Genomic DNA, 64179 nt, shown 5'->3' with positions numbered 1-64179 from the left:
AAGGACGCCGTTATCGGAATCCCTACAAACAACACGAGAATTCATCTTTCACACGGTAATATAACCCAGTGCCTCTTTGCTTGACATCATGGGAAAATCTAAAGAAATCAGCAACAACCTCAGAAAAAAATCTGTAGACCTCCACAAGTCTGATTCATCCTTGGGAGCAATTTCCAAACGCCTGAAGGTACCACGTTCATCTGTACAAACAACAGTACGCAAGTATAAACAACATTGGACCACGCAGCCATCATACTGCACAGGAAGGAGACGCGTTCTGTCTCCTAGAGATGAACGTACTTTGGTGCGAAAAGTGCAAATCAATCCCAGAACAACAGCAAAGGACCTTGTGAAGATGGTGGAGGAAACAGGTACAAAAGTATCTATATCCACAGTACAACGAGTCCTATATCGACATAACCTGAAAGGCCGCTCAGCAAGGAAGAAGCCACTGCTCCAAAACTACCATAAAAAAGCCAGACTACGGTTTGCAACTGCACATGGGGACAAAGATCGTACTTTTTGGAGAAATGTTCTCTGGTCTGATGAAACAAAAATAAAACTGTTTGGCCATAATGACCATTGTTATGTTTGGAGGAAAAAGGGGATGGCTTGCAAGCCGAAGAACACCATCCCAACCGTGAAGCACGGGGGTGGCAGCATCATGCTGTGGGGGTGCTTTGCTGCAGGAGGGACTGGTGCACTTCACAAAATAGATGGCATCATGAGGAAGGAAAATTATGTGGATATATTGAAGCAACATCTCAAGACATCAGTCAGGAAGTTAAAGCTTGGTCGCAAATGGGTCTTCCAAAAGGACAATGACCCCAAGCATACTTCCAAAGTTGTGGCAAAATGGCTTAAGGACAACAAAGTCAAGGTATTGGAGTGTCCATCACAAAGCCCTGACCTTAATCCTATAGAACATTTGTGGGCAGAACTGAAAAAGCGAGCAAGGAGGCCTAAAAACCTGACTCAGTTACACCAGCTCTGTCAGGAGGAATGGGCCAAAATTCACCCAACTTATTGTGGGAAGCTTGTGGAAGGCTACCCAAAACGTTTGACCCAAGCTTACATTGTTTAAGGCAATGCTACCAGATAAGAATTGAGTGTATGTAAACTTCTGACCCACTGGGAATGTGATGAAAGAAATAAAAGCTGAAAGAAATCATTCTCTCTACTATTATTCTGACATTTCACATTCTAAAAAATAAAGTGGCGATCCAAACTGACCTAAGACAGGGAATTTTTACTAGGATTAAATGTCAGGAATGGTGAAAAATTGAGTTTAAATGTATTTGGCTAAGGTGTATGTAAACTTCCGACTTCAACTGTAACTGGATATAATTTGGGGATGCTCTCATGTCACCCCGCTCCTCCGCACACTCCACTCGCTTCCAGTTGAGGCTCGCATCTACTACAAGACCATGGTGCTTGCCTACGGAGCTGTGAGGGGAACGGCACCTCCTTACCTTCAGGCTCTGATCAGACCCTACACCCAAACGAGGGCACTACGTTCATCCACCTCTGGCCTGCTAGCCCCCCTACCTCTACGGAAGCACAGTTCCCGCTCAGCCCAGTCAAAGCTATTCGCTGCTCTGGCACCCCAATGGTGGAACAAGCTCCCCCACGACGCCAGGACAGCGGAGTCACTGACCACCTTCCGGAGACACTTGAAACCCTACCTCTTTAAAGAATACCTGGAATAGTATAAAAGTAATCCTTCTACTTTTGTTATTTCGAAACATACGCTTCTCTCTAGAATCTACTCGTTTGACTATGGGTACTTGGAGCGCAAAAACCATCCAACCTAGAGAACAGTGGAAATAGCATAGCACTTAATTATATTCAAACGATGTGTCTTGTGAGAAAAGTTCCCTTGATTTTGGGTGATGTTGTTCCACCAGGAAATGAGAACTGGAATTTGATGCTCATCTTACCGCAAATAATCAAAATTGTTTTTCCCCTTTTCTTAGCCAGGACATGACTGTGTATCTGAAGCATTTGATAACTGAACATCACACACTTTTCAAACAGTTGTACCCACATAAAAATGAAATACCCAAACATCACTTTATGATACATTACCCAGCATGCATAAGACAAATCGGTCCTTTATTACATATGTGGAGCATGAGGTTTGAGGCAAAGCACAAACTCTTTAAGAATACCCTCAAACTTCAAGAACATTACTGTCCCTTGCCAAAAAACAGAAATGTGCTGTAGGCCATCACCATTTTGACATACTGAGTATGGACTGATGAAAGCATTTTCCCTGAGTGATTTTACTGGTGGTGAGGAGTTGGCAGCGTCACTTCAGGTCACTATGTAGAAAGCCATTTACTCTACCAGCTGGGTTAAGATGGATGGCACAGAGTACAGAGGGACTGTTAGTTTGCAGTAAGATGGAGCATGAAATGCCAGTCTTTTGTAAAATAACTAAGATCATTTTGGTTGACAATATTGTACACCTATTGCTGGACAAGTTGCATCCTGATAACTTCAGTGAACATTACCATGCATTCACTGTGTTTGATGGTGTTGATGACAAAGTTGTCAAAGTTGATCTGAAATGTTATAAGCCTTTTGTCCTTCAGTGCTTATGGTGCTGATGAGAGCCTTCATGTTGTTCCTTTGTTTGACATGATTGAGTAATAGTCAGATTATTGGCAACTTTGTCAAGAAAATTGCATACCTAGTCTTAGGAGGACTTCCACTTGTGTTAAATAGCAACTCTGCAAATACTCTTGCTCTCATATAGTACATGTACTGAGGTGTCTGTGATTTATGAGTGGGAGAGGACCAGACAAAAAATTGTTAATTCCTAGTGTGAATATTTACCACTTCCTGGTGTCAATTCAGCTACAGGATGCATTCTCTAGAGTTGATCCTCAAAACTGAAAGGTGTTGCTGCTTAATACTGAGGGTGTTGAAAAAACACTCCCATTGGTCATTTGAAAAACATCTGAAGTGTTATATTTTAACACTCAAGAGTGTTTTTGTCTCTCCAATGTTAACACTACAAAAAGTGTTAAATTAACACTGACGAGAGTGATAAAATAACATCAAATTGATCCGAAATACAGTGTAGACATTGTAATGTGGTAAATGGCTATTGTAGCTGGAAACGGCTTATTTTTAATGGAATATCTACATAAGCGTACAGAGGCCCATTATCAGCAACCATCAGTCCTGTGTTCCAATGGCACGTTGTGTTTGCTAATCCAAGTTTATCATTTTAAAAGGCTAATTGATCATTAGAAAACCCTTTTGCAATTATGTTAGCACAGCTGAAAACTGTTGTGCTGATTAAAGAAGCAATAAAACTGGCCTTCTTGAGACTAGTTGATTATCTGGAGCATCAGGGATTGTGGGTTCGATTATAGGCTCAAAATGGCCAGAAACAAATAACTTTCTTCTGAAACTCGTCAGCCTATTCTTCTTCTGAGAAATGAAGGCTATTCCATGCGAGAAATTGCCAACAAACTGAAATCTCGTACAACGCTGTGTACTACTCCCTCCACAGAACAGCGCAAACTGTCTCTAACCAGAATAGAAAGAGGAGTGGGAGGCCCCGGTGCACAACTGAGCAAGAGGACAAATACATTAGAGTGTCTAGTTTGAGAAACAGGCGCCTCACAGGTCCTCAACTGGCAGCTTCATTAAATAGTACCCGTAAAACACCAGTCTCAACGTCAACAGTGAAGAGGCGACTCCGGGATGCTGACCTAGGCAGAGTTGCAAAGAAAAAGCCATATCTCAGACTGGCCAATAAAAAGAAAATATTAAGATGGGCAAAAGAACACAGACACTGGACTTTTTCTTTCAAATAAAAAGTCCAGTGTCTGTGTTCTTTTGCCCACACAGGACTGATGGTTGCTGATAATGGGCCTCTGTACGCCTATGTAGTTATTCCATAAAAAAATCAGCAGTTTCCAGCTAAAATAGCCATTTACAACATTAACAATGTCTACACTGTATTTCTGATCAATTTGATGTCATTTTAATGGACAATTTTTTTTTGTTTCTTTCGAAAACAAGGACATTTCTAAGTGACCCCAAACTTTTGAACGGTAGTGTACAATTGAGATGAGTAATGCAAGATATGTAAACATTATTAAAGTGACTAGTGTTCCATTTCTTAAAGTGGCCAGTGATTTCTATAGGCAGCAGCAGCCTCTAATGTGCTAGTGATGGCTATTTAACAGTCTGATGGGCTTGAGATAGGAGCTGTTTTTCAGTCTCTCGGTCCCAGATGTGATGCACCTGCACTGACCTTGCCTTATGGATGATAGCGGGGTGAACAGGCAGTGGCTCGGGTGGTTGATGTCCTTGATGATCTTTTTGGCCTTCCTGTGACATCGGGTGCTGTAGGTGTCCTGGAGGGCGGGTAGTTTGCCACCGGTAGTGCGTTGGGCAGACTGCACCACCCTCTGGAGAGCCCTGCGGTTGCAGACGGTGTAGTTGCCATACCAGGTGATGATACAGCCCGACAGGATGCTCTCAATTGTGTATCTGTAAAAGTTTGAGGGTTTTAGGTGCCAAGCCAAATGTCTTCAGCCTCCTGAGGTTGAAGAGGCTCTGTTGCGCCTTCTTCACCACACTGTCTGTGTGGGTGGACCACTTCAGTTTGTCAGTGATGTGTACGCCAAGGAACTTGAAGCTTCCCACCTTCTCCACTGCGGTCCCATCGATGTGGATAGGGGGGGTGAGACTGGAACGACTACTGAACCACATACAATTGAAACCAAGTAACTTACTGTCCAACATTTCAGCAGCTGTCAGTGACGTGCATTTGGCACACCACCTTTAATTCTTAATGACCAATGGGTTTTCAGTATCAACGCTGTTAGGTTAATTTTGGTGGTGCAGTCCATGAGTGTATTCATTGTCTACTGTATTTCACCTGTTTTGGGTCTATGTTGAAGACATTATTTGATTTTCATTTTTCATCCCTTCCATACAGCACAGGAGACAAGTATGCCCCAGGGAACATCGGACTACTTTACCAGGTGGAAGCCTTGCGGTGGGTCCAGGAGCACATTCACAACTTTGGGGGCAACTCCAAGTCGGTCACCATATTTGTAGAGTCTGCTGGTGGAGTGAGCGCATCAGTACTGGTGAAGATCCACAAACACACACACACACTGTTTGTGCTTTTGAACAGGCTCTTAATATTGTTGGTAATCGCCAGCTTCATTCACCGTTGTCTGCTGATCTGTTCTATTGTGCAATAGCTGAAAGTGGTTCTGCAGCTATGGATGTTACCACCTGTCTGTGGCCCAGGTATTTTCAAAAACTCTGTCTCCACCAAAAAAACTCTACACAGTCAAAGGTCTACATCACACCATCAATATCCTATTTTCATCACAACCATGTCAAGTGATTATTTTGTTTGTCTCATAGATGGTGGCAAACACATTGGGCTGTATCTGCACAAACACAGAGCAGATTGCAGACTGTGTGGAGAAGTTGACTGCTGATCACAAACAGGTGAGATGTCCTGGACCCAAATGATTTGAGCCTAAAAAAAACTTCAAGGATACCGCTTGAATGAAGTGTGACTTTCCTTTTTTTACTTGAAAAATCACGTTCTCAACTTCTGTCTTTTTAAGGAACCAACTGTTGTATTGTGGTGTGACTGTTACCGGGCATTTCCTGCCCAAGTTGATTTAGTTTCCAAAACCATGAAATGCACAAGGTACCGTTCATGACTGGAGCCAATACTGACGAATTTGGTTGGCTACTGGCAAACTTAAGTCAGCTTTGAGAATTTATTTCAAAATGTATAACAATTGAATATTGAATGTGATATTTTACGTGACTCGGATAACACTTTAAGTTAACAACATTAAGTTGTTATTTCAGCTATTTAGGAATGGCTTTAACAACTGTAGTAACAGCTTTAGGCTATTAACATGTTATAAAGTACTTTAGCAATTGCGTAGTAGTGGAGGTTTATATATATATATGCGCGCCATTTGGAATTAGGAAAAGTCAGTATTTCACTTTTGTAAAAACCAAAAAAACGTCACTCCATTTGTACACAATTACAATGCTTTTACCAAAGTACTATGTAAGATGTTAATACAACGTTGTTACTAACAAGAGTAACACAATGTTAAGTGTCACGTGACTTGGTTGTGTACCCCCTGTATTCCCTAGGTGATGTTACCTCTTGGTTGGGTGGATGGAATTGACCGGGAGCAGGTCATGCCTTTTCTTGCATTATTCTACCCTGATGTAAGAGACTGCAGTAACACCTGCCAAGACTCTGCGCAGATGAAAATGTCTCATTACAATACATGTGGCTACACTGAATGGTCTTTGTCTCCTTCAGCCAAAGGATCAGTGGATAACTGAGCTGATAGCAGATGAATACCTGGAAAATTGGGTGAAAAACCATGATGTATTCAATAAGCTGTTTGGGGATAGCTTTTGGTTTGGCGGTGTTGGAACTGCATTAGAGCTGTCGAATCCACAAGTGGCTCCTTGCGTTAGTTTATCGCGGACACTGCCATTGGATGCAACAAACCACCCGACTTTATAATCCAACAAATCCCATGCAGCCTCGTTACAAGTTTAAACACAACTGCTTGATGTTCTAGTCTACACCTCGATTAGACTGATAGGCTATAAATCCCCACTCCCCCATCCAAATTAACATGAAAACATGCATTAGCCTACACTTTCTATGGTTTGTGACACACAAGAGCAGCCGCTCACCTATTTGTCAGCTCATACCCAGCCCTTGATTTGTCATTCACATAGTGAGCGCAAGGAGGGGGGGGGGGGTTATCCGGGGGGCTCTGAGGTACCGGAACACATTGAGAGGAAAAAAGTGAGAGTAAACGGCCAAGTAGTTTACTGGTAATGAAACGGACAGCACTCTCCAAGGTCCTGATTAATTCAAAGCATTTTAGACATCACTGCAGAACACCCACCATAAGCATAGCCTATAGTATGCCCACATACTCGAGTATAGCTGTGGGGCTTACACAAGTCTGAATTTCTTATAGCCTAATTTAAGACATAAATGTACAGAAACATTTTTAGATGTCACTGCAGAACACCCACCATATGCATACATACAGTACTTAGCTGTGGGGCTTACAAGACCCGAATGTAATATATTTAAAAGACCTCAATGTAGCAGTAGAACAAATCACAATATCAGAATTTAACTTCAAATCAAATAAATCAAATGTAGGCTGCAGCAGAACACACAAGAATATATAGGCCTCCTGCCTATGTGATAATATGAGGTGCATATTCAGATTAACTTCATAGTACAGAACAAGTTTTTAAAGGAAAAAGATGTTCCTACCTTAGTTTTCAAAACATCCGACAATGACTTTCCCCACGTCAAGTCCATTTAATTTCTGACTAGGGCTGTTGCAGTGACCATATTACAGCCACTCCGGCAGTCATGACCGTTGAGTCACTGTAATCTCCTTTTATGCACTCTGGACATGCTTTGGTAGTACCCAACTTGCTAACGACCATCAGGTCCTAATGGCCTGGTACTCAAGGCTCTATTGTCCCTCTAACCACTCTGACATCAATGCAAATGCCATTGAAAATCACATCAAACACTTAATAATAATATGCCATTTAGCAGACGCTTTTATCCAAAGCGACTTACAGTCATGTGTGCATACATTTTTGTGTATGGGTGGTCCCGGGGATCGAACCCACTACCCTGGCGTTACAAGCGCCGTGCTCTACCAGCTGAGCTACAGAGGACCATCAAAACAGTCTTGTGCTTTAAAACTTGCCTCACTGTGATCGATCAGTTTGAAGAAAGAAGTTCAATAGTGTCACACCCTGACCTTAGAGATCACATGTATTCTCTGTTTGGTTAGGTCAGGGTGTGATTTGGATAGAATCTAGTTTATTATATTTCTATGTTGGCCGGGTGTGGTTCCCAATCAGAGGCAGCTGTCGATCGTTGTCTCTGATTGGGGTTCATACTTAGGCAGCCATTTTGCCTACCTTCAGTTGTGGGATCTTGTTTCTGTTTCGGCTTGTTGCTGTTAGAACGTCACGTTCAGTTGCTTTTGTCAAGTGTTTATTTAATAAATTAAACATGTACGCATACCACGCTGCACCTTGGTCTGACCATTTACACAACGAACGTGACAAATAGGTTGAAACAGTGGAAAACATGGTCGTTGTGGATGTTGTTTCAAAGCCTAACAACGAAATGGACAGCGCTTTCAAAAGGTAATTATACATTCTAAACACCCCATACGCATATTTTTTTATTTTTTAATTTTAGTCATTTAGCAGACGCTCTTATCCAGAGCGACTTACAGTTAGTGAGTGCATACATTTATTTGTATATTTTATTATTATTATTTTTCATACTGGTACCCGTGGGAAACGAACCCACAACCCTGGCGTTGCAAACGACATGCTCTACCAACTGAGCTACATGGGACTTATGAGCCCAAGCCCCTCCAAAAAACAGAATTAGGATTGTGCCATTATACAATACATAGCCTACCGCATATTATGCTTCGCAAAAACCCAAAACTGATTTAATGTCTTTGGTACATAATTGGTCTAGCCTTTACTCAAATTAAACAAATTCTAGTAATGAGTGTGGACTGTTATTATGCATACTGGTTGGACTGGTTACCTTATGCTACGCTCCAAAACGTGTGAGGAAAATTAGTTTTTTTAATTATTGAGAAGATAAAGAACGCTTAAGCTGCAAAGCTCCCTGAAGTCAGAGGTGAGCAGTTCAACAGGTCTAACGGTTTCCAGCAGGGTCGTGCCTCTGGGATTGACAAAGCGCAAGACTCAATTTACAAAGGTGCTTCATTTAAACAGCCGAGTACAGAAGCGTTACTTACACAACAGATGAGCGATAAGCTTACAAAACACAAATCAACCAAGTGATGATGCAAACATTTCTACAGTTGTCCCAAAAATTAAAATATTTAAAATATACTTATTAAATAGGTTCCTTTCATTAATATATATTACTTATTTACTCTCTCAAGTTTTGTTTTTGCAAATGTTAAGTAAAGCTGCAGTCTGATACAAATGTACTGCTTTGAATGAAGCCTCTGAGTTAGTGACTGTCTCAATACTATCAACTTAGCGTCCTTTCCTTATGTCCTGGCCTCCATGATCACTGACCTGTCAGTAGAAGATGGGTGAAAGCCATATGGTGGAAAACCCTTCCCCTCCTTTCAGCCATTTGTGGTCATGAAGGAAAGGGATCAAGGAAAGGAATCTATAGAGGAGTTGAGACAAAACCATCCACTGTACTGCCCAGAAAAGTGCACTTGGAATAGGAGAGCCCCTGGGTGCCACCGTTAGGCCATGGGAGACAGACATACACTTTTCACAACGTAAATAATGTACAGTATTATGTAGTAGGATCCCGATTAGCCAAGGCAGCAGCAGCTACTCTTCCTGGGGTCCAAACGGGAATAAAGATAAAAGTACCTTGAACAGCATTTTGTGTTGTACAATGTTTTGCAAACGCCAATTATCATAACAGGTGTTGCGATATCTTTAACACCCTGTTAAAAGCGCCCAAAAGGGCAATATGCTCTGTTGAACTACAAATGGCTGATGCAGCTACAGTACAGCATAAGCTTATTTGCCAACATGTAGAAAATACTAATGTTGAAACATCCATTCATTAAATATTTCCATCTTACTACATACTATCCATCAGAAGTATTTTGAAAATAAAAAGTAATGTAAATTCTGATATGCACATGCCCCATTGTAATATGTTATATTTTCCTTGACCATGTGACGAAAAGAGTAAAAGCACCTGAGATGCAATCTTTTCTAATACCATAATGCCACCTGTGCACCAAACTAAGAGCAATGTACACACTAATATACAGCAAACCAAAAGCGTCTCAGATTGTGAATAAGCGTATTGGAAACAGGTGGCATTAAACTGAAAATGCAGCATGCATCCAAACAAAATCATTAAAGAATAACAGCTTTAGTAGAAATCCCATTCACTTCTCTTAGCATTAGGCAATACAGACATGATGTATACGTTACAACTCAGAGACACAGAGAGTTTGTTGCGGGGTTTGTGGGATGAAATGTCAAATCCTCTTCTCTGGTTTAAAAATGAATAACAAGAAGCTGTTAAGGAAGCCTTTGTCATATCATATGACCTCTGGATATGCTGCAGAAGCAGAGATAACGATGTCGTGTGGAGGTGAACAGAAACATGGAACAGGGAGCAAGGATACTTAGGTGCCTAGGGGGTGGGGCTAAGGGTTGTTTCTGGCCAGAGCCAGAAATGTGTGGGACAGTGTAGAGGTGATTAGGGATTGTGAAGCTGTGTACAGTAGAACAATTCTACAGGGGTAGGTGAGGGTAAATATGGGGCTTTTCTGTGTGTAAGCATTTCGGGGTTCTAAAGGGGAAATATATACATACATGAGTGATAATTAAGGCCAATAGTTTTTTCTAACCACATAACCTGATCAGGAAAAAACAATGGGCCTTAGTTATAGGTTACAACTAGGTTCCCAAAGGTCTTCCAGGTGCGGTCAACACTTGTGATGTGTGTAGGGGTCTAGGTATGTGTGTGGGTCTGTCTGCCCCATCAGGATGTCCAGGACTGCATGTTGCGGAGCATGGCCTCAAAGCACTCCATGTCGGGGGCATAGGCGTGGGCCAGCCGGTCAGTCAGGCGGCTGTACAGGCTGAACGACTTGAGCTCTAGCCAGATGAAGCCGAAGTGGTCTTCGTCGAACAGGACAAACAGGCCTGGTGTGCGCTCCGGACTCGTGAAGCCGTGGCCAGCAATCAGGCCCGTCCCGTAGAAGCTGAAATCGATGAAGAAACAAATCATTTAAACACGATTTCCTGTTGCATAGTATACAGTGCATTCAGTAGTGTATTCACACTACTTGACTTTTTCCACATTATTGTTACAGCCTGAATTTAAAATTGATGAAATTTAGATTTTTTCTACTGGCCTACACACAATAACCCATAATGTCAGTGGATGTTTTTTCTGCCAAATTGGCCTCCCGAGTGGCGCAGCGGTCTAAGGCACTGATCGGGAGTCCCATAGGGCGGCGCACAATTGGCCCAGCGTCATCCGGATTAGGGGAGGGTTTGGCCGGGGGGGGGCTTTACTTGGCTCGTCGCGCTCTAGCGACTCCTTGTGGCGGGGTGGTCGTCAGTTGAACCGTGTTTCCTCCGACACATTGGTGCGGCTGGCTTCCGGGTTAAGCGGGCAGGTGTTGTTTCAGAGGACGCATGACTCGACCTTCGACTCCCGACCCCGTTGGGGAGTTACAGCGATGAGACAAGATCGAAATTGGGGAGGAAAAAGGAGGTAAAAAGCAAAACAAAAAATTGCCACATAATACAAAATTAAAAGCTGAAATGTCTTGAGTCAACAAGTATTCAACCCCTTTGTTCTGGCAAGCCTAAATAAGTTCAGGAGTAAAAATGTGCTTAACAAGTCACATAATAAGTTGCATGGACTCACTCTGTAGTGTTTAACATAAATTAATACCTAATCTCTGTACCCCACACATACAATTATCTGTAAGGTTCTTCAGTCGAGCAGTGAATTTCAAACAGATTCAACCACAAAGACTAGGGAGGTTTTCCAATGCATTTTACATTTACATTTTAGTCATTTAGCAGACGCTCTTATCCAGAGCGATTTACAGTTAGTGAATACATATATTTTTATACTGGCCCCCCGTGGGCAATGCCTCAAAGAATGGCACATATTGGTAGATGGGTAAAAATAATAAAAGCAGACATTGAATATTGCTTTGAGCATGGTGAAGTTATTAATTACACTTTGGATGGTGTATCAATACACCCAGTCAATACACCCAAAGATACAGGCGTCCTTCCTAACTCCGTTGCCGTAGAGGAAGGAAACCACTCAGGGATTTCACCATGAGCCCAATGATTTTATTGTCTGTGATAGGCGTAAACTGAAGATGGATCAACATTGTCGTTACTCCACAATACTAACCTAATTGACAGAGTGGAAAGAAGGAAGCCTATACAGAATACAAATATTCCAAAACTGTTTGCAACAAGACACTAATGTAATAGTGCAAAAAATGTGGCAAAGAAATTAACTTTTCTGTAGTGAAAAAAATGGGGCAAATCCAATACAACACATTACTGAGTACCACTCTCCATATTTTCAAGCATAGTGGTGGCTGCATCATGTTATGGGTATGCTTGTAATCGTTAAGGACTGGGGAGTTTTTCAGGACAAAAAAGAAACTAAGCACAGGCCAAATCCTAGAGGAAAACCTGGTTCAGTCTGCTTTCCATCAGACACTGGAGATTAATTCAACTTTCAGCAGGACAATTACCTAAAACACAAGGCCAAATCTACACTGGAGTTGCTTACAAAGAAGGCAGTGAATGTTCCTGAGAGACAGAGTTACAGTTTTGACTTAAATCTATGGCAATACCTGAAAATGGTTGTCTAGCAATGATCAACAACCAATTGGACAGAACTATAATAATAATAATGGGCAAATGTTGCACAATCCAGGTGTGGAAAGCTCTTAGAGACTTACCCAGAAAGACTCTCAGCTGTAATCGATGCAAAAGGTGCTTTTACAATGTATTGACTCAGGGGTGTGAACAATTATGAAATTAAATATTTATGTATTTCATTTTCAAATAAATGTGAAAACATTTCTAAAAACATGTTCACATTGTCATTATTAGGTATTGTGTGTAGATGGGTGAGAAAATATATTTTGAATTCAGGCTGTAACAACAAAATGTGGGTATGAATACTTTCTGAAGGCACTTTGGATGGTGTATCGATGGTGTATCCTAGAGGAAATGTTGCGATCCAATGGTTCAGTTGGCCGGAGTGTTGTGCTTGTAACACTTGAGTTGTGTGGGTCTGATTTCCACATGGGCCACATGCACAAACTGTAAGTCCATTTGGAAGAAAGTGTCTGCTAAATTGTATTATATTATGCAGCTATATTTTCCTGGCACTCTTGGCTATATGAGGATGTGTGAATAACAACCTGAACAGGTGTGATATAAATGGTCTCACCACATCTTGCAGGTTCGGGGGTAAACCTCATTGCGGGCCATGACCCCCAGAGGCAGGACGAAGGGCTGGGCCTCCGAGGGAGCGCTGCTGCTGCTACAGGGCCCAGGCTGGGGGCTCTCTGACTGGGCTTCCATAGCCGACTCCAGCCCCTCTGCCCCAGTACCACCAGCCACAGCCCCCTTTGAAGCAGCTCCCTGGGGGGCCACGTCTGGGCTCTGCGCCTCCCGCTGCGCCTCCTCGTGCACACCCAGCACCAGGCGAGACAGCTCTTCCACACTGCGCTGGTGCTCCAGGTTCGGCAGGCACACAGGCCGGTTCAGGTCCACGTCAAGCGTTAGCTGGCCTGCTGGGACATTGGGGTCCCCCTGGGAGGAAGGAGAAAGGGCAGGGGCATGTTCAGTAGGCACAAAATGGGGAAAAACGTTTTGAAATGAGAGGTACTACCCAAACGTGTAATAAGGACATTTGTTTTCGTTTCCAATTTCTTCATGCCAACTGAGCAGATCACACTGAAGTTTAAAAAAAATACACAATGGAATATGTAGGCCACCTGTTGTGTAGTGTTCTGCCCACCTAACTCACTGCCAACCAACTACTTTAAGGATAAAATAAAAAATGTCAGAAAAAAGGTTGGAGTTGGAAACAGTAGGGTACAAAAACAGTAGGGTGGAAGCAGTAGGGTTGGGGGACTCACAGTGAGCTTGGTGGCCCTGGCGCTGGGCCCATGGAAGCTGAGCATGATGATCTCCAGGCCATGGCTGCCGTAGGTGCCTTTGAACAGGCCCGGCTGCAGCAGGTCAGAGGGCATCCGGGGTGGGAGGTAGATCCGCCGGTAAGTCAGGCAGTTACTGTCAGAACACATCATCAACATTCATGAAGCCAATTACATAAAATTACACATTTCTATGAACGTCTTCAAAAAATAATACAATATCACTGAATGAAGAATGAATTAATGAGGTATGTGTCAAGACGCCTAGCGACCCATCCCTTACAGCATTATAGGGACACATTTTGAGGAAAATAGCCTCCAGCTAGATATTTCTTTAGGTCTTTCACTGACCAGAGTAAAGAAAGAAATGGAACAATACAGTGTCAAAATTAAAATATTTAAATAGATTGGCTAAAACAGTAGATGTAATATGAAGACCTACTCGCATTGGCTGGTATAGACTGTCCTAAGGAAGACCTACTCGTATTGGCTTGTGTAGATGAACTTCATAAGAATGAGCTCCTGCATGTGCTCATGGAAGATGTCCTCCAGTGTCCTCCCCCACTCCTCCTCCAGCCATGTGCGGAACTCCTGCCAACAGAAAATCAAAACCCCACGGTCACGCCCAATTACCGATGTGCCACATTTACCAATTGAAATCTGAACGACTTGATTCAACCCAAATCTTAGAAAAGGCAATAGTAAACGTTGTCTCCCACTAATGATGCAGCACCCCCCTTGAGCCAATCAGTGCAATTTTGTAAATGACGGACCTCTACGGCAAGATGCATAATTCACCCAAGTTTTGTCAAAATCGGACCAGTGGTGTCTAAATTCTTCAAGCTCTGTCAAATGTGTTGTTGATCATTGCTAGATAACCGCTTTCAGGTCTTGCCATAGATTTTCAAGTAGATTTAAGTCAAAACTGTAACTCGGCCACTCTTCTTGGTAAGCAACTCCACTGTAGATTTGGCCTTGTGTTTTTTGCAGTATTACTTTAGTGCCTTGTTGTAAACTGCATTTATGTTTTGATTGTGATCTCTAAGGCAAGACGCATCATTCATCAAAGTTGTCAAAATCTGAGATCGCGTGTGACTAACGTACGAACGAATGGAGACAGATCCACAATCCCCTCCCCGATTTCATCGTGAGGGACAACAGCAAACTTTCAGTATGATAGGAACATTGAGGTTGCGTGTTTGTAAAAAGTGCTATACTATGTGATTTACTGATTTAATTGTTCAATTAATACATTTATTTGACAAATACATAGTTGCCTCAGCCATATGATAACAACATACAAAGTGTTGTGAAGTGACAAGAGACCCCTCTCTCTCCTCCTCACCTCCTGCCTCCCCCCTGGCATGCGGTGATGATCTGTCTGGTTGCACTTAGTCGAGAACTCGTCCTTCTTCCCAGTCTGAAAATAAGAAAAGACATTGAAGCTTTTATCAAAGCCATGGAAGACAGGGGACTACTTCACCACACAGTGAGTGCACTGCTTACACATAAAAAGGTATAACATCAGTAATGAACTATTTAAGCACAATTATTGATTTCTCTGTTTCCACCACGTAATCCCTTGTGTTGTCCGTCTCACCTAACAGTCCCTCTTACGTGCACCACAGAGTTAGAAAAGCACTTGGGACAAAAGGCATGCAACATTTTAAAGTAGTTGACTGGGTTGGACTTGCTGTGGGTTAACGTTAAGTCCTCTATTTAGGGGACTTTGAGCAACTCTGGACCGGTTCCGACCAACATTTCTTATTACAGAGCGCTCTGTGAACGGCTCAACATCAATTGCTGTGCACCCCGTGACAACTCTGGTTGTCCTGCTTCACATGCTGTTATCCGCTCTCATCTGAAATGCAGTACGTGAAATCGGACACCTCATTTGCATAGTGAGCGACATGTCACATTTTCTGGCCTATCCAGACAAAGGATCGAATTTCCCTTGCTTGTGAACCTTGCAGCTCCGCTTACAATACAGCATATGGAATGGGAGACTCTAGCGATTGCAGCAAACGCAGTCTCATCTCGCTGTGATGTTCTCGGACGGATTTAGAATTGAAACAAAACCACTTTCTCTTGGTCACAGAGGAACGAAATCACCTCGTGCTTACAGCCATAGCCACAGGAAGTAGGGGTGTTGAGGGTGCTGCAGCACCCCTCAATTTTTTAAATTATATATATAATTACTTTTAACAAAAGTAGTGCACTGGGCCTTTTAATAGTATTAGCGGTCCGATATAGACGTCTGTAGCGTGGGCAAATTTTCTTTTTCTGCATCTCCACTTTGCCAAAAAAGGTAGTTGTATAATTAAGAACTGTATCTTGCAGGATTCAATAGTTGGAAATGTAGGAGTTGTTGCCCTGTCCTTTTCTCTGCAATTGTCATTCTAATGGAATCCAGAAAGATGTCCTCAAATATTTACATCAAAAGGTGCAAAGTTATGGGCAAAGACACAAAACATCCACATCAAATTAAATATTTTTCTTGATCAATTAACATGGAAAACAACCACTTTTTGTGCAGTATTAATTGACCATCCTTGCAAAGTACTTTGCGCTTGCAATGCTAGCTAGGGTTGTGGGTTCGATTCCCACGGGGGACCAGTACGAAAAAGTATGAATATGTATGCACAATGTAAGTTGCTCTGGATAAGTGTCTACTAAAAAGGAAAAGGAATTAATAGACCATTTCAGTTCACATAGAAATAAGTTGCATTTGCAAAGTATTTCAAGAAACTGGAAAACAAAACAAAGTTTTTATATTCCACAAGTATGTACAGTTTTGTACAGATAATTATCAGATAAACACTCAAATACATTTAGTTTAAATTTTTTCACAAAAGTAGTGCACTGGGCCTTTACTAGTCCTGTATTAGCGGACCGATATAGACGTCTTCATCGCGGGCAATTTTATTTATATATATATATATATTTTTTTTTCCTCCGCATCGCTGCACCCCCAAACGACTTCCCACTATGCTTAAAGCTGAAGTTGTAACGAGAGCAGGCATTTGAATGCCGTCTGTGCGTCGCTCACAGGACGCTGGACATAAAATGCTCTATCATCAGTTATATGAAATAGTGCCAATATTGTACTGTCACTAAGTATGATCATATTTATTTTACAGTTAAGGTGAAATATTATAGTAAGTAATTTAGAATTTGACTCTTACTATATTTAGAAAGCATTTCAATCATTTCAAGCCCTATTCCACCACTTTTGTTGAATAGTAAAAAAAGTATATGATTTTTCATATTTGTACTGTACTTCACACCTCGGGTACAGTGAGGGGAAAAAAGTATTTGATCCCCTGCTGATTTTGTACGTTTGCCCACTGACAAAGAAATGATCAGTCTATAATTTTAATGGTAGGTTTAATGTGAACAGTGAGAGACAGAATACCAACAAAAAAATCCAGAAAAACGCATGTCAAAAATTTTATACATTGATTTGCATTTTAATGAGGGAAATAAGTATTTGACCCCCTCTCAATCAGAAAGATTTCTGGCTCCCAGGTGTCTTTTATACAGGTAACGAGCTGAGATTAGGAGCACACTCTTAAAGGGAGTGCTCCTAATTTCAGTTTGTTACCTGTATAAAAGACACCTGTCCACAGAAGCAATCAATCAGATTCAAAACACTCCACCATGGCCAAGACCAAAGAGCTCTCCAAGGATGTCAGGGACAAGATTGTAGACCTACACAAGGCTGGAATGGGCTACATCATGTCTTTGTCAGTGGGCAAACGTACAAAATCAGCAGGGGATCAAATACTTTTTTCCCCTCACTGTATGTTTATATTTACCAGAAAGGCGAGATTTTACCATTACTGGCAGTATAAGCATTACTAGGTATTGTTTATGGCCCTCTCATTATAAATAATTACTTTGGGTTATGTCTATTTAGGCGGAAATCTACAATTTGACATTACATTTAACAGGTTAAAGATGCACTACGCAGAAATCGCTCTGCCATTTCCTGGTTGCTAAAATTCGAATAGTTCGCCTAATTTCACTTTGTGACAAAACAAGCAAGTATAGTGTAGATAATCATTGTACCATCTAAACCGCTGTGAAATATTTTCCATAATCAAAAATATTGTATTTTCAGCTGTTTGAAGCTAGTGTACAAAAATGAAAGTAAGACGCAAAAACTAAACTTAAGAACGGGAAGCATAGAAATAGTGCACATAGAACAGATCTACCGCTTCTTATACTTGCTTTCAATGTGAATTATAGATCTATCACTCACATTTCTATGTGAATTTCGTTGTTCGCCCAAAAAGTTACATATTGCAGCTTTAAGGAGGGATCACAGAATGCCATCCATGTCAATAGGAGTGATCAGCCAATCAATTATACTCATTAAAAATAACTGCAGGTGGCAGAAAAATAAATCACGAACATTAGCTTTACTGCCCATTCAGAACACAACAGAAGAAGAAAATGGACTCACCTGGATGTCCCCCTTGTGAGGGCCCTTGTGTCCGTACATACACTCCACCGCCACCTTGTTGCTCTCCCACATGTGGATGCGGAAGAGTGGCCGCCGCCTCATGGGATCCTCAACCCGAGGGTCGTGGGGGGGCAGGTACATCCAGCCAATGATGAACAGCCCGTCAACCTGGAGAGGGATGGGTGGTGGTAGCGGAGTAAAGGGAGAGAGAAAAGTCATCCCCTGACACAAATAACATGTTTTGATGGGAAAAGACAGACTAATTTTTGTCCCCCTCTACAACCATGTGTTCTGAACAATTTTTAAAGACTGAAAATGTTTAAATGTGATAGAGGGGACACAACTGTGTGGGTGTGTGTGTGTGTGTACACACTAATAGCGTACCACCACGTTGAGCAGCCCTCCGTATGGGCCTATGTCAGGCTGCCAAAGACCCAGGATGTGTCTGTATGGGTGCAGCACTGCAACACAACAACACAACAGCGCAACAAAGGGTTAAAACACCAAAACAGTGGTGAACAGTTCAATCGCAGGGCATCACAGCAATAGATAATAGTTTGGACTGAGAAACTGATGACAACTCAACAGAGCATATCACCATGGTGGAGGTCTGGCCTCACTTCAAGGACAGCAGATATGGAGGGGACATATCATTATTGTACGCTATGCACGCACATATAACTTCATATCCATGACAAAAAACAAAGCATTGTTTCCTTTGCTCCAAAAGAGTGTATGATGTAGACAGAGTAAACCGGGAGCTGTCACTGTAAGCACTAACCATGTTGACTAGCATGCTAAATGCGCACAATCATTTTCCATTACCATTCCTAGTAGTCAGACGTTCGAGTTAAGGTAAGGAGCAAAGTGCAGATTCACCCCTTCAAAACCACGTCACACAGTCGGTGAGCACATGGTATTTGTCGCAACTGGCTGCAACACACTAGCATGTTAAAAGCCACACGCATGTTGAGCCAGTCAGGTCAGGCATGTGCTGCAGTACATACAGTGCCTGTATACGTTCCTGTAGTCCATGTGCTCGTAGTCCGGTAGGAGCTTCATAAAGCGGCCAGACTTCACCCGTGGGTTCACACCTGGACAGGTACATTTTTAAAATGTCACATTCACAAGTACAGTGAAATGCCTTTCTTGCAAGCTCTAAACCCAACAATGCAGTAATCAATATCAATGTAGTACAAAAACACGTGAAAAAAAAGAAAGAAAGAAGACCGTGAGAAAGTAAGTAAGTAAGCTAAAGTGCAATCAGAAAGTATTCACACCCCTTTACTTCTTCTACATTTTGTGTTACAGCCTGAATTTGAAATGGATTCAATTGAGATGTTGTGTCACTGGCCTACACACAATACTCTATAATGTCAAAGTGGAATTTTGTTTGTAGAAGATTTTCGAAATTAATAAAAAATGAAAAGCTGAAATGTCGAGTCAATAAGTATTCAACCCCTTTGTTATGGCAAGCCTAAATAAGTTGAGGAGTAAAAATGTGCTTAACAAATCACATAATAATTTGCATGGACTCACTCTGTGTTCAATAATAGTGGTTAGCATGATTTGTTTATGACTACCCAATCTCTGTACCCCACACATACAATTATCTGTAAGGTCCCTCAATCAAGTAGTGAATTTCAAGCACAGATTCAACCAAAGACCAGGGAAGTTTTTCAATGCCTAGCAAAGAAGGGTACCGATTGGTAGATGTGTAAGAATAAAAAAAACTGACTCTGAATATCCCTTTCTAGTGCTTTTTGAGGTTGGTTCGATTATATAAAAATAATCACGGTTTCAATTACAATCACGGTTTCAATACATTAAATGTATTATGAAATAATGACGTTACAATGATTTAGAGCTTTTTTAATGGAAATTCCTAAGCCCAAAATAGTTAAATTGAACTGCCAAAACATTGAAACTATTCCATTGCCTCTGTCAGGTCCACATTGGGTAGACATCAATAGAAAAATAGGACATTACAATGAAATATAAATATTTCAGTTGTGTATATTACTTAGTTTTTATTTTATTACTTAATTTGTTTTCATTCCTTAAAGTAATCATCTCTGCTCAAGCAGTAGCAGTCAGCCAGCCAGGCCATCTAACATTATGTGCTCCCCATACTGTAATGTCTTTAGTCGTCCTATTTATATTGAAAAAAATATATGAATGCAACATGCAACAATTTCAAAGATTACAGTTCATATAAAAGGAAATCAGTCAATTGACTGACGCCCATTAGACCCTAATCTATGGATTTCACCTGACTGGGAATACAGATATGCATCTGCTGGTCACAGATACAATATACAGTACCAGTCAAAAGTTTTAGAACACCTACTCATTCAAGGTTTTTCTTTATTTTGACTATTTTCTACATTGTAGAAATAACACATAGGGAATCATGTAGGAACCAAAAAAAGTGTTAAACAAATCAAAATACATTTTATATTTGAGATTCTTCAAATAGCCACCCTTTGCCTTTATGACAGTTTTGCACACTCTTGGCATTCTCTCAACCAGCTTCACCTGGAATGCTTTTCCAACAGTCTTGAAGGAGTTCCCACATATGCTGAGCTCTTGTTGGCTGCTTTTCCTTCACTCTGCCGTCCGACTCATCCCAAACCATCTCAATTGGGTTGAGGTCGGGGGATTGTGGAGGCCAGGTCATCTGATGCAGCACTCCATCACTCTCCTTCTTGGTAAAATAGCCCTTACACAGCCTGGAGGTGTGTTGGGTCATTGTCCTGTTGAAAAACAAATGACAGTCCCACTAAGCCCAAATCAGATGGGATGGTGTATTGCTGCAGAATGCTGTGGTCGCCATGCTGGTTAAGTGTCCCTTGAATTCTAAATAAATCACAGACCGTCACCAGCAAAGCACCACCACACCATAACACCTCCTCCTCCATGCTTTACGGTGAGAACTACACATGCGGAGATCATCCGTTCACCAACACCACGTAAAGTAATGATGGACTGTTGTTTCTCTTTGCTTATTTGAACTATTCTTGCCATAATATGGACTTGGTCTTTTATCAAATAGGGCTATCTTCTGTATACACCCCCCCCCCCCCCTACCTTGTCACAACACAACTTATTGGCTCAAACGCATTAAGAAGGAAAGAAATTCCACATATTAACTTTTAAGAAAGCACAGCTGTTAATTGAAATGCATTCCAGGTGACTACCTCATGAAGCTGGTTGAGAGAATGCCAAGAGTGTGCAACGCTGTCATCAAGGCAAAGGGTGGCTATTTGAAGAATCTCAAATATAAAATACATTTTGATTTGTTTAACACTTTTTGGGTTACTACATGATTCCATGTGTTATTTCATAGTTTTGATGTCTTCACTATTATTCTACAATGTAAAAAAGAGTGAAAATAAAATAAAAACCTTTGAATGAGTAGGTGTCCAAACTTTTCACTGGTAGCGTATATACACAAACGTATGTGGACACCCCTTCAAATTAGTGGATTCTGCTATTTCAGCCACACCCGTTGCTGGCAGGTGTATAAAATCGAGCACACAGTCATGCAATCTCCACAGACAAACATTGGCAGTAGAATGGCCTTACTGAAGAGCTCAGTGACTTTCAACATGGCACCGTCATCAGATGCCACCTTTCCAACAAGTCAGTTCGTAAAATTTCTGCACTGCTAGAGCTGCCCCGGTCAACTGTAAGTGGTGTTATTGTGAAGTGGAAACATCTAGGAGCAACAATGGCTCAGCTGAGAAGTGGTAGGCTACACAAGCTCACAGAACGGGACTGCTGAAGCGAGTAAAAATTGTCTGTCCTCAGTTGCAACACTCACTACCGAGTTCTAAACTGCCTCTGGAAGCAACTTCAGCACAATAACTGTTCGTCGGGGGCTTCATGAAATGGGTTTCCATGGCCGAGCAGCTGCACACAAGACCAAGATCACCATGCGCAATGCCAAGCATCGGCTGGAGTGGTGTAAAGCTCACCGCCATTGGACTCTGGAGCAGTGGAAACGCATTCTCTGCAGTGATGAATAACGCATCACCATCTGGCAGTCCGACAGACGAATCTGGGTTTGGCGTATGCCAGGAGAACGCTACCTGCCCCAATGCATAGTGCCAACTGTAAAGTTTGGTGGAGGAGCAATAATGGTCTGGGGCTGTTTTTCATGGTTCGGGCTCCTTAGTTCCAGTGAAGGGAAATCAATGCTACAGTATACAATGACTTCTAGACAATTCGGTGTGGAAGAACCTGACTGGCCTGCACAGAGCCCTGACCTCAACCCCATCGAACACCTTGGGCACTGATGTTGGGCGAGCTAGGCCTAATCGCCCAACATCAGTGCCCGACCTCACTAATGCTCTTGTGGCTGAATGGAAGCAAGTCCTCGCAGCAATGTTCCAACATCTAGTGGAAAGCCTTACCAGAAGAGTGGAGGCTGTTATAGCAACAAAGGGGGGATCATATTAATGCCCATGATTTTGGAATGAGATGTTTGACGAGCAGGTGTCTACACACTTTTGGTCATGTAGTGTACTTTTAAAAAAAGGTAGGGGCGTGGATCAGAAAACCAGTCAGTATCTGGTGTGACCACCATTTGCCTCATGCAGCGCGACACATCTCCTTTGCATAGAGTTGATCAGGCTGTTGATTGTGGCCTGTGGAATGTTGTCCCACTCCTCTTCAATGGCTGTGGGAAGTTGCTGGATATTGGTGAGAACTGGAACACACTGTCGTACATGTCGATCCAGAGCATCCAAACTTGCTCATTGGGTGACATGTGGGTATGAAGAACTGGGACATTTTCAGCTTCCGGGAATTGTGTACAGATCCTTGCGACATGGGGCCATGCATTATCATGCTGAAACATGAGGTGATGATGGCAGATTAATGGCACGACAATGGGCCTCAGGATCTCGTCCTGGTATCTCTGTGCATTCAAATTGCTATTGATAAAATGCAATTGTGTTCGTTGTCCGTAACTTATGCCTGCCCATAACATAAGCCCACCGCCACCATGGGGCCCTCTGTTCACAACATTGACATCAGCAAACCGCTCACCCACACGACACCATACATGTGGTCTGTGGTTGTGAGGCCGGATGGACGTACTGCCAAATTCTCTACAACGACGTTGGCTTATGGTAGAGAAATTAACATTCAATTCTCTGGCAACAGCTTTGGTGGACATTCCTGCAGTCAGCATGCCACTTGCATGCTCCCTCAACTTGAGACATCTGTGGCATTGTGTTGTGTGACAAAACTGCACATTTGAGTGTCCTTTTATTGTCCTCAGCACAAGGTGCACCTGTGTAATGATCCTGCTGTTTAATCAGCTTCTTGATATGCTACACCTGTCAGGTGGATGGATTATCTCGGCAAAGGAGAAATGCTCACTAACAGGGATGTAAACAAATTTGTGCACAAAATTTGAGAGAAATAAGCTTTTTATGCGTTTGGAAAATTTCTGTGATCTTTTATTTCATCTCATGAAACCAAAACTTTACATGTTGCGTTTATATTTTTGTTCAGTGTAGCTAGCCTGCCTAAGTATGCTGCAGAGCTGTCTGACGAAATAATTGTACTAGTTCTTCAAAAGTAGAGAAGGTATACAGGTGTTTGCCTTTCCAAATCATGTCCAATCAATTTAATTTACCACAGGTGGACTCCAATCAAGTTGTATAAATATCTCAAAAATGGTAAATGGAAACAGGATGCATCTGAGCTCAATTTCGAGTCTCATAGCAAAGGGTCTGTTTTTTACTTTTTATAAAATGTGCAAATGCTTTGTCATTATGGGGTATTGTGTGTAGATTGCTGAGGAATTTATTTGATTTGAATCATTTTAGAATAAGGCTTTAACGTAACAAAATGTGGAAAAAAATCAAGGGGTCTGAAAACGTTCCGAATGCACTGTATATTTTAGCAGTTACATTTACATTTGATATATTTAAAGCCAAATACTTTTAGACTTTTACTCAAGTAGTATTTTACTGGGTGACTTTTACTTGAGTCATTGTCTATTAAGGTATCTTTATTTGTATGACAATTGGGTACTTTTTCCACCACTGATAAAATACAATGGTCACTCAGATAGTCCATGTAGCCATTTTGTTAGCTATTTGCAGTCTTATTGCTTGGAGATAGAAGCTGTTCAGGAATCTGTTGGTGTCAGACTTGAATCACTGGTACCGCTTGCCATGCGGAAGCAGAGAGAACAGTCTATGGCTAGGGTGGCTGGAGTCTAACGATTTTCCGGGCCTTCCTTTCACACCACTTGATATAGAGGTCCTGGATGGCAGGGAGCTTGACCCCAGCGCCATGAGATCAAGTGCGGTGCTGTTGCCATAGCAAGCAGTGGTGCAGCCAGTCAAGATGCTCTCAATGGTGCAGCTGTATAACTTTTTGAGGATTTGAGGGCCAATGCCAAACCTTTGCAACCTCCTGAGGGGGAAGAGGCTCTGTCGCGCTTTCTTCACGACTGTGCGCGCGTGTGGACCATTTGAAGTCCTTAGTGATTTGGACACAGAGGAACATGAAGCTCTCAACCCTCTCCACTGCAGCCCGGTCGATGTGGATGGGGACGTGCTCAAACCCCCAGTTTCCTGTAGTCCACGATCAGCTCCTGGGTCTAACTGACGTTGAGGGAGAGGTTGTTGTCACGGCGCCACACTGTCAGGTCACTGACTCCTCCCTGTATGCTCTCTCATCGGGAGGTGTTCAGTCCCAGGGTCCTAAGCTTGGTGACGAGCTTGGAGGGGACAAATGGTGTTGAACGCTGAGCTGTAGTCAATGAACAGCATTCTCACATAGGTATTCCTCTTATCTAGGTGGGTAAGGGCAGTATGGAGTACAATTGAGATTGTGTTGTCTATGGATCTGTTGGGGCGGTATGCAAATTGGAGTGGGTCTAGGGTTTCTGGAATGATGGAGTTGATGTGTGCCATAACCAGCCTTTCAAAGCAGCTAGTCATTGTGGCATGAGTCTGTCGAGTGTCATTTCTGTATCTGTCGGTCTGGTGTCTGTCCATATAGTCTGTCCGTCCGTCTAGCGTCTCTGTCCATCTTTCTGTCTAAAGACTGTCTGGTGTCGGTCAGTCCGACTGTCTAGTGTCTGTATGTCCATCCATGTGTGAATGTGTGAGGTGCTTTCTAAATTGGTGGTAAAGGGAGGGAAGGGGAGAGGCAGAGAGCTAGGCCCATAGGGTCACGGAGCACATGCCATGGCTACCTCCACTGAGGGAGGGAGGGGCAGTGGGAGCGCAGGAGAGAGAGGGAGATTACAGAGACAAAAAGAGAGCTTGAAAGGACCTAGAGGTTCCTGAAATACCTAGGCTGGCTGAGTCATAATTCAGGGTTTGTTACTGACCAACCACATGAGACTACAACTCGAAACAACCTACCCTAGAACCAACCTAGCCCCAACCCTGATAGCATCAACTTCATGACATGAAAACAAAGCAAGCACCATCTCTCCACCCCGAAGAGCAATTTCCCACAAGCCATCTTGAGGTGACCCCTACAGTTGCAAACAATTGAGTTAATCCCCAAAGTATCAAACACAAGAAAATCAATCAAAAGGGTGCCACTGCTAACTACTGGAAAGTGTTTAACAGCAGCCCCTGTCCAAATGAGTTCGAAGCTAGTCAAGATGCTGGAATTTAGAGGATGAAACAGAGTCATCGATGGTTTGCAGAAAGTGACAGTATGTGGTATTATTCCTGGACCTCCAATGCACAAGTGATACTAGTGTGACTTGGTTCAATTAGTCAATGTGAAGATGCCCATTGTAGTCTAACTATGCCCCAGAGTTTTTCCTGGTCAGTTCTGATCAGGAAAAACTCTTGGTCCTGATAATAAATGTTTGATGTTTTCAGAAAGAGAGTGACTCACGTTTGGCATAGAGCTCCCGACTGGACACACCCGCCACCTCCATCTTGCGCAAGTCCTCCCTCATTCCAAACTCTTTGGGAGAGAGATACAAACAGACAGACAGACAGGCATGTGACAATGAAGGCCAAGGCAGTTTGTGACAGTAGCCTAGTCATCAAAGCTATTTGTGCTTTAGCCAACTCCATCCATACATGATGGCATGACAATAAAAGCACATTCAGATCTGGACCCCCAAGCTTGTATGATAAATATGCACATCCCAAATTCCAAAGCGATGCTGACCCAATAATGGATTAGATACTATGAATAAAGGAAGAAATCCAAATCCAATACATGGTATACCAGGCCAATTCAAATATGGACCTCTAAGCCAGTTCCACTGCTGATTTTCATTATTCCCCTCTAATCAAGGACTGATTTGGACCTGGGACACCAGGTAGGTGCAAGTAATTATCAGGTAGAACAGAAAACCAGCAGTACTCAAGACCTCAAGGCTCCAACTTGAATTACCCCCCCGGCCTGCGCATCTACAGTGAACATATCATAGCTGCCTTGCGCACCATGTTTACATGATGACTTGGCTACTAGAATGCACATTGCTCTCAAATGAAACATTTCTACTGTGTCCACTACTGCTCTACTTGGCAGATGTCCCAATGGCACAGCCAATATTACACTGCTGCATCTTGGACCAACAAGGCCTATGGCTTTCACTGAGAAACCACTTATGCAAACTTTCTTTTTTTCTTTTAGGGGGTAAATCAGTTTTAATATTTCAGATAGATTGTAACTTCCATCAATGTAATTGTCTGCATCACTTCCAATCCCCCATATGTTTTTTTTCTCATATATATATATATATATTAGGGCTGTCAAATGATTAAAATTTTTAATCAAATTAATCAGAATTTTCAGTGGATTAATCATGATTAATCACTATTTGCAATTACACCTGAATCCTAACCATTTTTTTTCTGAAATGCATACCAAAAGATAAATAACAGGACACAGATACATAATTTTCATATTATGTCTGTTTATTAACACAGCCAAATAATGGTGTTTTAAATCAAGCTGAAACATACTACACACCATAATATTTGTCTTTGTAATGTTCCATCACTTCCTCTTTGGCATTCCTCTTAACCAGGATGTACAATTTACAGTATTCAATTGAACAGAAAGCAATAAATGTAGTCAAATCATAACAGTGACCTACCACATTTTTGCACAATTTGAGTCATCTGTGGAAAAAAACATTTTCAATAAAACTTTTAAATCAAACCAAAGAACAATCTTTTACCTTTTCCTCCATTCTTTAATCCAGTTGCTCAAAAATCCAGTTGCTAACTACTATAACATGTTGCACTGAAACTGGTCTTTTTGTTTGAACATCACCTTTCAAATCTACTGAGCTTCATCATCTTTCAGCCAGTTGCTGAGGCAAACTAACTTGTTCACATTTTCTGAAAGTAAAACTGACCTTTTCTTGTTCACAATGTGACCTGCAACTGAGAAAAGTCGTTCACAGGGAACAGTGGTTGCAGGAGTGGCTAGATATTTGAGAGCTAGTGAGGCCAGCTTCTCATGGGCTCCTGAATGAGATGCCCACCACCTCAAGGGGCAGTCCTCCAATTTAATGGTGGGCTCTGCTCTGTACCTCTGTATGGCAGGTTGGACCTCTTCATCTTCTGATTCTGAATCTGAGCCCATTTGCAGAAGGCTGATTTTCTTCCTGGGTGGCCCATCATCATGTGTCTGTGAAGACCTTCTGGGTGATTCTTGTTGCAGCATCCCTTCAAGTGTGGTCCACACCTCTTCCCTGTCTGTCTTGGGCAGGCATTTCAAGTCTTTGAAACGAGGATCCAAAACTGTAGCAATCTGGAGCCATGCATTGTTGAGCTGTTCTTGACGGGATGCTAGGTCCTCCTTGAACTTGGTCTTGAATCTCACCACATATGCAGGGTCCTCATCACAGGCTTCCATCTTGAGACGCAAGTGGCAGAGAGAAGGTAGTACCACAGAACAGGAGACATAGGCCTCTCCACCCAGGAGCTCAGTTACATACCTACGCACACAAACACACACATGCACACAGAGACAGTGTATTATTAGAACAGTGGTTAACATATTATTATTATTATTATTATTATTTTTTTTCATCATCATCATTATTTTTTACATAGATACATGTTATTGATATTTGACTTGGTTTAATTCATTCCAGAAAATAATCAAAGCGATGTTATTTGATAAGTTACAGACTGATTTACCTGCATGGCTCTAGAAGTGTCTCCAGCCTCTGCAGTTTATCCCACTCTGCTGCGGTCGGCAAAACGAGTTTGTGCTCCTGATTGTCCAGGGCTGCGATGACAGAATCTGACGGCCCAGCAAACGCATGTTTGGCGTTGACATGGTACTTCAAGCTTGAACAGCTCCGGTGAAATTGAAACTCCTTCTTACAAATCTTGCAAATAACCTTGTACTTGTTAACTGTACCATCATCATTCTTTTTATATTTGAATCCGTCAATAGGCCCACTTTGCTCACCTTGCTCCATCTCGCCTCTAGCTCCCAACCACTTTCCTGACCTGAATAATTTGTCACACTGCGCATGCGTGAAATGCGTTAAAAAAATTTACGTAATTAACAGCAAACAACTAATTAACGTCGTTAACGCGCTATTTTTGACAGCCCTAATATATATATATATATATATATATATATATATATATATATATATATATATATATATATACACACACTGCTCAAAAAAATAAAGGGAACACTTAAACAACACAATGTAACTCCAAGTCAATCACACTTCTGTGAAATCAAACTGTCCACTTAGGAAGCAACACTGATTGACAATAAAATTCACATGCTGTTGTGCAAATGGAATAGACAACAGGTGGAAATTATAGGCAATTAGCAAGACACCCCCAATAAAGGACTGGTTTTGCATGTGGTGACCACAGACCACTTCTCAGTTCCTATGCTTCCTGACTGATGTTTTGGTCACTTTTGAATGCTGGCGGTGCTTTCACTCTAGTGGTAGCATGAGATGGAGTCTACAACCCACACAAGTGGCTCAGGTAGTGCAGCTCACCCAGGATGGCACATCAATGCGAGCTGTGGCAAGAAGGTTTGCTGTGTCTGTCAGCGTAGTGTCCAGAGCATGGAGGCGCTACCAGGAGACAGGTCAGTACATCAGGAGACGTGGAGGAGGCCGTAGGAGGGCAACAACCCAGCAGCAGGACTGCTACCTCCGCCTTTGTGCAAGGAGGAGCAGGAGGAGCACTGCCAGAGCCCTGCAAAATGACCTCCAGCAGGCCACAAATGTGCATGTGTCTGCTCAAACGGTCAGAAACAGACTCCATGAGGGTGGTATGAGGGCCCGACGTCCACAGGTGGGGGTTGTGCTTACAGCCCAACACCGTGCAGGACGTTTGGCATTTGCCAGAGAACACCAAGATTGGCAAATTCGCCACTGACGCCCTGTGCTCTTTACAGATGAAAGCAGGTTCACACTGAGCACGTGACAGAAGTGACAGAGTCTGGAGACGCCGTGGAGAACGTTCTGCTGCCTGCAACATCCTCCAGCATGACCGGTTTGGCGGTGGGTCAGTCATGGTGTGGGGTGGCATTTCTTTTGGGGGCCGCACAGCCCTCCATGTGCTCGCCAGAGGTAGCCTGACTGCCATTAGGTACCGAGATGAGATCCTCAGACCCCTTGTGAGACCATATGCTGGTGCGGTTGGCCCTGGGTTCCTCCTAATGCAAGACAATGCTAGACCTCATGTGGCTGGAGTGTGTCAGCAGTTCCTGCAAGAGGAAGGCATTGATGCTATGGACTGGCCCACCCGTTCCCCAGACCTGAATCCAATTGAGCACATCTGGGACATCATGTCTCGCTCCATCCACCAACGCCACGTTGCACCACAGACTGTCCAGGAGTTGGCGGATGCTTTAGTCCAGGTCTGGGAGGAGATCCCTCAGGAGACCATCCGCCACCTCATCAGGAGCATGCCCAGGCGTTGTAGGTAGGTCATACAGGCACGTGGAGGCCACACACACTACTGAGCCTCATTTTGACTTGTTTTAAGGACATTACATCAAAGTTGGATCAGCCTGTAGTGTGGTTTTCCACTTTAATTTTGAGGGGTGACTCCAAATCCAGACCTCCATGGGTTGATACATTTGATTTCCATTGATCGTTTTTGTGTGATTTTGTTGTCAGCACATTCAACTATGTAAAGAAAAAAGTATTTAATACGATTATTTAATTCATTCAGATCTAGGATGTGTTATTTTAGTGTTCCCTTTCTTTTTTTGAGCAGTGTATATACACACACACATATACATACATCCATACACACACACACACACAAACAAATTTCCCTTCATTACTTTCCAACCCCACCACCCCTTCCCCAATTGGAGTAAACTAGTGAACAACAACGCTTAGGCCTCTACTTCCAGCCCATACATACTATATACATTTTATGGACACAGTCAAATTCTACAATAATTATATTTAGTTTGTTTTTACTCCTGAACTTCCTCAGTTCATCTTCATGATGTCCATCTGGTTTGCTTCTATATGCCATATTTTTCTAACTGTGCTCTTTCACAAAAGCGCTCAACCTATAACCTATATACAGGGGAAAAAGTATTTGATCCCCTGCTGATTTTGTACGTTTGCCCACTGACAAAGACATGATCAGTCTATAATTTTAATGGTAGGTTTATTTGAACAGTGAGAGAGAATAACAACAACAAAATCCATAAAAACGCATGTCAAAAATTTTATGAATTGATTTGCATTTTAATGATGGAAATAAGTATTTGACCCCTCTGCAAAACGTGACTTAGTACAACCCTTGTTGGCAATCAGAGGTCAGACATTTCTTGTAGTTGGCCACCAGGTTTGCACACATCTCAGGAGGGATTTTGTCCCACTCCTCTTGGCAGATCTTCTCCAAGTCATTAAGGTTTCGAGGCTGACGTTTGGCAACTCCAACCTTCAGGTCCCTCCACAGATTTTCTATGGGATTAAGGTCTGGAGACTGGCTAGGCCACTCCAGGACCTTAATGTGCTTCTTCTTGAGCCACTCCTTTGTTGCCTTGGCCGTGTGTTTTGGGTCATTGTCATGCTGGAATATCCATCCACGACCTATTTTCAATGCCCTGGCTGAGGGAAGGAGGTTCTCACCCAAGATTTGACGGTACGTGGTCCCGTCCATCGTCCCTTTGATGCGGTGAAGTTGTCCTGTCCCCTAACAATTATTTGGTTGTAATTTTGGGTAGAGCAGACATTTCCATATGTTCTTGTTAGCTGCATGTGCGACAACTCCACCAATCCTACCGATAATATTATTTACGAAGATTATACCTTTTTTAAACATTTTGTCAAAAAAAATGGTTTTTTATCAATTAGTATATTTGAGTTTAACCACAATATTTGTTGCATTATTTGTTCTGTCGTTTCTGGAGGATTACATTGAAATTGCAACCAACTTTCTATGGCTTGTTTTAGAGAGTGATATTTGGGAGATTATTTCCTTTTCAAATAACTTAAAGTGAGAGCTTGTAATCTGAATAAAGGGAAAAAGTCCATTCTTGAACATTGGGTGAGACAATCTTACTAATTTGCTAGAGAACCAGTTCGGATTTATGTATAACTTTTGTATGACTGAAGCTTTTAGTGATAGGTCTAATGCTTTAATATTTAATAATTTCTGTCCTCCGAATTCATATTCATTATATAAATAGGCCCGTTTAATTTTGTCTGGCTTGCCGTTCCAAATAAAATGGAATATTTTTTTCTCATATAATTAAAAAAACTGTTTGCTAGGCATAGGCAAGAATATAAGAACATAGGTCAACTGGGATAATACTAAAGAGTTAAATCAGGGTGATTTTTCCACAAATTGACAGGTATTTACCTTTCCATGGTAGCAAGATCTTATCTATTTTTGCTAACTTTCTATTAAAATGTATTGGAGTGAGATCATTTATTTCATTTGGGATATGTATTCCGAGTATATCCACATCACCATCAGACCATTTTATTGGTAAACTACATGCATGAGAGCACCAGCTGTTCCGGATGACTATGTGATCACGCTCTCCGTAGCCAATGTGAGTAAGACTTTTAAGCAGGTCAACATTCACAAGGCCGCAGGGCCAGACGGATTACTAGGATGTGTACTCCGAGCATGTGCTGACCAATTGGCAAGTGTCTTCACTGACATTTTCAACCTGTCCCTGACTGAGTCTGTAATACCAACATGTTTCAAGCAGACCACCATAGTCCCCGTGCCCAAGGACACTAAGATAACCTGCCTAAATGACTACCGACCCGTAGCACTGACGTCTGTAGCCATGAAGTGCTTTGAAAGGCTGGTCATGGCTCACAACACCATTATCCCAGAAACCCTAGACCCACTCCAATTTGCATACCGCCCCAACAGATCCACAGATGACGCAATCTCTATTGCACTCCACACTGCCCTTTCCCACCTGGACAAGAGGAACACCTACGTGAGAATGCTATTCATTGACTACAGCTCAGCATTCAACACCATAGTGCCCTCGAAGCTCATCACTAAGCTAAGGATCCTGGGACTAATCACCTCCCTCTGCAACTGGATCCTGGACTTCCTGACGGGCCGTCCCCAGGTGGTAAGGGTAGGTAACAACACATCTGCCACACTGATCCTCAACACGGGGGCCCCTCAGGGGTGCGTGCTCAGTCCCCTCCTGTACTCCCTGTTCACCCATGACTGCATGGCCAGGCACGACTCCAACACCATCATTACGTTTGCCAACGACACAACAGTGGTAGGCCTGATAACCGACAATGATGAGACCGCCTATAGGGAGGAGGTCAGAGACCTGGCCGTGTGGTGCCAGGATAACAACCTCTTCCCTCAACGTGATCAAGACAAAGGAGATGATTGTGGACTACAGGAAAAAAAAGAGGACTGAGCACGCCCCCATTCTCATCGACGGGGCTGTAGTGGAACAGGTTGAGAGCTTCAAGTTCCTTGGTGTCCACATCACCAACAAACTATCATGGTCCAAACACACCAAGACAGTCGTGAAGAGGGCACGACAAAGCCTATTCCCCCTCAGGAGACTGAAAAGATTTGGTATGGGTCCTCAGATCCTCAATTCTACAGCTGCACCATCGAGAGCATCCTGACTGGTTGCATCACCGCCTGGTATGGCAACTGCTTGGCCTCCGACCGCAAGGCACTACAGAGGGTAGTGTGTACAGCCCAGTACATCACTGGGGCCAAGCTTCCTGCCATCCAGGACCTCTATACCAGGTGGTGTCAGAGGAAGGCCCTCAAAATTGTAAAAGACACCAGCCACCCTAGTCATAGACTGTTCTCTCTGCTACCGCACGGCAAGCGGTACCGGAGTGCCAAGTCTAGGTCCAAAAGACTTCTCAACAGCTTCTACCCCCAAGCCATAAGACTCCTGAACAGCTAATCATGGCTACCCAGACTATTTGCACTCCCCCCCCCCCCCACCCACCCCATCTTTTTACGCTGCTGCTACTCTGTTAATTATTTATGCATAGTCACTTTAACTCTACCCACATGTACATATTACTTCAACTACCTCAACTAGCCGGTGCCCCCGCACATTGACTCTGCACCGGTACCCCCCTGTATATAGCCTCCCTACTGTTATTTTATTTTACTTCTGCTCTTTTTTTCTCAACACTTTGTTGTTTTATTTTACATTTTTTATTAAAAATAAATGCACTGTTGGTTAAGGGCTGTAAGTAAGCATTTCACTGTAATGTCTGCACCTGTTGTATTCGGCGCATGTTGCCAATAAAATTTGATTATGTAAAAATTTTATTTTTTAGTGACCAAAACGTAATATAGTCCATTTATCATAATTTGGTTGTAATCCAGCGAGGTTAGAAAATGTATCTAGATCCTCTGAGGCTGTGGAGGGATTCAAGTTGTGGATTTCAAAGAAAACATGAATCATCAGCGTACAATGACACCTTTTGTTTTTAAGCCCTGGATTTCTAATCCCTTGATATTATTGTTGGATCTGATTTTAATAGCTAACATCTCGATGGCAATAATAAATAGATATGCCGATAGTGGACAACCTTGTTTCACTCCTCTTGACAGTTTAAAACTTTCTGAAAAATAGCCATTATTTACTATTTTACACCTAGGGTTACTATACATGATTTTAACCCAATTTATAAGAGATTGTCCAAAATTGAAATGCTCCAGGCATTTATATATAAACCCCAGTACTACTTTATCCAATGCCTTTTCGAAGTCTGCTATGAATAGAAGGCCTGGTTTCCCAGATTTTTCATAGTGTTCTATTGTTTCCAGTACTTGCCTTATATTATCTCCAATGTATCACCCATGTAAAAAACCTTAGAATGAATAATGTCCAACAATACCTTTTTAATTCTATGCGCTATACATTTTGCAATAATTTTTGCATCACAACACTGAAGTGTAAGGGGCCTCCATTTTTTTTAATGGACTGGATCTTTATATTTTCCACTTGTATCCTGTTTCAGTAATAATGAAATCAGACCTTCTTCTTGAGTGTCTGATAATCTACCATTTACATAGGAGTGGTTAAAACATGCTAATAACGGTCCTCTGAGTATATCAAAAAAGGTTTGGTATACCTCGACTGGTATGCCATCCAACCCTGGAGTTTTCCCGGACTTAAAGTCTTTAATTGCATCCAGAAGTTCCTCCTCTGTAATTTCACCTTCACATGAGTCTTTCTGTATGGCTGTTAATTTTACATTATCAATATAAAAAAAATCTCTACAATTTGCTTCAGTTAGAGGAGATGGAGGCGACTGAAACAAAAACATATGCTTAAAGTACTTTGTTTCCTCCTTCATAATATAACTTGGTGAATCATGGGTGACTCCGTCATTTGTAACCATTTTCAATAAATTATTTTTGGTAGCATTTCTATGTTGAAGATTTAAAAAGAATTTGGTGCATTTTTCCCCATATTCATCCAGTTTGCTTTATTTTTATAATATATTACATATGATCTTTCTTGAATAAGTTTCTCCATTTCTTTTTGTTTTTCCTCTAATTTATTCTGAGCCTCTATGTTACAGTTTTTATTGCTATCTGTTCTGTTAGACCTTCTATTTCCTTTGTTAGTGTGGACTCTTTTGACCTAAATTGCTTGAGTACTGAATTGCATGGCTTCTAAAGGCACATTTGAAAAAGGTGTCCCATACAATAAAGGGATTTGCTGTACCTATGTTATGTCGGAAAAAATTCCTCTGTCCTAGTTAAAAACAAGTTATCATCCAATAGGCTTTGATTACATTTCCAATATCCTCGCCCACGTGGAAATTCAGTAAGAGTAATGTATATGCCAATTATATGATGGTCCGACCGCATTCTGTCCCCTATCAACACTTTTTAAACTTTTGGTGCCAACGAGAATTACATAAGAAAGAAGTCAAGACGACTAGCTTGATTGAGTCTCCACCATGTATATTTTTTACATTTTAGTCATTTAGCAGACGCTCTTATCCAGAGCGACTTACAGTTAGTGAGTGCATACATTTTTCATACTGGCCCCCCGTGGAATATCTCACTAGATCAGGATATTTAAGCCTCCATATATCTACTAGTTCTAATGTAGCCATGACATTCACGATTTCCTTAAGAGCATGAGGGTGATTGTTTGTAGTGTGATTTCCTTTACGGTCCATTGAGCTATTTAAAACTGTATTATAATCTCCCACCATAATAACAGAGTCTTGAATTGCTTTCAGAGTTGATAATTTATTATATATATTGTCAAAGAAGTGTGGATCATCATTATTTGGTCCGTAAAGGCTAATGAGCCATATCTGTTTATGGTCCAATAACATATTTAAAATAATCCATCTACCTTGCGTATCTGTTTGGACAATTTGCACATTCAGATCGAAATTACTGTTAATTAATATCATCACCCCTTTTGAGTTTCTTTGCCCATGGGAGAAGAATATTCAACCGCCAAAAGCATTTCCAATGCTCTCACCTCAATATATATCTATTTAAAAATATATATCCATTCAAATATCTTGCATATCTTATTTTCCATCATTATCGATTAATATGTGTAATAATGTCGGCAGTTCACGTGTAGGATTTTAACCTATAACCCGGATTGCCATTGTATCATCAATGCAAACTTGCATTGGTGCACTACAAGGTTATTATAGTTGTAATTTAATATTTGTTTTTACATTATTATAATTTTTTTCAGTTTGTTAGTTTTCAGATTTACTATTTTTTTCAGTTTGATAAAACTTTTATATTTCATATTTATATTATTTAGTTTCAGGGTTATGGACAGAAAGTAGCCTATGCAGCCTTATTCTCAAATTGAATACATTCATTTTTTCCCTTATCAATCTACATACAATACCCCATAATGACAGTGAAAAAAGGTTTTTAGAAATCTTTGCAAATTTCTTAAAAATAAACAACAGAAATACGTTATTTACATTATTATTCAGACCCTTTGCTATGACACTCGAAATTGAGCTCAGGTGCATCCTGTTTCCATTGATCATCCTTGATGTTTCTACTGTTGTCCACCTGTTGTAAATTCAATTGATTGGACATTATTTAAAAAAGGCACACACCCGTCTATATAAAAAGGTCCCACAGTTGACAGTAAATGTCAAAGCAAAAACCAAGTCATGACGTCGAAGGAATTGTCCATTGAGCTCCGAGACAGGATTGTGTTGAGGCACAGATCTGAGGAAGGGTACCAAAACATTTCTGCAACATTGAAGGTCCCGAAGAACACAGTGGCCTCCGTCATTCTTAAATGGAAGAAGTTTGGAACCACCAAGACTCTTCCTAGAGCTCCTCTGTGGAGATAGGAGAACCTTCCAGAAGGACAACCGTCTCTGCAGCACTCACCAATCAGGCCTTTATGGTAGAGTAGCCAGACGAAGCCACTACTCAGTAAAAGGCACATGACAGTCCACTTGGAGTTTGCCAAAATACACCTAAAGGACTCTGACCAAGAGAAACAAGATTCTCTGGTCTGATGAAACCAAGATTGAACTCTTTGGCCTGAATTCCAAGCGTCACGTCTGGAGGAAACCTTACAGCATCCCTACAATGAAGCATGGTGGTGGCAGCATCATGCTGTGGGGATCTTTTTCAGCGGCAGGGACTGGGAGACTAGTCAGACTAGGGGACTACTTAATCCATTTTATAATAAGGCTGTAACGTAACAATGTGGAAGAAGTCAAGGGGTCTGAATACTTTCTGAATGCACGGTATGTCATTTTAATTCCATCTTCCATTGATTTAGATCTACCCTAACTTGTTTGCCACACAAGCAGAGCAACAAAGCAATTATCTCTCTCTCAGCTGGAAGCACAAGGATCAGAGTGCATGCCTTTTTTTGCTACTTTTTCTAAATCATCATTATAGTCACATCATGCCATATGTTTGGATTTCTAAGACATTCCCAGGTTTATAGGCCCATCACAACTAAATAAATAGACTTTATTGTGATGGTGTAGGATATTTATTCGACATTTATTCATCATCATCAGCTTGTATTCGTGGAAGACTTTAGATGCTTTGAGATGCTAAACATGTTTATGTTAATTCTCAAGTTTGAGAATGAACAGCACCACATCAGACAGTAACTGGCTGTCAGTTTGAAGTTGGTCGGTGTGGATTGCGAACGGCTACAGCAACTTCACAAGTTGTTCTAGCTTGGTCCAGTCACGCTCTGTGCTCGCCATCAGATTTCTTCCCTGTTAACTAGTGATAGTTATGTACAAACCTATTTGAAAACGTTGGCATCTACTGGCAGCATTTAACCGCCAGATTCAGAAGCTCGAAAACCCCATTAGAAAAAGAAGCTTAAACCATTTGATTTTTGCAGAACGTTTTTTGTATAATCTTTTATTTTTTACACATTTGATGGTTTTTATTTCAGTTAGTTTTGCAGCCAAAGACAGTTTCAGTATAGTTTTAGAAATGTTTTTAGTTTTTATTTCGGTTTACTAAATTGTTTTGCCAATTTTAGATTGCATTTTATTTTACATTTACATTTACAATAATAATAATAATAATAATAATAATATGCCATTTAGCAGACGCTTTTATCCAAAGTGACTTACAGTCATGCGTGCATACATTTTTGTGTATGGGTGGTCCCGGGGATCGAACCCACTACCTTGGCGTTACAAGCGCCGTGCTCTACCAGCTGAGCTACAGAGGACCACATTTTAGTCATTTAGCAGACGCTCTTATCCAGAGCGACTTACAGGAGCAATTAGGGTTAAGTGCCTTGCTCAAGGGCACATCGACAGATTTTTCACCTAGTCGGCTCGGGGATTAGAACCAGCGACCTTTCGGTTACTGGCACAACGCTCTTAACAACTAAGCTACCTGCCACCCCCATTTTACTATAATAACCTTAGTGCACTATACCTATGAGCAAAATGCAGAATAGCCCTAAAAAGGTCTGGTCGTTACAGTAACCACATGTAATCAGAGAGCACACTGGACCATGTATAGCAAACGATTGACAGTTCAAACATTATTCAGGTTTGCATTTTGGCAAGTTATGTCTTCTTTAACCAATTAGGCCCAATCACAGCCATAGTTGACAGAAGGTAGAGCTGCATGAACCCATTTACAGTCATTTATGTCTAGGAGTTATTGCCTGCGGTTGTGGGCAGTATGCACAATTGAGAGCATCCTGTCAGGCTGTATCACCGCCTGTTACGGCAACTGCACCGCCCACAACCGCAGGGCTCTCCAGAGGGAGGTGCGGTCTGCCGAACGCATTACCGGAGGCAAACTACCCGCCCTCCAAGACACATACAGCACCCGATGTCACAGGAAGGCCAAAAAGATAATCAAGAACATCAACCACCCGAGTCAAAGGTCAGTACAGGTGCATCTAAGCTGGGACCGAGAGAATGAAAAACAGCTTCTATCTCAAGGCCATCAGACTGTTAAATAGCCATTACTAGCACATTAGAGGCTGCTGCTGCCTATTGAAATCACTGGCCACTTTAATAAATGGAATACTAGTCACTTTAATAATGTTTACATATCTTGCACTGCTCATCTCATATGTATATACTGCATTCTATTCTATAATATTCTACTGTATCTTAGTCCATGCCGCTCTGTCATTGCTTGTCCATATATGTATATATATTAAATCCCATTCCTTACTAGTTTTGTGTGTATATGTTGTGAAATTGTTATATATTACTGCACTGTCACCGCTATAACATCTGCTAAACACGTGTATGTGACAAATACAATTTGATTTGATTTATGATAGGGTGGCAGTAGACATGGTTGAGGCCTGTCTTCTTTCATAATGGTGTGCTCAAAACAAAGGATAAAACAGTGTGTTGCATAATGCCAAAGTTCCTTCGCGGTGCCTGTAGTCTTATGTTAACGATGCAGTATCGCAGATAGTGATGGGGGGGGAAAATATAAATGTACATATCGCAGTATTATTTTTGGACGATATTCTATCGATATTTGACTCAAAGTATCGATTTGGTAGCCTTAGCTATTGCTAGTCGGCTGTACCTGCGCCAAAACTCAGGTATTTTTCATCCTATAGCTTGTTCTCATCTTATTTTTAAATAGTGAGCCAACATGTTTTCAGCACTTTTATTTCCCTGACTGATCAAAACTCGTTCTCATGCGCTCTCGTCTATCTGCAGCAGTCATATAGTAAGCAATATGTTTGTAACGTCAAACCGTAATAAAATCGCAGTATCGAATCGCAATACATATAGAATCGTGAGAATCGCAATACGTCGTTTGACAGCTAAGTATTGTGATAATATCGTGAGGTCCCTGGCAATTCCCAGCCCTAATCGCAGTGACATTGTAGCGCGAACCCTGCAGCCGAAGTGAAGTCCTCTGCAGCGCATTCTTACATCCCATTTATACTAGGAAGCAGCATCCCGTGGTGACACATTAGAAGCCATTCACTTACAATGAAAGGAAAGCGAAAGATGTTGAGTGGGCGGGGGGACCGGTGAGAGATGCAAGCATGGGCGAGTTAGGGAAAGCTGAACTTCATTCAAATCCTCATAGCTTCAAAACCCTACTGGATTGGCTGACAATGGCTGTTGATACCATAAAGATAGATGGAGAACACTATTGCCCAAAAGCATGTTTTAGCATGGGCAGTGCCATTGAGGACTTTCACCATTTTGAAGTAGTCAGCTGGGTGGGACTTCCTATGGGTTAAGGAAGGATCACATAATTCCATCCAGGTCATCAGGAGGGATCAGCCATTAATTATACTCATGACCAAACGTTCCATAACTGCAGGTGGCAGTAAATCGCCAACCTTGGCTTTATAACTGTTCAAACGATACACTCTAGCTGGCAGTATGCAACCTTTCAGTTTGTTTACCAACTCATAGAAGTAGTAGAAGAAAATTGACTACTTCAAAATGGAGATGGCCTTAATGGCTCTGCCCGTGCGCTCAGACGCAATAATGGGACAGATACAAAGAACAGTCCTCTATCATTCTCTATGGTTGATACGTAGCACTACCCATCTTGCTTGCCTGCTTGTTAGCACCCACATGACGCTAGGCGAGTGCCGCTTGTATAATGTAACAGTGAGTTTAAACTAGGAAGCGGTATCGCGTGGTGAAACATCGGAAGCCACTTTCAATGAAAGGAAAGCTAGAGAAGCAGAGTGGATGGGGACAAACATAGGTACAAGGTACACATTTAAAGAATGGACATTTTTACAAGTATCAACCTATAGACCAGGGGTTCCCACTTCCCAACCTAGGGGCATATAAACTGAACTAAAACGATACATACAACAGCGATGCTTTAGGCTAGAAACAAGCGGTAAAATGCCAGAGGAAGAAGTGCCTCTGATGCACATGGAAATATCAAACTAATGTGACCCCACTGTGGAAAGGGGAGATTCTCATGAACAGGATGGTGTTCTTCGTTTTGCTCTACGACCCCCACAAGTGTCACAGGACTCTTCTGGTAACCAGTACCAGTTGTTAAAAAAAATGAATGAAAGTATGAAGGTAGTTTTGTGCCCACCCCAAAAAGGGGGTTAAATATGTGTGTAAAAAAATAAAAATAAAAAAAATATATATATATATATATATATATATATTTCAAGAGCTTTCTTATATCTCCTAGATATAGGACAGACACTTCAAAACCTTGTTTATGATTTTTATTACTGTCTTCTTTGCCATTTATGAATGTGTTATTCAGTGCGTTTCTCTGGGCTATAATAGTAGCAGTAGGCCAAATTTAAATATTGTATAAAAAAGAAAAATATGTTTTAGATATATATGCACGTTTTTTTTATACCTAAAAGGGGTCCTCAAATTCAAAACCAAATAGCTAAATCATCCATAGTATGACCATCTTAAAACAATTCCATGTCAGATTTGTCAGAATTACAGAAAATGAGCTTCAAAACCAAAAAATGTTTGGTCCTTCAAATTAAACAAAATCAAGTTGGTGGTGTATTTAATATAGGCCATCTCAATAAATAACAATAACAAATAACAAATGTGAAAAGGGGGGCCATGGGGGGAAAAAGGGATAGGAACCCATGCTATAGACTAATTTATGGCCCAAATTATATAAATTACTGTCAATTATTCCCGTTTGATAAAACGTCACGTTTCGCATAGGACTATATAGCGAATGAATGATTCTTCTATCTGCAATTACAATGAGCGATCACTCTATTATTTACCCTCCGTGCAGCGCCTTCTCCAGATGGTTTCCGTGTTCAGAATTTGCATGAATTTCTTGCAGACGAGGGCAAGGTTTGGTAGCTCCGTGCCCGGGAGCGATGAGAATATTTCCACCAAAAGCTCTGGGGGCAGATCCAACAGGGACTGCGGCTTCGGTGGTCCGGTGCTTTCACTGTCCCCATACGAATTTGCACGGCCACATTCAGCAGTTGCTTTATGGGCCACACTCGGCCCTGCCGCGGCGGAGTTTTCCGGGCCGCCACCACCGGTGACGGCTTGTGTCTCACCCACAATCCGCTCGCCTTCCTCCACGTCCATTTCGGAGTCGCTTCCCTGGTCCTGTTGATTATGCCGCTGTCGCCGCCTGCACCTCCGCGACTGACCCACTCCGCAGAGCCTGGCACACACAGCCATCCGTAGTAGTCACCAAAACATTACCACAGAATGTTTAGTTATAAAAAATATTTGACATTACTGCACCACAACAGCTGCAGTCTCGATTATCTCCCTGTCCTAGCGTGCATGGGCGGAAACCTGTGACGCAGAGCCAAGGTAGTTGTAGTTATTTTCGTCTGCTTCTTCTTCTTCTTCTTTGGTATAATGGCGTTCGCAACAATTATAGGTGCATTCTGCCACCTACTGTACAGGTGGTTAACAAACATCCCAAAAGGAAAAAAATGCGTGGTAAAAAATAAGAAAATAATAATACATACAGTACCAGTCAAAAGTTTGGACACACCTACTCATTCTTAGGCCGATTGTGGCTACTCTCTGGCAGATGATTACACAGGCTGCTTTATATAATTAACTTGTAATTATTTATTAATTTTTCCATAAAAAAAGACAAACTAAATTCCTGTCTACCAGCGCACAAGTTAATAAGTCGCTTGCTATTCCAACTGTTATAAACTGTCACTAGAGCTCGACCATCAAGACGGTAGGTAGACCCCTTTTAAGATGGAAACAAAATAGCTAGCCAGCTAATTATTGTTATTTTGTGACAGTTCTAGCTAATTTTCCCCAAACATCGGAGACCCCCTAACCTCGGACACTCTCTAGCGGTTGGAGGACTGAATCACCTCGAGCTCAACATTTAAATGGACTGAAAAATAACGGTACGTTTTGTGACTAACCACACCCTTTTAGCTAGCTGACCACCGATTTTCAGTGCAATTTATGTAAGTTAAGTTAGGTTGAGAGTTTTCAAAAAAGTTATATGTACACATTTTGTGGAACACGCTGCATATTGTAAAATTCGACTGCGCGACAGACCACACCTAATTTAATATCCAACTTTTTACCTCTAAAATATAGCTAACGGATTATCTAATATTGCTATCTTAGTTGCTAAATGGTGATAGAACTGCTAAGTAAGCAAAAAGGAAAGAAATTGTAAGTGTTAGATAATACATATCACGAAATCAGCTGCATGTTGTCAAGCTTTACCGTATCAAAATTGGAGTCCTCTGACGGAGGCGTTTTGCACAATCTGCAAAAATGTATTTGGAACTTTGAACCATGAACCTTTTGACACCTATCACTGTTGGCTATGTTTCATCTTACAACAGCTACATAGAGGCAGTATTTAGTCAAATGGTACAATGTATGCATCAATATTACACTAATTGGGACACTAATTTTCATTACAGATAACATCAAACAAAAAACGTGGGTACACTTTCAGTTATTGTGAAAACTTTCATCACCTTTCAATGCCTTAGCTTTGAAATGTAAATGTTTATACATATTCAGATATCTTTCTAAAGTGTGTATAGTATGCCAAGTTATTTAGCTACATGTATTTACCACTGCAGCATGGAGAAAGTCAAGAGGAAGCAATGGAGTGAGGTGGACATGTTCCATGCCATGGAGGACTGCGGGGCAGGGATGGCTATCTGCCAGGCTGCCAAGGTTAGGCATCTTTTGTTTTTAGGATATTACCATGTGTATGTGAATTTTATCTGCTAGTAACAGTTTTCTTTTCTTATCTACCAAGGTGCATGGTGTACCTCGGCAGACCCTGGCGGGCAGGCTGAGCGGCCGGGTGACCCATGGTTGTCGCAGTGGACCACCCACATTGCTTGCACCAGAGGATGAAAAGTCTCTGGTGCAGTACTGTATCTACTGCGCCAGCCATGGGTTCCCCTTCACCAGACAGAGGCTGATGAAATACGCCGAAAAAATACGCAGGTATTTGGTGTTCTATGTGTTTATGTATGTAGATTGGTGGACTGACTGTTCTCAATGTGTGTGATGTAAATGTGGATGTGTATGGTGATGCCAAAACAAACATTTTCATCCTGGATGGACAATTATATATTCTATTCTATTCTATTGTAGGTTTCGGCACCCAGGGGAAACAATCCCACCACTGGGGAAGAGGTGGTGGGAAATGTTCAGGAGGAGGCACAAGAACCTAAGCATGAGGAGGCCGGACACCCTGGATAGGGGGAGAGCTGAGTGTGCCACACGTCCGACGATGGACACCTTCTTCACTTCTTATGAGAAGCACTTGGAGGAGAGTGGGTTGAGGGAGAAACCCAGACAAATCTATAACTGCGATGAGTCTGGGTTTCGTAGCGACCAGAGCAGGCACAAAGTACTGGCTCCCCGGGGTGCAAAACACGTGTACCAGCAGGCTCCGGGGACCAAGGAGCACATCACAGTGCTGGCCTGCTTCAACGCAACTGGGGAGGACGTCCCCCCGTTTATCATCTACCCCAAGTGTTTCCCCGGTGACCTGTTCAGGAAGTGGTTTCAGCACTTCATTAAGCATGCAAAGAGCGCCCTCTCCTTCTCCTCTTCGATGGGCACAAGAGCCACATGGACCCGGAAGTGCTTGCGGCAGCACTAAGGGAAGGGGTTATACTTCTTTGTCTTCCACCACACTGCACCCATGTCCTGCAGCCGCTGGACGTGGCATACTTTGGCCCTTTAAAGGCTGAGTTCTCCAAGGTAGCTGGAGACCTTAGCCATTTTGACCACTCCTACATGGTAAACATATCAGAATTTGCCAGAGTATTCCGCTACCCGTACCAGCGATGCAAGGACATGCGCTATGTGGTGGAAGGGTTTAAGAAGTGTGGCCTCTTCCCTTTTGACCCTTCAGCCATTGAAGGGTCCCGTTTAATCGCCGTCTCGGACCCTACCGGGTCCCAACACCGCCTCTACTGGAACCAGCAGCACTGTGCCATCCATCAGCACCTCCTCCCCAGCGACCACAGGAGGACCCTCAGCCCCTGCTCCAGTCCCAGCCGCTGCTCCAGTCCCATCCCTAGCTCTAGAAGAGCACCCCTAATAGAGGGGGGCTGATAGCGAAGGACCTGGGGCACAACCTTACTGTCCTGAAGTATCGGCTGGACCGATACAGAAGACTCCCTGTGGTCGCCACATGCCTCACCGGGGAGGAATACACGCGCCAGTGGCAGGAGAGGGGTGAGAAGGAGAGGGCCGAGGCAGAGGAGAAAGAGCGTCGGGCAGCCCTCAGAACACAGAGGGCACAGGAGAGGGCTGCCATGGATGAGACCATTGACGCCATCGCCTCTGCTGGACCCCCTGCTGGAACCACTCCTGACAGCTGCATCACCACTGCCAGTGCCTCCCAGTGTGCAACACCTGTAGGAGCCGCCGGAGTCCCCAGCTGCAGAAGGCGGCCACATGCCTACTCTCCCGGCCACACCATCGTCGGCCCCTCAACCCCACCATTACAAACACCAGCTCCTCCAAGCCATCGTCGGCGGTTTTGTCCACCACCACCCCAATGCACACCACCCCCCATGTCTGTCACTACCAACACGGCCTCCTCTGGACCAACTGCCTCCTCCATCTCCCCTGGTCACACCACCATAGCAGCCTCGTCTGGTGTCCCTGCCCCCTGCAATTTGAATACCACCACCTCCACAGGTAAACACATGTTAAATTACGAAAAAATGACTGTTTGTTATCTGTTTTATAAAACAGCAATGTAAAAGATATATATATATATATATATATATATCTTCACATATCTACAGTACATAGCACCAGCCCTCAAGTCATCTCCACCTCCTCCAAAACCTCTGCAGCTTCCTCCAGAGGTATTGATGTAAAAAAGTTGAAAAGGGTTTTCATGCAACATGCTCTGTCTAACAATACTTTTTCTCAAACTGCAGCACAGACAAGGAAGAGAAAAGCTACAACGGTCACATCTCACACCACCCTCAGGTACTTCATAATCTGTTTTTCTCGCTCTCTCAGTTGTATCAATTACTATTGTTGTTGAAGAACTTCTACATTTTGCAAAACCATATTAATCAATTTGTATTATTTTTTTTATATTTTTATAAAAGAAGACACCACCTGCTGTGCTCGCTGCGGGGAGCGTGATCCGCCTGCAAGCTCCTCTCAGGAGTGTAGATCCGAGGTGCCATGGGTGTGCTGTGACTTCTGCCAGCACTGGTTCCACTGCAGGTGTGTGCAGTGGGATCAAGAGGTAGCGGTGGAGCTGGATTTTTATTGTGATTTTTGTGACAATATAGGGATGGAGGTCGAGATTGAATTGTTTGTTTTGTTTGTGTTCATATTAAATTATTTATTTGTTCAAAAAAATAAATGTCTAAAATATAATATATATATTTATTGAACCCATCTTGTGTATTTCTTCCTTTACTTTCCAAGTGCACCTCTGCAACACAAACTCCAACAGTGTTTTCATTGTTTATGTTAATGCACATAACTGAAATTAAAGTGTATTTGATGTAAATTATTAATACTCATTTTATTTGGTTACAACACTGAATATGTTGGTGAAGAACCATTTTTTAAGAGTCCACAGGAGGGCGCACCGGGCTACGCAATGAAAAGTTGACAGGCAAATCATTATTTTTTACCGGAAGTCTAGCCAACTAGTCAACTATCTAGTAAACACTTCGGGTACGTGGTTGGTGTCTCTTTTTTCAACAAAATTAAATGGATATATCTTGTAATTGAACAAAATAGTAAGGTGGCCAATAACTGGGGGCCGTATGCCGATAATACGTGACGTATTTTTTTGCTAAACCGCTTATCAAAAGCTGATAACAGTAGTATTTCCAATGAAATGTCAAACTTGCTAATTGCAAACCCGTTAGCTAACATTTTTACGACACCAATAATCACAAAACATTGAAGGCTTGATCACAAGATAACACTTTTGAAGGTAATATATTTCTTAAACGCTGTCGAATATGCCGATAATACGGGATTCTATTCTGCAGGTGTAGGAGAAGGTGGAGGTCAGGGTGAAGTTGATGATGCTGAGGAGAACATTGATGATGAGGGTGATGAGGAGACGGTAGACGATGAGGTTGAAAGTCCAATGGACCGTTTCAAAGGCTACTTGGTGAATTGGGCTAACAAGAAGAAGGAGCCGAAATTGTGCCTTCATCATGGGTCCAGGATGGCATGAGCTACTGGCCCCCTTATATATCCACAGAACGCTGCACAAGGGCAGTGAAACGTCAAGAAGCACCTGATGAAACATGGGGTTTGTTTGATGTGAACATCAGGTACACTAGAGGTGAGTTAATGTTATATTTGCAGTCAACTATTTATAACTGACATCAACCTCATGAGACAACAATATGTATCTGCAATCTAAACACAATACATTAATATTCTCTTAGACACATACAGTGAGGGAAAAAAGTATTTGATCCCCTGCTGATTTTGTAAGTTTGCCCACTGACAAAGAAATGATCAGTCTATAATTTTAATGGTAGGTTTATTTGAACAGTGAGAGACAGAATAACAACAAAAAACTCCAGAAAAACGCATGTAAAAAATGTTATAAATTGATTTGCATTTTAATGAGGGAAATAAGTATTTGACCCCCTCTCAATCAGAAAGATTTCTGGCTCCCAGGTGTCTTTTATACAGGTAACGAGCTGAAATTAGGAGCACACTCTTAAAGGGAGTGCTCCTAATCTCAGCTTGTTACCTGTATAAAAGACACCTGTCCACAGAAGCAATCAATCAGATTCCAAACTCTCCACCATGGCCAAGACCAAAGAGCTCTCCAAGGATGTCAGGGACAAGATTGTAGACCTACACAAGGCTGGAATGGGCTACAAGACCATCGCCAAGCAGCTTGGTGAGAAGTTGACAACAGTTGGTGCGAATATTCGCAAATGGAAGAAACACAAAATAACTGTCAATTTCCCTCGGCCTGGGGCTCCATACAAGATCTCACCTCGTGGAGTTGCAATGATCATGAGAACGGTGAGGAATCAGCCCAGAACTACAGGGGAGGATCTTGTCAATGATCTCAAGGCAGCTGGGACCATAGTCACCAAGAAAACAATTGGAAACACACTACGCTGTGAAGGACTGAAATCCTGCAGCGCCCGCAAGGTCCCCCTGCTCAAGAAAGCACATATACAGGGCCGTCTGATGTTTGCCAATGAACATCTGAATGGAGAAGCTGGAGAACTGGGTGAAAGTGTTGTGGTCAGATGAGACCAAAATCGAGCTCTTTGGCATCAACTCAACTCGCCGTGTTTGGAGGAGGAGGAATGCTGCCTGTGACCCCAAGAACACCATCCCCACCGTCAAACATGGAGGTGGAAACATTATGCTTTGGGGGTGTTTTTCTGCTAAGGGGACAGGACAACTTCACCGCATCAAAGGGACGATGGACGGAGCCATGTACCGTCAAATCTTGGGTGAGAACCTCCTTCCCTCAGCCAGGGCATTGAAAATGGGTCGTGGATGGGTATTCCAGCATGACAATGACCCAAAACACACGACCAAGGCAACAAAGGAGTGGCTCAAGAAGAAGCACATTAAGGTCCTGGAGTGGCCTAGCCAGTCTCAAGACCTTAATCCCATAGAAAATCTGTGGAGGGAGCTGAAGGTTTGAGTTGCCAAACATCAGCCTCGAAACCTTAATGACTTGGAGAAGATCTGCAAAGAGGAGTGGAACAAAATCCCTCCTGAGATGTGTGCAAACCTGGTGGCCAACTACAAGAAACGTCTGACCTCTGTGATTGCCAACAAGGGTTTTGCCACCAAGTACTAAGTCATGTTTTGCAGAGGGGTCAAATACTTATTTCCCTCATTAAAATGCAAATCAATTTATTACATTTTTTACATGCATTTTCCTGGATTATTTTGTTGTTATTCTGTCTCTCACTGTTCAAATAAACCTACCATTAAAATTATAGACTGATCATGTCTTTGTCAGTGGGCAAACGTACAAAATCAGCAGGGGATCAAATACTTTTTTCCCTCACTGTATGAAGAGGCTCGCCGTAAGCTTCCTATGGCTGTGGTCCAATCTGATCTTCAGACTGAGGAGGAGGATGACCACCCCGCATATATGAAGAGAAAAGGAAGGTATAACAAGTATAACAAATATGATTTAAAAAAATATTTCTCAGTGGTTGGCCTAAATATCCAACATATGTTTACTTCACTGGTCATTCTTATGAGTTCAATAACCTTATATTTTTAACATTAGGGGCACAAATACGCAAATATTCAGTGCCACTGAAAGTGAGGATGAGGAGCCAAAAGGAAAAGTTTCCACGCAAGGGCCAGTCAAACACCTCTAAGGGTTTGCCACCTGCACCAGTTATCAGACCTGCAGAGGACAGAAGAGACACCTGGGAATTCTGATAGGCCAACAAGGATTGAGCCAAACATTCAACAACAGCAGCAGCCAGTGTGTGATCGTAAGTGTTACATGTAAGGTACATATTGTGGCCCCCACCAACATCAAAGTTGCCCACCCCTGATCTATAATGTGATTGTGTTGATTATGTTGTTTATATTTGTCTTTGTTATCCTTTATAACTTTAACTACAGAAAGAATGTGAGGGATAAAACACAACTGTGTTCTGTTTTGTATTTTTGCAGCAATTCTTCGTGAGAACTTAACCTCCATAGAAATGATTAAGCAACAGCAAAAGCTGATTTTGCTGCAGCTGCAAAACCTCCAGGCGAACAGATCAACCCTGGATGAGGTTCCAGATTTGACAGACCTTCGTCTTCCAATGTCCTCGCTGGAAGACTTGAGGAGAATTGAGGGCCAACTTTCAGATCAAGACTTAAAAAATAACCTGGTATGACAAGATATCATTATATCATTACATGTATTATATTTATATTTATATATTTATTTTTATTTTATATTTTAGTCATTTAGCAGACGCTCTTATCCAGAGCGACTTACAGTTAGTGATTACATATTTTTTTTTTTTATACTGGCCCCCCGTGTATTGCTGAAAAGTAATCAACCAAGCCACAATCTGACCCAGAGTACCATTCCAGCTTTCTTCAAATTAGTATTATATTAATCAAATACGAGTTTTTGTTTTTCAGACCATATATTTGGGACTGTCTGGAAAATGTGTGGAGAATCATCTCAAAACTCCTTACAAATGGCCTGGCCATGAACATTAATTGGAGAGGGGCCAATGGGAAACAGGCTTTTGAACCTCTTGCCTTAAAAAGTGTTGTTATCGGTAAGTTTGCGTTCAAGGCCACTGCATGCGGCAGAGAGGCATAATATCACAGAAGTGATGAATTCAATAAAACAGGCCAGCATGTCAATTTGATTGTCAGCAAGGAAGTTCATTATTACAACACAGTTTAAGGCAGGAAGAATATAATGAACTGGAAATATTTTACAAAAAGCCATTGATAAAACTATTTTGTCAGGATAGGGGAGTTGCATAAACTATGAGTCATATTTCAGGGAGTATTTCAATAAGTGTTCTATTTTCTCTCTTTCTGATAGAAAACAAAAAAATGGACTTTGCTATTATGTCCCTATTAATTGAGCTTTTCACTTTCTAAAAAGAGAATATGTTTGAACCCAGGCAGCTTTTAGGGAAGCACTTCTGTTGTTGGGTTATGCAATGGATGAGTAGCCAGCAGTTGAAGGTTACATTTTTCTGCGTCGGTAGAGTGTCTGTCTGGGTGGAAAGGTATCTTTTGAAAGTGCCATGCTTAGATTCATAAGGATGTCTAAGATTTAATTATTTGCAAACAAGACACTCTAGTTCGACATTGGAGAAATATGGTAAGAATGCCAATTTCTGTCCATTCTTCCCTGAAACTTCTTTATTTTTAAAAATATATATATTTTAAAATACCCCCCTTTTTCTCCCCAATTTCGTCATATCCAATTACGATCTTGTCTCATCACTGCAACTCCCCAACGGGCTCGGAAAATGCGAAGGTCGAGTCATGAGTCCTCAGAAACATGACCTGCCATCCGTTCTATTGGCCAACGTGCAATCACTAGAGAATAAACTTGATGATCTCCGTTCGAGACTATCCTACCAACGGGACATTAAAAACTGTAATATCTTATGTTTCACCGAGTCGTGGCTGAACGACGACACGGATAATATATACAGTAGGCTGGGTTTTCCGTGCATCCGCAGGACAGAACAGCTACCTCTGGTAAGATGAGGGGTGGTGGTGTGTGTCTATTTGTCAATAACAGCTGGTGAATGATGTCTAATATTAAGGAAGTCTCGAGGTATTGCTCGCCTGAGGTAGAGTACCTCATGATAAGCTGTAGACCACACGATATATCAAGAGAGTTTATCTATATTTTTTTTAGTCGTCTACTTACCACCACAAACCGATGCTGGCACTAAGACCGCACTCAATGAGCTGTATAAGGCCATAAGCAAACAAGATAATGCTCATCCAGAAGTGGCGCTCAATGCAGGCAAACTTAAATCTGCTTGACCTAATTTCTACCAGCATGTCACATGTGCAACCAGAGGAAAAAAAACTCTAGACCACCTTTACACCACACACAGAGACTCATACAAAGCCCTCCCTCGCCCTCCATTTGGCAAATCTCAATAATTATATCCTCCTGATTACTGCTTACAAGCAAAAACTAAAGCAGGAAGTACCAGTGACTCGTTCAATACGGAAGTAGTCAGATGACACAGATGCTATGCTACAGGACTGTTTTGCTAGCACAGACTGGAATATGTTCCGGGATTCATCCAATGGCATTGATGAGTATACCACCTCAGTCACCGGCTTCATCAATAAGTAGATTGATAACGTCGTCCCCACAGTGACCGTACGTACATATCCCAACCAGAAGTCATTGATTACAGGCAACATCCGCACTGAGCTAAAGGCTAGAGCTGCTGCTTTCAAGGAACGGGACTCTAATCCGGACGCTTATAAGAAATCCCGCTAAGCCCTCAGACAAACCATCAAACAGGCAAAGCTTCAATACAGGACTAAGATTGAATCGTACTACACCGGCTCTGGCGATCGTTGGATGTGGCAGGGCTTGCAAACTATTACGGACTACAAAGGGAAACCCAGCCGCGAGCAGCCCAGTGACGGGAGCCTATCAGACAAGCTATATGCCTTTTATGCTCGCTTTGAGGCAAGCAACACTGAAGAATGCATGAGAGCACCAGCTGTTCCGGACGACTGTATGATCACGCTCTCCGTAGCCGATGTGAGCAAGACCTTTAAACAGGTAAACATTGCTGCGGGTCCAGACGGATTACCAGGACGTGTACTCAGAGCATGCGCTGACCAACTGGCAAGTGTCTTCACTGACATTTTCAACCTCTCCCTGACCGAGTCTGTGAATACCTACATGTTTCAAGTAGACCTGTGCCCAAGAAAGGGAAGATAACTTGCCTAAATGACTACTGCCCCGTAGCACTCACGTCAGTAGCCATGAAGTGCTTTGAAAGTCTGGTCATGGCTCACATCAACACCATCATCCCGGAAACCCTAGACCCACTCCAATTCGCATACCGCCCCAACAGATCCACAGATGACGCAATCTCAATCGCACTCCACACTGCCCTTTCCCACTTGGACAAGAGGAACACCTACGTGAGAATGCTATTCATTGACTCAGCTCAGCGTTCAACACCATAGTGCCCACAAAGCTTATCACTAAGCTAAGGACCCGGGAACTAAACACCTCCCTCTGTGACTGGATCCTGGACTTCCTGATGGACCGCCCCCAGGTGGTAAGGGTAGGCAACAACACATCTGCCATGCTGATCATCAACACAGGGGCCCCTCAGTGGTGCGTGCTCAGTCCCCTCCTGTACTCCTGTTCACCCACGACTGCGTGGCCAAGCACGACTCCAACACCATCATTAAGCTTGCTGATGACACACAACAGTGGTAGGCCTGATCACCGACAACAATGAGACAACCTATAGGGAGGAGGTCAGAGACCTGGCAGTGTGGTGCCAGGATAACAATCTCTCCCTCAACATGAGCAAGACAAAGGAGCTCATCGTGGACTACAGGAAAAGGAGGGCCTCCATTCACATCGACGGGGCTGTAGTGGAGCGGGTCGAGAGTTTCAAGTTCCTTGGTGTCCACATCACCAACAAACTATCATGATCCAAACACACCAAGACAGTTGAGAAGAGGCCACGACAACACCTTTTCCCCCTCAGGAGACTGAAAACATTTGGCATGGTCCCTAGTTCCTCAAAATATTCTACAGCTGCACCATTGAGAGCATCCTGACCGATTGCATCACCGCCTGGTATGGCAACTGCTCGGCATCTGACCATAAGGCGCTACAGAGGGTAGTGAGTACGGCCCTGTACATCACTGGGGCCAAGCTTCCTGCCATCCAGGACCTAAACTCAGCAAAAAAAGAAACGTCCCTTTTTCAGGACCCTGTCTTCCAAATAACTTCACAGATCTTCATTGTAAAGGGTTTAAACACTGTTTCCCATGCTTGTTCAATGAACCATAAACAATTAATGAACATGCACCTGTGGACACTAACAGCTTACAGACGGTAGGCAATTAAGGTAACAGCTATGTAAACTTAGGACACTAAAGAGGCCTTTCTACTGACTCTGAAAAACACCAAAAGAAAGATGCCCAGGGTCCCTGTTCATCTGTGTGAACGTGCCTTAGGCATGCTGCAAGGAGGCATGAGGACTGCAGATGTGGCCAGGGCAATAAATTGCAATGTCCGTACTGTGAGACGCCTAAGACAGCGCTACAGGGAGACAGGACGGACAGCTGATCTTGGATTAATTCGTCCGCGTAGCAGTGCGGTCGTGCATTCTGTAGTGTCCTCGTGTAAATAGCCTGTTATTTTTGTTTTTTGTATATATTTCTCAATCTCACTTTCCATCCTTTAACTAAATATACTTTCCTGCAACCCGCCTCATCCAATGTGGAACGGATTCTATTATTTCTTTATACCTTTTTATCTAGAACCTCCGGCTGAAACTAGCCAGCTAACTAGCTACTTGCTATTATCCACCGTTAGCGGTCTTCACCATTGTCCGTGGCCTGCACTACCTACCAGCCAGCTCTAGCCTGGACAATTATCGGCCAGTATGCACAGTGCGCTATCGACCCAGAGCATATCGGATTTTCTGCCGGAATCACTGAATCACTGGACCTTAACACCGGATCATCGCAACTAGCTAGCTGCAACCGAATGGCTGTTGTTGTTGTTGTTGGCTAATCACCACTGTCCCGAAGCAAGCACCAGTTAGCCTTGAGCTAGCCTCGAGCCAGGCCCATCTCCCAGCTATCTACCTCTGTCAACCGGACGGGACCTCCTAGTGTTGACACGGCGCCCCGCCGATCCATCACGACTGGTCTGCCGACGTAATCGTCTGATGTGGTTTCAACGGGCTTCCCGTTGCGACAACCACGAGGATCCATCTGCTAGCCCCAGCCCGCTAGCACAGGCAATCAACAGCCGTGCCTCCTGCTCGCCTGTGCCGTAGCAGCCAACGAACTACTCCCAGACTCACCTATTGCTGTTCACTGGACCTTATGATCACTCAGCTACACAGCTGATGCCTGCTGGACTGTTCCTTTATACGGTACCCCATCCTGTTTATCTGTTTAGCCTCAGACCAAACTTTCGTCGCCATTACCAGCTGTTGTCTTAGCTCTCTCGAATAATAATAATAATATGCCATTTAGCAGACGCTTTTATCCAAAGCGACTTACAGTCATGCGTGCATACATTTTTGTGTATGGGTGGTCCCGGGGATCGAACCCACTACCTTGGCGTTACAAGTGCTGTGCTCTACCAGCTGAGCTACAGAGGACCACTATAATAACCCCTGTGATTGCTTTATGCCTCTCTCCCATGTCAATATGCCTTGCCTATTGCTGTTTCGGTTAGTTCTTATTGTACTATTTCACTGTAGAGCCCCCAGTCCCGCTCAACCTGCCTCAGATAGCTCCTTTGTCCCACCCCCCCATACACACGGAGACCGGCTCAATCGGTGCCTCCAGTGATGCTATCTCTTTCATTGTTACCCAACGCTTAGGTTTACCTCTACTGTACTCATATCCTTCCATATCCTTGTCTGTACATAATGCCCTGAATCTATTCTTCAACGCCCGGAAATCTGCCCCTTTTTTATTCTCTGTACCCAACGCACTAGAAGACAAGTTCTTAAAGCCTTTAGCCGTATCCTTATTCTATTCCTCCTCTGTTCCTCTGGTGATGTAGAGGTTAACCCAGGCCCTGTAGCCCCCAGTATCACTCCTACTCCCCAGGCACTATCATTTGTTGACTTCTGTAATCGTAAAAGCCTTGGTTTCTTGCATGTTAACATCAGAAGCCTCCTCCCTAAGTTTGTGTTATTCGCTGCGTTAGCACACTCCGCCAACCCTGATGTTCTAGCAGTGTCTGAATCCTGGCTTAGGAAGGCCACCAGAAATTCAGAAATGTCCATCCCCAACTACAACATTTTCCGTCTAGATAGAACTGCCAAAGGGGGCGGAGTTTCAATCTACTGTAGAGATAGCCTGCAGAGCTCTATCAAACTATCCAGGTCTGTGCCCAAACAGTTTGAGCTTCTACATCTAAAAATCCACCTTTCCAGAAATAAGTCTCACTGTTGTCGCTTGCTACAGACCCCCTTCAGCCCCCAGCTGTGCCCTGGACACCAAATGTGAATTGATTGCCCCCCATCTATCCTCAGAGTTCGTACTGCTTGGTGACCTAAACTGGGATATGCTTAAAACCCCGACCATCCTACAATCTAAACTAGATGCCCACAATCTCACACAAATTATCAAGGAACCTACCAGGTACAACACTAAATCTGTAAACATGGGCACCCTCATAGATATCATCCTGACTAATTTACCCTCTAAATACACCTCCGCTGTCTTCAACCAGGATCTCAGCGATCACTGCCTCATTGCCTGCGTCCGTAATGGGTCCGCGGTCAAACGACCACCCCTCATCACTGTCAAACGCTCCCTAAAACACTTCAGCAAGCAGGCCTTTCTAATTGACCTGGCACGGGTATCCTGGATGGATATTAACCTCATTTCGTCAGTAGAGGATGCTTGGTTGTTCTTTAAAAGTGCTTTCCTCTCCATCTAAAATAAGCATGCCCCATTCAAAAAATTCAGAACTAAGAACAGATATAGCCCCTGGTTCACCCCAGACTTGACTGCCTTGACCAGCACAAAAACATCCTATGGCGTACTGCATTAGCATCGAACAGCCCCCGCGATATGCAACTTTTCAGGGAAGTCAGGAACCAATATACACAATCAGTTAGGAAAGCAAAGGCTTACTTTTTCAAACAGAAATGTGCATCCTGTAGCACTAACTCCAAAAAGTTTTGGGACACTGTACAGTCCATGGAGAATAAGAGCACCTCCTCTCAGCTGCCCACTGCACTGAGGCTAGGAAACACTGTCACCACTGATAAATCTACGATAATCGAGAATTTCAACAAGCATTTTTCTACGGCTGGCCATGTTTTCCACCTGGCTACCCCTACCCCGGCCACCAGCTCTATTTTTCTATTGTGTTATTGACTGTATGTTTTTGTTTATCCCATATGTAACTCTGTGTTGTTGTTGTTTTTAATCGCACTGCTTTGCTTTATCTTGTCCAGGTCGCAGTTGTAAATGAGAACTTGTTCTCAACTGGCCTACCTGATTAAATAAAGGTGAAATAAAAATAACAACACCTGCATAGGATCGGTACATCCGAACATCACACCTGCGGGACAGGTACAGGATGGCAACAACTGCCCGAGTTACACCAGGAATGCACAATCCTCCATCAGTGCTCAGACTGTCTGCAATAGGCTGAGAGAGGCTGGCTTGAGGACTTGTTGGCCTGTTGTAAGGCAGGTCCTCACCAGACATCACCGGCAACAACGTCGCCTATGGGCACAAACCCACCGTTGCTGGACCAGACACGGCTGGCAAAAAGTGCTCTTCACTGACAAGTCGCGGTGTTGTCTCACCAGGGGTGATAGTCGGATTCGCGTTTATCGTCGAAGGAATGAGCGTTACACTGAGGCCTGTACTCTGGAGCGGGATCGATTTGGAGGTGGAGGGTCCGTCATGGTCTGGGGCGGTGTGTCACAGCATCATCGGACTGAGCTTGTTGTCATTGCAGGAAATCTCAACGCTGTGCGTTACAGGGAAGACATTCTCCTCCCTCATGTAGTACCATTCCTGCAGGCTCATCCTGACATGACCCTCCAGCATGACAATACCACCAGCCATACTGCTCGTTCTGTGTGTGATTTCCTGCAAGACAGGAATGTCAGTGTTCTGCCATGGCCAGCGAAGAGCCCGGATCTCAACCCCATTGAGCACGTCTGAGATCTGTTGGATCGGAGGTGTGAGGGCTAGGGCCATTCCCCCCAGAAATGTCTGGGAACTTGCAGGTGCCTTGGTGGAATAGTGGGGTAACATCTCACAGCAAGAACTGGCAAATCTGGTGCAGTCCATGAGGAGGAGATGCACTGCAGTACTTAATGCAGCTGGTGGCCACACCAGATACTGACTGTTACTTTTGATTTTGACCCCCCCCCCCCTTTGTTCCATTTCTGTTAGTCACATGTTTGTTGAACTTGTTCAGCTTATGTCTCAGTTGTTGAATCTTGTTTTGTTCATACAAATATTTACACATGTTAAGTTTCCTGAAAATAAATGCAGTTGACAGTGAGAGGACGTTTCTTTTTTTGCTGAGTTTATATACTAGGCCGCGTCAGAGGAAGGCCCCAAAAGTTGTCAAAGACTCCAGTCACCCAAGTCATAGACTGTTCTCTCTGCTACTGCACGGCAAGCGGTACCAGAGCGCCAAGTCTAGGTCCAAAAGGCTCCTTAACAGCTTCTACCCCCAAGCCATAAGACTGCTGAACAAATAATGAAATGGCCACCCGGACTATTTACATTGACCCACCTTTGTTTTTACACTGCTGCTACTCACTGTTTATTATCTATGCATAGTCACTTTACCCTTGACTAACCTGTACCCCCGCACATTGACTCGGTACCGGTACCCCCTGTATATAGCCTCGTTATTGTTATTTTATTGTGTTACTTTTTATTTTATTAACTCTATTTCTTGAACTGCATTGTTGGTTAAGGGCTTGTAAGTAAGCATTTCACGGTAAAGTATCGTCCGGGTTAGGGGAGGGTTTGGCCGGGGGGCTTTACTTGGCTCATCGCGCTCTAGTGACTCCTTGTGGCGGGCCGGGTGCCTGCAGGCTGACTTCAGTCGTCACTTCAATGTGTTTCCTCTGACACATTGGTGCAGCTGGCTTCTGGATTAAGCAGGCGGGTGTTAATCACATTAAATCAAATGTTATTTGTCACATGTGCCGAATACAACAGTGAGCGCATGTGACAAATACACATTTATTTAATGTGATTTGAAACCGCACTCCTTAACACCTGCCCGCTTAATCCAGAAGCCAGCTGCACCAATGTGTCGGAGGAAACACATTCAACTGACGACTGAAGTCAGCCTTCAGGCGCCTGGTTTGTCTCGCCTATAGCGGCAGAACTTCCAGGGCCGGCCCTGACTAGTGGGAAACGTGTTTACCATCCTTGAGCTCCGACTTCACCCACATGGAGACCTCTGACTTCACCTACTAAGGAAATTACCTCAATAACAGCATTTTTGGCAGTTAAATGCAACTAAAAAGTAGTCCATTAATATGGTTTTTGAACACTATAATTGGTTTACAGGCCTGATAGCTGTACTTTTAGTTGATGTTTGACAGCGCTTGTTGTCCATTAGCCGATTGGGCGTTTCTCAACAAGTTCAAAGCAAGTGAATGCATCCAACTGGTATTTACGACTTCACAACTGGTAAATTCCCACCTCCCACTTGGAGCTCAGGGACGATAGACAAGTTTCCCACTAGTAATTACCAGTTGGAGGGCCGTTCAAATAGATTTTTCCCAATCATATGTGGTAAACGTAGAGAATGATAGAGATATTATTTATATATGTCCCAATATGGCGTCTGTGAGTGCACGGGCATCGCCATTGAGGCATGTCCATTTTGATGTAGTACATTTTTTTCCCTTCTACTACTTCTATGAGTTGGCAAACAAACTGAACGGGTGCATACTGCCATCTAGAGTGTGTTGGTTGAACAGGTAAAGCCAAGGATGGCAAATTACTGCCACCCACAAGTATAATTCATTGGCTGATCCCTTCTGATTACCAGGATGGAATTGTTATTTTTCCCCCTCATCAATATACACACAATACCTCATAATGACAAAGCAAAAACAGATTTAGACATTTTTGCAAATGTATTAAAAATAAAAAACGGAAATATGACATTTACATAAGTATTCAGACCATTTACTCAGTACTTTGTTGAAGCACCTTTGGCAGCGATTACAGCCTTGAGTATTCTTGGGTATGATGCTACAAGCTTGGCACACCTGTATTTGGGGAGTTTCTCCCATTCTTCTCTGCAGATCCTCTCAAGCTCTCTCAGGTTGGCTAGGGAGCGTCGTTTCACAGATATTTTCAGGTCTCTCGAGATGTTAGATCGGGTTCAAGTCCGGGCTCTGGCTGGGCCACTCAAGGACATTCAGAGACTTGTCCCGAAGCCACTACTGTGTTGTCATGGCTGTGTGATTAGGGTCGTTGTCCTGTTGGAAGGTGAACCTTCTCCCCAGTCTGAGGTCCTGAGCGCTCTGGAGCAGGTTTTCATCAAGGATCTCTCTGTACTTTGCTCCGTTCATCTTTCCCTCGATCCTGACTAGTCTCCCAGTCCCTGCCGCTGAAAAACATCCCCACAGCATGATGCTACCACCACCATGCTTCACCGTAGGGATGGTGCCAGGTTTCCTCCAGACGTGACGCTTGGCATTCAGGCCAAAGAGTTCGATCTTGGTTTCATCAGACCAGAGAATCTTGTTTGTCATGTCTGAGAGTCCTTTAGGTGGCTTTTGGCAAACTCCAAGCGGGCTGTCATGTGCCTTTTACTGAGTAGTGGCTTCCGTCTGTCCACTCTACCATAAAGGCCTGATTGGTGGAGTGCTGCAGAGATGGTTGTCCTTCTGGAAGGTTCTCCCATCTCCACAGAGGAACTCTGGCGCCCTTCTCCCCTGATTGCTCAGTTTGGCCAGGTGGCCTGCTCTAGGAAGATTCTTGGTGGTTCCAAACTTCTTCCATTTAACAATGATGGAGGCCACTGTGTTCTTTAGGACCTTCAATGCTGCAGAAATGTTTTGGTAGCCTTCCCCAGATCTGTGCCTCAACACAATCCTGTCTCGGAGCTCTACGGACAATTCCTTCGACATCATGGCTTGGTTTTTGCTCTGACATGCACTGCCAACTGTGGGACCTTATAGAGAGAGGTGTGTGCCTTACCAAATCATGTCCAATCAATTGAATTTACCACAGGTGGACTCCAATCAAGATGCAGAAACATCTCAAGGATGATCAATGGAAACAGGATGCACCTGAGCTCAATTTCGAGTCTCATAGCAAAGGGTCAGAATACTTATGTAAATAACGTATTTCTGTTGTTTATTTTTAATAAATTTGCAAACATTTCTAAAAACCTGTTTTCACTGTCATTATGGGGTATTGTGTGTAGATTGATGAGTGAAAAACATGATTTAATACATTTTAGAATAAGGCGGTAATGTAACAAAATGTGGAAAAAGGGAAGAGGTCTGAATACTTTCCGAATGCACTGTATGTGATCGTATACAAATGTAAGCAAGGTTTGAAATTATTATGTTTTATTCAAATGTTATATCTGTTTGAGCTACTTGTGGTGAATTTGCAGTCTACAAATAAACGACCCACGGCTGAATCTAGTTGATGATCCCTGATCTAGAGTCCACGCTATGGTGGTAAATTTCCACTTCCCACTTAGTTACGAATGCAGCATTACATACGGGACTTCTCAATTTACTCACACTGCTGGAATTTTCAACGTTCAAATGGTTTCTACCAGAGAAACTTGCATATATATACACACACATACACACACACACTACCGGTCAAAGGTTTTATAACACCTACTCATTCAAGAGTTTTTCTTTATTTTTAATATTTTCTACATTGTAGAATAATAGTGAAGACGTCAAAACTATGAAATAACACATATGGAATCATGTAATAACCAAAAAAGTGTTCAACAAATCCAAATATATTTTAGATTTTAGATTCTTCAAAGTAGCCACCCTTTGCCTTGATGACAGCTTTGCACACTCTTGGCATTCTCTCAACCAGCTTCATGAGGTAGTCACCTGGAATGCATTTAAATTAACAGGTGTGCCTTCTTAAAAGTTAATTTGTGGAATTTCTTTCCTTCTTAATGCGTTTGAGCCAATCAGTTGTGCTGTGACATCTCAACATCAACTGTTCAGAGGAGACTGTTTGAATCAGGCCTTCATGGTCGAATTGCTGCAAAGAAACCATTACTAAAGGACACCAATAATAAGAAGAGACTTGCTTGGGCCAAGAAACATGAGCAATGGACATTAGACTGGTGGAAATGTGTCCTTTGGTCTGGAGTCCAAATTTGAGATTTTTGGTTCCAACCGCCGTGTCTTTGTGAGACACTGTGTGGGTGAACGGATGATCTCTGCATGTGTATTTCCCACCATTTGTTTTTTAACAGGGCAATTACCCAACACACCTCCAGGCTGTGTAAGGGCTATTTTACCAAGAAGGAGAGTGATGGAGTGCTGCATCAGATGACCTGGCCTCCACAATCCTCCAAACTCAACCCAATTGAGATGGTTTGGGATGAGTCGGACGGCAGAGTGAAGGAAAAGCAGCCAACAAGTGCTCAGAATATGTGGGAACTCCTTCAAGACTGTTGGAAAAGCATTCCAGGTGAAGCTGGTTTAGAGAATGCCAAGAGTGGAAGGCCAAAAAGATCAATAAGGACATCAACCACCCAAGCCACTGCCTGTTCACCCCGCTATCATCCAGAAGGCGAGGTCAGTACAGGTGCATCAAAGCTGGGACCGAGAGAATGAAAAACAGCTTCTATCTCAAGGCCATCAGACTGTTAAATAGCCATCACTAGCACATTAGAGGCTGCTGCGGCCTATTGAAATCACTGGCCACTTTAAGAAATTGAACACTAGTCACTTTCATAATGTTTACATATCTTGCATTACTCATCTCATATGTATATACTGTATTCTATAGTATCTCAGTCCATGCCACTCTGTCATTGCTTGTTCCTGTATGTATATATGTATATATTCTTAAATTCCATTCCTTAGTTAGATTTGTGTGTATTGGGTATATGTTGTGAAATTGTTAGATATTACGATAGAAGCACAAGCATTTCGCTACACCCACAATAACATCTGCTAAACACGTCTATGTGACAAATACAATTTGATTTGAGTGTGCAAAGCTGTCATCAAGGCAAAGTTTGGCTATTTTAAATTCTCAAATATAAAATATATTTTGATTTGCTTAGAAATTGTTGGGTTGCTACATGATTCCATATGTGTTATTTCATAGTGTTGATGTCTTCACTATTATTCTACAATGTAGAAAATAGTAAAAAATTAAGAAGAACCCTTGAATGAGTAGGTGTTCTAAAACTTTTGAGCGGTAGTGTATATATACGCATGTATGCGTGTTGCATGACATAACAGCTATGTGTCTAAGTTAAATGAGGGAAAAATTCGAGCCAGCCAGGAGTCGAACCTAGAATCTTCTGATCCGTAGTCAGACGCGTTATCCATTGCGCCACTGGCCCACTGCAGCCCCTGAAAACTAACGCCTATTCAAAAGGATAGTCTACTCAATCTATACATTAACATATCATTTGAGCCCCATTCATTCCGATCCAATGTGAACAATACTTTATTCATTTCTGGAGAAGGTTGACTGTCGAGCTCGCAAAACTTTGATGAGATGGAGACTGGGTAGCTAGCTAACGTTAGTGCAACAGGTGGGCAGGTGTTGAACGGTTTCATGTTTCACCTCTTCCTCTGACGGTGTTGACCGAGCTTCGTAGCTAGCTAGCTAGCTAACAGTATAAGACAGTGAAGAAAGTGTGGGAGGGAGTGAAACTCAAATGGACACAGGCAGGTTACTTTAGCGGGGGTGCCCCGTCTAAAGGGCAACTCACCTCTATGGAGAAAGAGCTAGGGGAGGCAGTGAGGGAAGGAACAGAAAGTGAAGTGGAAAGGAATAAGTCTCACTTATTCAAGAAGGAAGGGACTAAACACAGAGAGAGAGCAGAGGCTGAGCTAAGGATAGGTACGTGGGCAATTGAGGAAACACGACGAGCACACCCATACAAGAAACCAGACATGATGGGTGTGGTGATTGAACCCACAACTGAGACAACACCAATAGTGGGGACACAGTCCATGAGTGACATACCAGCGCCCTCAGCACCACTGTATCCGACCCTGCCACAGGAAGCGAAGAGCACACCACCCGCATACACACCCACTCCTCCAACTAACCCTTATAACCCATTCCTAAGTCCTGCAGTGGTACAAGCGCCTGTGTTCGTGGTGCAAGGAGGACACCTAGAGGGGAACATGGCACTAAGCGTAGGGCAAGGAGTACTTCACTGTGTGGAAGTCCGAGCCAACAGCGAGCCACAAGGACGAGAGGAGCCACACCCGGCCGGCGGAACCCAACCCAGACCTAGTCCCACAAGAGGGGGTTCCAACCCAGAGTCCCCTGGTAATGATGACTCAAAACCAACCGTCAGATCTATACAGGAAAGGGGGGAGCATCTGGCCTAAGACAAGCAGCTGCACCCAATCAGCCTAAACCCAGACTCTCAGAATGGTTTGTCGAAAGAAAACAGAAGGGGGTGCAGGGGACAATGAGCTTTGGGGGGTCGTTAGGGTCTGGCTCATTAAGAAGCTCACGGGGGTCTCAATCGGGGACCAACCAAGTGAGGATGATGAAGGAGAACAAAGGAAGGAAGAAAAACCTATGAGGATGAGTGGGATGCGTGTCAGGGACAGGCGTCACATAACACCACCATAATGAAGAAG

The 64179-nt window shown here is 42.9% G+C and overlaps 1 protein-coding gene, 1 long non-coding RNA gene and 1 other non-coding gene across 4 annotated transcripts; 1 reads left to right on the top strand and 2 right to left on the bottom strand.

Moving 5' to 3' along the window:
- Positions 1-8808: 8808 nt before the first annotated feature.
- On the bottom strand, positions 8809-42478 carry LOC121577011 (F-box only protein 31). Of its 2 annotated transcripts, XM_041890690.2 has the most exons (10): positions 41917-42478; positions 26125-26196; positions 19245-19331; positions 18622-18698; positions 18238-18405; positions 15115-15189; positions 14251-14360; positions 13752-13905; positions 13058-13422; positions 8809-10820 (listed from the first exon to the last, which is right to left on the bottom strand). In XM_041890690.2, exons 1-10 carry the CDS (start codon positions 42329-42331, stop codon positions 10598-10600), a joined length of 1746 nt encoding a protein of 581 aa, XP_041746624.1. In that variant the 5' UTR covers positions 42332-42478; the 3' UTR covers positions 8809-10597. The 2 variants fall into 2 exon arrangements, with proteins under 2 accessions (XP_041746624.1, XP_041746625.1); XM_041890691.2 differs by lacking the exon at positions 19245-19331 and having other exon boundaries at positions 41917-42477.
- A 6666-nt stretch (positions 42479-49144) lies between these two features.
- Positions 49145-56840, top strand: LOC121577355. The gene is made up of 5 exons (XR_006002612.1): positions 49145-49270; positions 49395-49608; positions 49793-49998; positions 50258-50400; positions 56806-56840. It is a non-coding gene; the product is annotated as an uncharacterized LOC121577355 (long non-coding RNA).
- Positions 56841-62842: 6002 nt separating this feature from the next.
- Positions 62843-62915, bottom strand: trnar-acg. The gene has a single exon. It is a non-coding gene; the product is annotated as a tRNA-Arg (tRNA).
- Positions 62916-64179: the final 1264 nt, after the last annotated feature.

The sequence above is a fragment of the Coregonus clupeaformis genome, chromosome 11 (genome assembly GCF_020615455.1).
Source record: "Coregonus clupeaformis isolate EN_2021a chromosome 11, ASM2061545v1, whole genome shotgun sequence".
NCBI classification, from domain to species: Eukaryota; Metazoa; Chordata; class Actinopteri; order Salmoniformes; family Salmonidae; genus Coregonus; species Coregonus clupeaformis.
Note: the sequence above shows the minus strand (reverse complement) of the source record. Positions and strands in the feature narration are given on the sequence as shown.

Bases quoted from the DNA above. Each gene is read 5' to 3' on its own strand.
- LOC121577011 (XM_041890690.2), bottom strand. From the start codon at position 42,331: ATGGCTGTGTGTGCCAGGCTCTGCGGAGTGGGTCAGTCGCGGAGGTGC. The intron at 13,906-14,250 runs GTAGGTCTTCCT...GTGTTCTGACAG, and splicing joins ATCTACACAAGCCAATACGA to TAACTGCCTGACTTACCGGC. The intron at 10,821-13,057 runs GTGAGACCATTT...CATCGATTTCAG, and splicing joins CCCCGAACCTGCAAGATGTG to CTTCTACGGGACGGGCCTGA.